Source organism: Aedes albopictus, chromosome 3, assembly GCF_035046485.1.
Source record: "Aedes albopictus strain Foshan chromosome 3, AalbF5, whole genome shotgun sequence".
In the NCBI taxonomy this organism is placed as follows: Eukaryota; Metazoa; Arthropoda; class Insecta; order Diptera; family Culicidae; genus Aedes; species Aedes albopictus.
Window position 1 is genome coordinate 326,888,545 of NC_085138.1, and position 60,948 is coordinate 326,949,492.

At 38.8% G+C, this 60,948-nt stretch overlaps 2 protein-coding genes across 3 annotated transcripts in view; both read left to right on the top strand.

The window, feature by feature from the left end:
- LOC109426929 (proton-associated sugar transporter A) overlaps window positions 1-16,380 on the top strand; it is a 25,675-nt gene extending 9,295 nt beyond the window's left edge. Inside the window, exons 2-7 of the mRNA XM_029865297.2 lie at window positions 4,931-5,382; window positions 5,448-5,974; window positions 6,423-6,553; window positions 6,651-6,825; window positions 6,933-7,028; window positions 15,803-16,380. Coding sequence (XP_029721157.2) covers window positions 4,931-5,382; window positions 5,448-5,974; window positions 6,423-6,553; window positions 6,651-6,825; window positions 6,933-7,028; window positions 15,803-15,934 — 1,513 coding nt within the window. The 3' untranslated portion in view covers window positions 15,935-16,380. The remainder of the gene's footprint in view (window positions 1-4,930; window positions 5,383-5,447; window positions 5,975-6,422; window positions 6,554-6,650; window positions 6,826-6,932; window positions 7,029-15,802) is intronic.
- Window positions 16,381-28,782: 12,402 nt separating this feature from the next.
- LOC109426930 (sodium-dependent nutrient amino acid transporter 1-like) lies at window positions 28,783-60,421 on the top strand. 2 transcript variants are annotated; one of them, XM_062842865.1, is made up of 6 exons: window positions 28,783-29,038; window positions 57,352-58,140; window positions 58,438-58,553; window positions 58,620-58,878; window positions 58,939-59,582; window positions 59,643-60,421. In XM_062842865.1, the coding sequence occupies exons 2-6, from the start codon at window positions 57,473-57,475 to the stop codon at window positions 59,888-59,890; spliced, it is 1,935 nt and encodes a 644-aa protein (XP_062698849.1). In that variant the 5' UTR covers window positions 28,783-29,038; window positions 57,352-57,472; the 3' UTR covers window positions 59,891-60,421. The 2 variants fall into 2 exon arrangements, with proteins under 2 accessions (XP_062698849.1, XP_062698850.1); XM_062842866.1 differs by having other exon boundaries at window positions 28,783-29,019.
- The last annotated feature ends 527 nt before the right edge of the window (window positions 60,422-60,948 follow it).

Below are 60,948 nucleotides of genomic sequence, written 5' to 3' on the forward strand. Positions count from 1 at the left end.
TGTATATCATCGGTAAAGCAGGGCGCAGGAAGTTCTAAAACGACAACAACTGAGAAATTGCCAGAAGTGCTAAGTGCAGAGAGTCATGCCACCGCACCATCAGCGACATCTGTTTAAACAATTTAATCACGCCCCTTTTCAAAAATGTTTTGGAATATTCTTCAACATCTATACCCATTTCAATATTTTTAACGTTGCAAAACACGCTCTCAACATTCATCTTGAAGAAGAGGGAAAACACTTGTCCTCAAATGTAACAGCAAATTAATGAATAAGGTACACCGGGGCAAGTTGAAACGGGTGGGGCAAGATGAAACAGCGGGTTAACATGATGTTTTCTAATGATAATAAATAGTTTGATCGCCGTAACGCATAGTTTTTGATTCAAACAATCTTTTAACGAAAGATAAATTACAAAATTGTATTGAAATCTGTTTCAAAACTTCGTGTTTCATCTTGCCCCACCTATTTCAACTTGCTCCGGTGTACCTTAAACGACTAATGCGCGGAGGGCGTGATAAAATCGGAACATTACTGTACATATAATATACATAATACATAATAAAAACAGCTTGTTTTACTCACGCACGACCATTAACAATAAAATCAGCATCAAACTGCGATTTCCGGCCGAAATAATTTACACTTAAAAAAAATATTACTAAATGTGATAATTGTGAAATTTTTTAATTGTCATAACTTTTTTGTTTATTAGTTCATCATCACCAAATTTTTATGGTAGATTGTTAATACAATGGACCGTTTTCCCTAAAAAATTACGTTGGTAAAAAGATAGGGTTTTGAGATATTTGAGTTTTTGTGACAAAAATGATATTTTTTAAGATTAAAAAAGATTTTTTTTTCACAGTGTATATTTTCTTAGGAATCACCATTTAGTTATCTAACTTTGCTTAACAATAAAATCAGCATCAAACTGCGATTTCTGACCGAAATAATTTACACAGAAAAAATATTTACCAAATGTGAAAATTGTGAAATGTTTGAAATGTTATAACTTTTTTGTTTATTAGTTTACCATCACCAAATTTTTATGGTAGATTGCTAATATAATGGACCGTCTTCGCTAAAAAAATTACGTTGGTAAAAAGATAGGGTTTTGAGATATTTGAGTTTTTGTGACAAAAATGATATTTTTTAATGTTAAAAAAGATTTTTTTTCACAGTGTATATTTTCTTAGGAATCACCATTTAGTTATCTAACTTTGCTGAAAAATTCATAGCAATCGAACGAACCATTTTGGCTGTTCTGATTTTTGAATATTTTTGAACCATTTTCACATACACCCTTTTGAAAAGTTAGTCGTGATTCAAAATTAAAATTTGATATCGAAAAATGGCGATTTAGATGGAACTGAAAAACTGTGCAAAGTTTCAGTTCAATAGAAAATCATGAATTAAAAAATTTGCTTAATTTTGATGCTGTTGCTTGGAATCGCTCAGATGGTTTAAAGTTGAACAACAGAGTGGGATTCATTTCAAAAACTATCCTGCCGGAATCAGGTCAACTTGTAAATTTGCGGTTGTTCTGTCAAATGTTCCTGCTGGAAATGGAGCAGAATAAACAGCAGCGGTGATATTCGTTTGAGAAAACATAAACGGCAAAGCATCTTTAAACTCGATTCAAAATAAATGTAGTTATGAGACTTTTGGACAGAAGTACCCGTGAACTTATGTTTGCTCTATTTTATCTTCGTTAGCACTAGCTTAGGAAAATCTTGAAAAATTCTGGAATAGTCATGAAAATCTTGAGAAAATCAAGAAATTGATGTTGGTGGAGTAATTCATAGATGGCAATATAATAAATTCGCATCCTCAAGCCTTGACATGACTCTTGGAAAAAAATGTAAGAATTTTTAATCAGAACTTCTGGAATTGCTAATAATTTCACTTTCACACATGTTATTTAAGGGTATTTTCTCTTTTTTATGAAACTTTTTGGAGTATATATTTCTCAAGTCTCTAGAGTCATGTCAAGCCTTATTCGCGGGGGGGAATTTCTGGAGAAATCCCAGGAGGCATTCCGGAAGGCATCCTTGTAAGAATTCTTGGAGGAATCCAGGTAGGAATTCCAGTAGGAATTCCTGAAGAAAATTCAGGAGGAAGCCCTGGCGGTATCCCTGGAAGAATTTCAGAAGGAATCTCTGGAGGCATTATTGGGAGAATCCCTGGAAGAATTCCTTAAAGAATTCATGGATCTTTTCATGATAAAAAAAATCTGGAGTAATCCGTGCAGGTATTCCAGGAGAAATTTCTGGAGGATTTTCAGAAGAAATCAGTGATGGAATCCTTGGAGGAAGCTCTTGAATTTTCCCAGTAGAATCCTTGTGGTGTAATTCCTGGAGGAATTGCAGGATGAATCTCTGGAGGAATTTCAGGAGAAATCCCTGGAGGAATTACAAAAGGTGTTCCTGGAAAAATTTCTGGGGAAATCTGTAGAAGAAATCCTGGAGGAATCTGATGAGGAATCCATGAAGGAACTCCAGGATGAATTTCTGGTGAGATTGCTGAAAGAATTCCTGGAGAAATACTGGTGGAGTTTCTTTAGGAATTACTGGAGGAATTCCTTGAAGATTAACTTGAGGAATTCTTGGATGAACTATTGGAGAAATTTCTGGAGCAATCACTGGATGGATTCCTGGATTCCTGGAGAAATCCGTTGAAGAATTCCTGAAGGAATTCTTGGAGGAATTCCTGGAGAATTTCCTGGAGGAATTTCTGAAGAATTCGTCAGAAGAATTCCAGGATGGATCTCAAAAGGAATTTCAGAAGCAATCTGTGGAAGAATTTCAGGAGGAGTCCCTGGAGAAATTTCTGGGAGAATCCGTAGAAGAATCCCTGGAGAAATCTGTGGAGGCATTTCTGCGGAAATTCCTGGATAAATTCCTTAAGGATTTTCTGGATAAGTGAGGTAACAAATTTATGATCATAATGACGTTTAGAAGTTTCTACTATAGAATAACAAAAGCTCCTGATTAATCAGTTTTACTCCGGTTTACGGTTGCATCTAACATTTGATTCGAAGTGCTTGGTGGTCTAGTGGCTACCGCTTCTGGTTCGTATGCAGAAGGTCATGGGCAAGGATGGAAATCTAGTGATCATGATAAGATCCTGAATGTGTCGCGGTTGAAGCGCATCGCGCGATCATAGCAACAGCGATAGAACCTTGTCGTCAAGCATTATAACAAAACACGCTCCGCGAAAATTGAATCGCGAGGCATGTGCGGCCATGATGCGATCGTTATCATGAAGTCGAAATGATGAATAACGAAAATCATTCACTTTTTGTGCATTCTTGTTGCTCTAATATGAAGATATGCCAAGGAATGTATTGTTACCAATCATGAATTCTGTTTATTGGTCCATAAATGGTTTGAATCAAGGTTTCAATCGTGTTGAATAAAATTTATCGCGACTTGTAACATGATCTGATAACATGTGATCCCATGATAACGCGTGTATCGAAAGCTTTGACTGCCTGTGATCCCATGATACAAGCACGGGGCGAGGGTGTCGGCATCATGCTACTGCAAGAGCAAAGGCAATCTTGGATTGTTCGTATCCTGTATCATTTGTCATTAGAAGTGATTTTCTTCCATCCTTGGTCATGGGTTCAATCCCTGGCCCGTTCCTTTCATCCTACTTTGTATCTTTCTATCCACTTCCTCTCTCTCTCTCTCTCTCCCTCTCTCTCTCTCTTTCTCTCTCTCTCTCTCTTCTCTAGATATACAACTCATTTATATTCATATGTTTATAGCCATCGCTAGAACCAGGAACGATTTGGAAAAAAGTCGTTTCCCTCCCTTCCAATTTCCACTCACAGCACAGTGTATATAACGCCTACAAGTTATGCAACCAAAGCGTGCTGTGTCGCTTGACCTTATTCACCTCATTCACCACACAATCTATCACCTTACGAACACTATAAATAACCCTCATCCATGGATCGCATCTCCGACCCAACGGTAACTCCCAGATCTCCCATCCTTTCCGTCTAACAAATACCCCAGTCCGTGCTGGTTGTGGGGATGCAGAGGTGATCTCGGTCTTTAGTAGCAACAACCAGCACATTCTAACATTCCTTTCCCTTCCCAACTGACTATAAGGACGTGGTCCAAAATATATGAGCTGCTAGAATTGCACTTTGAGAATAAGTGGAGTGGAGTGTCCCACCCCACTGGCGTAGCCACGGAGGGGGGGGGGGTGGTATTTATGGTTAAACCACCCCCCCAGAGCCAAAACTTGTGGAACAAATTTTCAATATAAAACGCTTTCTGACGAAAAATTTTATCGGCTGCGCCGCTATTTAAATGCTACGACTGAAATGCTATTTATATTGCTTCATCATTCGTGGCTATTTACGAAATGTGAATGTCAAATAATGGAAAAGGCATCATTGATTGTCGAAAACCCCTCCCAGAGTAAATTTCTGGCTACGCCACTGTCCCACCCCTTATTCATTTGAATCTCAGTGCAATTGGTACCAGCTCAGATTTGATCGTTGATCGTTGCATGGGGTTTTGATTCTCTCGTTAACCTTCCGTAACTCGCGCAGTTGACTACCTGCGACAGCCCCACGCTAATGCTGAATACAAAAAGCGGGTTTTTTTCAACGTGTTGTACAAAATACAACAGCGCGATCGTTCGAGGGTTAATTTGGGTCCCATTTTCATCCTACGAAAAACAACGGATTGGAGCGCTGTTTATTTTGCTTCTTATTATTGTACTTCTTATTAGGAGTGAGCACGCATGAAACCAAAAAGAACGGAATCAATCGGTGCCGTAATCGCTTGTTTTCGAATAGGATGGACATGGTAGTGTGAGATTAATTGTGGAACTCGTACCCTATCAGGGCTCAAAATACTTTTTCCTAGATTAACTGATCAACACCTTCTCCTTCTTTCCATTGCAGAACCAAATCCCGCCTGGAGCTCATCCGGCTATCCGTTTACCAGATCGGCGTGGAGTTTTGCTACGCAGCCGAAACGGCATTCGTCAGTCCCATCCTACTCGGAAATGGCCTCCAGTACACCTTCATGACGATGGTGTGGGCCTTCGCACCGACTCTGGGCTTCCTGTGCGCTCCGTTGGTTGCTTCCTTTAGCGATCAGCTTCGGAGCGGCTGGGGTAGGCGTCGACCCGTTCTGCTGATGCTCGGACTGGCTGTGATTGTGGGTTTGCTGATTCTACCGCATGGCAAAGAGGTCGGGATCTTCCTAGGGGATGACGACGTACCAGTGGATCAGATGAACGGCTTCCGGTGGGGAGTGCTTATTACGGTGATTGGGTTGATACTGACGGATTTCGACATCGAAACAAGCAGCGGCGTTGGACGGACGTACTTCATGGATGTGTGTATTGCGGGTAAGTTCGAAATTGAGTCGTCACGTCGGTTGGTAACAGACTGTTGATGTGAAAAATTATTGCAGGCGATCACGCTCGTGTTCTAACAACGGCAATGATCATCGGTGGAGTCGGTGGTGCCGCAGGTTACACACTCGGAGCTATTGACTGGCAGCAAACCGATGTGGGATCTCTACTGGGAAGTAACGAAGCGACGGTATTTGCCGGTGTCGTGATAGTACTTGCACTTGCTTTGCTCATTACACTGACCAGTTTCCGGGAAGCACCACTTCCGCTGATGGAACAGGACCCTCTGTTAAAGCCCGTTACCCCAAAGATGTTCGAAGCGGAGAAGAATCGCCAGCTGACACTTTACAGTATCACCGGTACGCTAGTGACGCCGAAAAAGCCTGAGCACGTTCCAGTGTCTTTGGAGGATGAAGAGGAGGAGAAACCATTAACGTTTTTGGATTTCTTCAAAAACTTACGTCGCATGCCACGCTCGTTAGCTGTTTTGTATTTGACGCAGTTCTTAGCACAGGCGGGCTACATGAGCTACTGTCTCTATTTTACGGATTTTGTCGGAAGCACGGTTTTCGGAGGAGACGTTACGGTTAGTAAAAATTGCAATATTTAACATGTCTAATGTCTGACATATTGACAAGGATAGCATTGAGTCAGCAATTGGCGTATACGCCAAAACAAAATTTGTATTCGATACCTTTAAATCAAAAAAACTATCTTACATAATAGTTATTCATGTAACGAGTTGCAAAAAGTTGATTTTTTTTTCAGCAGAGTGCAATTTTATGCAATGATTTTTTCATAATGCAACTCATTTGAGTTGCATAATGTTCATAATACAACTCAAATGAGTTGCATTATGAACATTATGCAATTATTTTTCATTATGCAACTCATTTTAGTTGCATAATGAACCGGTACGGAAAAGTAGGTCATTATGATACTGAAATGGGTAGTATTAAATAGAAATTATGATACTGAATTGCACAAAATCTTTTAATTCTATAACAATCAATACCTGATTCCTCTTCTTTCAGGCTCTTGACGGATCACCGGAACTGAAGCTATACGACCAGGGCGTCCGTTTTGGTTGCTGGGGTATGGCATTGTTTGCAATCAGCACCGCAATTTACTCGCTGGTCATCGAACGGGTAATCAAATGCTTCAGGTTGGTTTCAGCTTGCGGGTGGTGGTTGATTGTTATTGTTTACCCACCGGCCGGAAAATTCAAAAATCCATACTGAATTGTTTCGTCGTCATTCTAGTGCTCGGTTCGTTTTGGTCGGCGGTTTGCTGGCATTCAGCGTCGGGATGCTTCTGATGGGCATCATCAACACCAAGTGGATGGTGCTCGTGTGTGGCGTGACCGTGGGCATCATGTACGCTACCATTTACAGCGTGCCTTTCCTGTTGATCTCTCAGTACCATGCCCGGAATTCGGTAGGTAGCTTTTATTTGGATGAACTGATGAACACCAACAACAACGGGGTTAACAGGTTGCAAAAAATCAGGAATTTTTAATTTCAATTGTTTTGTTCCCATTGTAGTTTGCCATGAAGGATGGAAAAATGGTTGAAAGCGAACAAAGAAGGGGATTCGGAGCTGACGTATCCATGCTGAGCAGCATGCTGTTCCTCGCACAGGTAGCGTATCCATTATGCAATTCAATCAGTGTATTATGGCAATCATTAATGAAAACAATCAGCGTGGTGGGTCAACTGGGCAGGGGATTCGTTTTTTGGGCACTTTTTTTTAGCCAATTTTATATCAATTACAATGTCAATCAGTATCAATTGTATAGTATATCCCCAGCCTTGTGCTATGATATCCGTAATGCTAACGATGAACGATAATCCGTAGCAACGCACGGTAGACAGGAACGTGGAAGCGTTGCTTGCCAAGAAGACAGCAGCAATTTATTTTGCCAGTGAGCACGTCGAAAACAAAGACCCTTTGCAGTCAGCAATGTTCGACGGTTAGCTGAAGGCTTCATGGCTACAAGTCAATCGACGCGCAGCGTTGGTCATAAGTAGGCTATCCGAAATAACTTCACAGCAAACCTCGACCAGCGCATCTGATAAACCGCTTCTTGATTCTTTACATGCGTACTGCATAGACGACATGATACGGAGCCCAAACAGACACTCTATAGGGATATTCCAGGTCACCCAAATTACCTTGGAGTTCAAAACTTCAGATCTACGCTCGTAACAGTGGCCATATCTTCTATACTGAGTAACGTTCTGCCGTGAACCGCAAGTCAGTCCCATCTGCATTTTGGGCAAAAATGAGTTAATGGCCGTTTTAGATCTTTCTTCGGATGATCTTTCATCTGCGTGAATAAAAATATATAGTTTGTTCAGTAAAATTGAAAAACAACACCAAGTCAGATTGTCCCATAATGAAATGTAATCGCAAGTCAGTCCCATTCCGAACTAGTGTACCCTCTAGCACAAATCCTAACACTGTTTTATCCAGTTTTATATTTTTAACTGTTACGTTTTCATGTTTGAAGCAACGTGTGAAAGTTTCATGATAATCGCACAAGTTTTCAATTCATGACGATTTTTTTGAAGTTTCACATAGAAATCAAATTTGAAAACTTCAGAGTCCATTTTCTCAATGCCTACTTTTACAGATGGGACTGACGATTCACGGCAGCGTTGCTTTATCAACTGCGGTTTCTAGACCGATCTGAAGCATACTAGATATTATTATAAATATAAACCTTTGGGATATTCAGGGTCGTCAATACTGTCCTGTGATGAAGACCTTCAAATCTACAAGAATAATGTTATATGTTTTCACCATAAATAATAGCATTGCATAATCTACTGCCATCCGTGGAGCTCTTGAAATATCAAATGTCATACAGAGACACTTTAGGTATATTCCAGGTCATCCAAACCATCTTGGAGCTCCGAACTTCAGGTCTACACTCGTAACAGTAGCCATATCTGCTATACTGAGTAACGTTGCATATTCAACCGCAGTTACTGAACCAACCTGAAGTCAACTATATATTTTTATGAACCTTTAGGGCGTTGAGGGTCGTCCAAACTCTCCTGAAGTTTAGCTCTTGCCAGTAACAGTAGTTATTCTCACAATGAACTGTAACATTACACATCCAACAGTAATCTGTAATTTCCCTAGCATTTCATGAGTCATCCCAAGTTATTCCAGATCAACAAAACTACTTCGTAGATCATAGTCAGTACGTTGAGTAGTGTTACATAAACCACTGTATTTAGCAAAGAACAATATAAGTGTTGTTACATATTTTTGGGATTTTTTTCCTCTTCTGTAGAGGCTTTTAACCACTGCGTCCATTATTTAGGAATATTGTGGTATGACCCATATTTAATTTGGTGCTAGTCAAATATCCTGTCACAATTGAGCTGTGATGGACAATGGTTGATGTAACACCTGATCCCAACTAGGCACAACTCGTTTTATGAAGTTTATTACCCTGTTGGGATTACTTCGCCAAATTACCAAGGGCTCTAGAAACCCTTTACCAAATACCGCCAAATCTCTGATTGGATAGTACTCCACAGTTGCAGAGTAAATGTTCAGCAGTTTCGTTTTCCGTTTGACAGAAACGACACTCGAAGGAATGGATTTTTCCATATTTTGGGATTTTTGAGATATTATGGTCCATTCTTACTGTTATAGAGCATAGTTCATAAAAATAACTACTATAACATGAGGTGATTTCGATTAACCCTTGACCGACTGGGACGATTCAAATGGCTCGTTCTCCGAAATTAGGGCATCAAACTGCATTCGGTTTGAAGTATCATCATCAAGGGGAAGGCAGGGATCCCCCATGACCCTTCCCCCTTTTCTGCGGGACATGATCCATAATATTACCATATCATCATAATTTCGACTGGAAAACAGCATGTTATTGTCGTTGTTAGTGACAGATTATTCTATACATGTAATTATGGACCTGATTTGGTAATCCGGTCATCAGGTTCTGGGGACCTTGGAATCTCCGGTAGAAATGGCCATTTTTCGATTCTTATTGAATCTCACCATGCGACACCTTAAATTTCGCGTAATCCAATAAAACAAAAAAAAAATTTTGTTCGTTTCTGGTCACCTGGTGATCTCGGCACAGGTTCTGGGGATCAAGTAATCTCCAATAGAAATGGCAATTTTTCGATTCTAAAATGATGATCTGGAGAATTTCTGGAGGAATTGATGGGGTATTTCTGAAGATATTCATGTTCAAGATGTCCATTGAGGTATTCCTGGAGAAATTCCTGAAAAAAAAACCCTGGAGAAATTTTTGGACGAATACCTAGAGGAATTTCTCAAGAAATTCCAAGAGAATTTCCTGGAAAATTTCCGGGATATTTTTTTAGGATTTTCTGCAGTAATCGTAGACGAAATCTTGGAGAAATTTTGGTATAATTCCTATAGGATTTTTTGGAGAATTATCTGGAGGGAAGTATTTCTAGAGGAATTCCTGAAGGATTTTTAGGAGGAATTTTTGGAGGAATTCCTTGAACAATTTCTGGAGGAATTACTGAAGAAATTTCTGGAGGCATTCTTTGAGGAATTTCTGGAGAAATATTTGAGGTTTCCTTGAGGAACACCTTGAGGAATTGCTAAAGGAATTCCTGGAAGAATTTCTGTGAGATTTTTTAAAGAGTTTCTGGAAAAATCATGGATGAATCAACGGAGGAATTCCTGAAGAAATTCCTGGAGATATTCCTAGAGGAATTCATGAAGGAATCCCTGTTGGAATTCCTCAAAGAATTCCTGGAAGAGTTCCGGGAGAAATTTCTCCAGGATTTTTTGAGGAATCTGTTGAGGAATTCCTGGAGAAATCCCTAAAGGATATTTTGGAGGCATTCAGGCAGAAATTTCTAGAAGATTTTCCGTTAGAATCCTTGAAGGAATTCCTGGGCCAATCGCTGGAGGAGTTCCTGGAGGTATTTCTGGATTAATTCCTCAAGCAACATTAGGAGGAATTTGTGGAAGAATTCATAGAGGAAATTCTGATTCTTTGGTGAATTTCGGGAGAAATGCCTAGAGGAACTTCTCGAAGAATTTTGAAGGAATTCCTGGAGGAAAATCTGGAGTATGTTTTGAGTAATTTCTGGAGGCATTCATGGGTGAATCCTAGGCGGAATTCCTCAATAAAATCCTGGAGAAATTCCTGGCAAATATCCTGGAGGAATCTGGTTGAGGAAACCCTGTAGGATTTTCTCGAGGAATTCCTTAAGAAATTCCTGAATGAGTTTCGGGAGAAAGGTCTTCAGGGTTTTCTGGGGGAATCTCTGGAGAAATTTCTGGAGGAATTCCTAGAGGAAATTTGGGTTGAATTCTGGCAGACATACCAAGAGGATATTCTGGAGAAATACCTGGAAGAATCCCTGGAGGAATTCCTGGAGGAATCCCTGTAGGAATTGCTGGAGGAATTACGGGAGGAACTCCTGGTGAAATTTATTGAGGAATTTCTGGATAAAAATTTGAGGCTTCCTGGAGGAATTCTTGGAGGAATGTGTGGAGAAAATCCTCGAGGAATTTCTGAAGCAAGACCTGGAGGAATTTGTGGAGGAATTTCTGAAGAGTTTCATTGATGATTCCCTTGAAAAATTCCTGAAAAAATTCCTGGAAGAATCCCTAAAGAAATTTCTCGAGGAATTCCTGGAAGAGTTCCGGAAGAAGCTCCTTCAGGATTTTCTGGAGGAATCCGTGGAGGGGGGAAATCTTGTAGGAATTCTGTCAGAAATTTATAGAAAATTTTCTGGAAGAATCCATGGGGGAATTCCTGGAGCAATCCCTGGAGGAAATCTTTGAGGTAATTCTGGAGGAATTTATCAAGGTGTTTCTCCTGTAACATTCCAGGAATTCCTTCAGGAATTCCTCCAGGAATACCTCCAAAACGTCCTTCAGGAATTTATCAAGGAATTCCTCCATAAACTACTCCAAAAGTTCCTTCAGAAATTCCCGCAGAAATACAACCAGGAACTCCTCCAGGGGTTCCTCCAGAAAATTTTCTAAAAATAAATCGTCCAGTAATTCCTTCGGGACCTTCTAAAAACCCCTCCTAAAGTTCCTCCAGAAATTTTTCCCGGAATTTCTTCAGGTTTTGCTCCAAAAAATCCTCTAAAAATTTCTGCCAGAATTTCTCCAGAAAGCCTCTGAAGGGATTTTTTGAGGGATTTATGGAGGGCCCCGAAGAAATTACTTGACGAAATTTTTTAGAAAATTATCTGGAGGAATTTCTGGAGGAGCTCCTGGTGGTATTTCTGCTGGAATTTTTGGAGGATCTTTTGGAGGAGTTTATGAAGAAATTGCTTAGTAAATTCCAGAAGGAGGTTTTGGAGGAATTACTAGAGGTACACCTGGAGAAATTCCTCGACGTATTCCTGAAGGAATTCCTCGATGGGTTCACACTCTATCCAAAGGGAAGTATTATGAAAATCGAATGTACCTCAAATGTTATTTCCTAGGATCGTATCTTTGTACCTCTAGTTTCAGAACCTGTTCGGTTTACAATATTTCATCTTGGGTTTTTGATTTTATTTTTTATTTTTTTTTTCTTGTTTTCCCATACAAATATCGAAAAAAGTCATTTTAAGGTCAATTTCGTCCCATCTAAAAATGTATGGGCAAAAACCCAAGATGGATTATTTTAAACCACAAATTTTCTGAATCTGGAGGTCCAAAAATATAGTTCTAGCGAATAAATTTTGAAATACATTCAGTTTTCATAATACTTCCCTTTGGACATAGCGTGGGGTTCCTGGAGAAATTCCTTCAGGAATTCCTCCCGCATTACCTCCAGGGATTCCTCCAGGAATAGCTCCAGGAATTTCTTTAGGGATTCATCCAAATAATCATGAAAGAGCTTCTCCCGGAACTCTTCCAGGAATTCCCCCAGCTCTATTGTCCACTGGGGCACTACGTGAGCAATTTCAATTGACAGCTGCATTTACATTTTGTACAGCGCCTAGATTCTATTCTACTTTATCGAACTGGTTGCCTTTCTGCTGCTTTCACTTTTTCTACTTTATATCTAGTAGAATGATGAGCACAAGGATGATGATGGATGGCCGTTGTTCCTTCCCAGTCCAATTGGGGGTCCATTATGAGTAGCAGTTCGCCGATGTCCAGGTATCCGGGTCCGTTTGAGCCAAGGGACTCAGAAGAGGGTCAGCGTTAGTTGCTCTCGGGGGAAAAGCAACTGACGAAAAATTGCAAGTGCCGGGGTTGGGAATCAAACCCATGACCATCCGCATATGAAGCGAACGTGTGACCAACTACGCCACGGGCCCCGGCTCGAGAAATTTCTCCAGGGATTCTTCCAGAAATTTCATCAGGAATTTTTCCAGGGAATCATCAATGAAATTCTTCAGAAATTCCTCCACAAATTCCTCCAGGACTTGCTTCAGAAATTCCTCGAGGATTTTCTCCAGACATTCTTCCAAGAATTCCTCCAGGAAGCCTCAAATATTTATCCAGAAATTCCTCAATAAATTCCTCCAGGAATTTCTCCCGTAGTTTCTCCCGTAATTCCTCCAGGAATTCCTACAGGGATTCCTCCAGGAATTTCTCCAGGGATTCTTCCAGGAATTCCTCCACGCATTCCTCCAGAAAACCCTAAAGACTTTTCTCCCTAAACTCATTCAGGAATTCCTTCAGGAATTCCTCGAGAAATTTCTACAGGGTTTCCTCAATGGATTCCTCCAGGATTTTTTTCAGGAATTTCTTGAGGAATTCTTCCTAGGATTCACTCATGCATGTCTCCAGAAATTACTCAAAACATGCTCCAGGTTTTCCTCCAGGAATTCCTTCAAAATTCTTCAAGAAGTTCCTCCAGACATTCCTCCAGAAGTACACCAAAGAATCTGAATTTCCTCCAGGAATTCCTCCATAAATTCCTTCAAATGTTGCTTCAGGAATTCCTACAGAAATACCTCCAGGGGTTGCTCCAGGAATTCTTTCAAGGATTCCACCGGAAAATTCTCAAAGAATTTCTGCCTGAATGCCTCCAAAATATCCTCTTGGGATTCCTCCAGGAACACCTCCACGGATTCCTCTAAAAATCCTAGAGGAATTTCTCCCAGAACTCTTCCAGGAATTCCTCGAGGAATTTCAACTAGGATTTCTCTAGATATATCTCCAGGAATTTCTTCAGATATTTCTCCGTTGATTCATCCATGATTTTTTCCAGAAATTCCTCAAAAAAAAATCCTACTGAAGTTCTTCCAGGAATTCCTTTAGAAATTCCTCAAGGTGTTCTTCAAGGAAACCTCAAATATTTCTCCAGAAATTTCTCAAAGAATGCCTCCAGAAATTTATCCAGTAATTCCTCCAGAAAATGTTCAAGAAATACCTCCAGATTTTTTTCAAGAATTTCTCTAGACATACTTCCAGAAATTCCTCCAGATAATTCTCCAAAGAAATCCTATAGGAATTTCCACCAAAATTCCACCAAGATTTCGTCTACGGATTACTGCAAAAAAAACCTAAAAATAATATCCCGGAAGTCTTCTGGAAATTCTCTTAGAATTTCTCGAGAAATTCCTCCATGGAATACCTTTGCCGGTTTTTTTCCGAAGAACCCCAGAAGGTATTTATCCAAATAATCCATGGAGTTCACAGCACGTTTTCAAAAGCAGTCCTTCAAAAAAAAAGAAACCTGGAGGAATCTCTAGAAGGAACCTGAGAATTTTTGGATCATGCAGGAGCTTCTAAAGTTATTTATGCAAGAATTCTCGAATATATTTTTGAAGGAAACAGTGGAAAATTTTCAAAGGAATTAGTGGAAAAATCAGTGAAAAACTTTTGTTGGAGACCGTGGAGGAATTCCTGAGAGAATTTCTGAGGAAATTTCTGAAAAATATATGGAAAATTTCCTGGGTATCCCCCGGAGGAATTTCTAATGTAATCTCCGGAGGATTTTCTGTAGGAATCACAGGAGAAATGCATAAACAAATATATCTAGTAAGAACTTCAGAAGCAAAATCTAGACGAATTTCTGAAACAATTGGTAAAGAAATTTATGGAGGATATGTAAAATTGTCTAATAGATATTTTGTGAAGCTTCTGAAGCATTATTTAACAGCATGAAGCAATCTGTGGAAGTTTTTGTTAAAGAACCCCTCGGAGTGTGAACTTTAAGTTTTTTAGGGACCCCTGGAAGAATTGAAGAATCACTCGGAGGATTTTCTATATTAATCCCTGAAGAATATTTTTGATTGGAACGTTAAAGATTGTTTTATTTTTACAAGAACTTTCGCAGCAACTTTTGAAAGATTTTCTTAAAAAAACCTGGAAGAATTTCTGACAGAATCATTGAAGGATTTGTGGTGGGATTCTGAATTTCAAGATTTACTAGAATAAGTTATCATAAAATTTCTGTAACAAACCCCAGTGATATTCTTCAGGAAGAGACCTGAAGGAGTTTCTACAATTATCACCAAACAAATTTTGGAATGAATCCTTGGAGAATTTTTTGGAAAAGTCCATAAAGTCCATGAAAACCAGGAATTTCTGGAAAAGTCATTGGAGAAATTTCCGAAGAAACTTCTGAAGAAAACTGGGATGGTTTTTTGAAAGTTCCTCTGAATTTTTTTTTGGAAAAATCTCTGAGGCATTTCTTAAGGAATTTTGTGGAGAAATTTCTGAAGCAATCAGTTCTAGATTTTCAAAATACAAATCCTATGCAATTTTTGAGGAAATCTTCAGTGGGTTTTCTTAAGGAATTGCTGAAGAAAATTTCCTAGTCAATCCATAGAAGATTTTTCAAAAGAATCGGCGAAGGATTTCTTTTGGAACTATTGGTGAAATTGCCAAAGGAATTGAAGAAATAGTTCCTGCGAAAAAAAAACAGAAAGAAATTCTCGAAGATTTTCTCTATGAATCCTCCAAAACCATTTCTTAGAATATATCAAGAGGAATTTCTGAAGAAATCCGTGAGCAAATTATTGGAAGAATCCCTGTATGAATTTCAGAAGAACTAAGTTGCACTCACAAAGATAACTTTCACGTATTGGGAGCAAAAAAACGGAATATTCGCAAACTTAGCTTGTAGGCGTGGAAATTTAGAAAAAAATGTATATATTTTTTCATTTTGAGATTTTTTTATAAAATTTATGGAGCCACAAAAAATGTTATATTCACAACGGTCAATTTGTTATGTTTTGAAAGTTTAATTTTATGATATTTCGTTATATTTGGAAGAGGAAGGGTAATGAAAATTTTCTGATTCAAAAAGAAGATTCTTATTACAATTGGAGAAAATATAGAAAAATGATTATTTTTTTAAATTTTTGTAGCACTGGCAATGTACACTTGGCCAAAACTGTATTGTATGATTATCCATTTACCCACTATGAAATTCAAGTTGCTCGACAATATTAATCATGAAATATTTCAATCTAATTCACAGCTCCTAATTTCACTCGCCATCGGCAGCGTGATTGATGCTCTCGAAACATCGGCCGTAATCGTCTATTCGGCCAGTATATTCTCGTTCCTCGCCGCAATTTCTGCAACCCAGATACTCTACTTGGATGGCTAACGCACATCACACCCAGTCTACTGCTAGTGCTGCGGCCCGCACACGGGTGGTGTGTTCGCAGCTGAATCAATCAACTGATGGAAGAGGATGGCTGCAGAGATCGTCCGAGTTTGCGGTTAGGAAGAGGCACCGGAGGAGAACGACGACGACGACGTGCAATAGATGACCAGGGCGCCGCCACAGGTGGTGCTCGAATGAAATGTGATACTGAATGTGCCTTCTCTACCTCTTTTAGTGTTTAGTAACTTATTGCTTGAACTGAGTGCGTGATGGAATAACAATCAATTAATGTAGAACTACAATCTCATAATAAGCTCAAATATAATACTTAATTGAGCTAAGTTCGATCATTTATTGTTGTGTTTGTACCGCTGCACTTTTCAATATTCAGTGTGTCACGCAATTCCATTTCGATACGGCAGAAATATACATTATTATTTAAATAATTGTTACGTTACTAATCAATTCTACGATTATATCACGTTGCCTTATATTCTCGATTCGCGGCTGTTACTCTCCTTCTTCGGGCACGCTCAATGCTCTCCACATCACGTTACACCTAATCCACCTATGCAACCCATGTACCAACCGTAACTGTGGAATAGTGGAATACACCAACTTTTTAGAGTTGTTCTTCGGCATTCCTCCAACATGCCCTGCCCACCGTATCATTCCGGTTTTGGTTACCTTTTGGATGTGGGGTTCATCGTAGAGTGCAGCGAGCTCGTGGTTCATCCTTCTCCGCCACACACTGTTCTCCTGCACGCCGCCGAAGATCGTCCTTAGCACGCGTCGCTCGAAAACTTCAGTGCTTGCAGGTCCTCCTCGAGCATCGTCCATGGCTCGTGTCCGCAGAGGACCACCGGTCTTATTGGCGTTTTGTACATGGTACATTTAGTGCGGGGATGAATTCTTAGAGTTGGCCGCAGTTTCTTCTGGAGCCCGCATCCGGCACGACTTCACGTTATTGTCAGCCGTTAACAATGAACCGAGGTAGACGAATTCTTCTACCACCTAGAAAATAGCCCCGTCTATCGTAACATCGCTGCTAAGGTTTGTCCTGTCTCGCTCAGTCCCACCTACCAACATGTACTTTGTCTTATCCGCATTCACCACCAGTCCAACCTTTGCTGCTTCACGTTCCAGGTGGGTGTACAGCTCTGCAACCATTCCAAATATTCTAGCAATAATATCCATGTCATCCGCAAAACAGACAAATTGACGGGATTTCGTGAAAATCGTACCCCGGCTGTTGAGCCCGGCTCGTCGTATAACACCTTCCAGGGCGATGTTGAATAGTAGGCACGAAAGTCCATCACCTTGTCGTAGTCCCCGTCGAAATTCGAATGAACTGGATAGTTCACCCGAAATCCTCACGCTGTTCTGCACACCGTATATCGTTGCTCTTATCAGTCTGGTAAGCTCCCCGGGAAAGCTGATCTCGTCCATGATTTTCCATAGCTCTGTGCGGTCGATACTGTCGTATGCCGCCTTGAAGTCGATGAACAGGTGGTGCGTTTGGGACCTGGTATTCACGGCATTTCTGGAGGATTTGCCGTACGGTGTAGATCTGGTCCGTTGTCGACCAGCCGTCGATGAAACCAGCTTGGTAACTTCCCACGAACTCATTTACTTTAGGTGAAACACGACGGAAGATGATCTGGGATAGCACTTTGTAGGCGGCATTCAAAATGGTGATTGCTCGAAAGTTCTCACACATTAACTTGTCGCCTTTCTTGTGGATGGGACAGATTATCCCTTCCTGCCACTCCTCCGGTAGCTGTTCGGTTTCCCAGATCTTGACTACTAACTGGTGCAGACAGGTGGCCAACTTTTCCGTGCCCATCTTGATTAGTTCTGCTGTGATCCTGTCCTTTTTTTTTTTTTTTTATTCCTGTTCGGGTTTGTCACTGCGACCAGTTTTTAGATCTATTGTGACATTACCCGTACCCTTAGTGTAGTGCATGTCGCATTACTCAGTTGCCATTGAGGGGCAATAAAGTATCGATTTTGATACAGTTTTTGTTTTGTTTTCTTAGAAAACAAAACAAGAGTACTGATATTGGCCATGCATCGGAAACCTAGCATCACCCTTGTCCCGTCCTTACCAGCCGCTCTGTTGTTTTTGAGCTGGTGGATGGCATCGTGAACTTTCCTCAGCGTGGGAGTTTTTTCGTTCCCCTCCGAGCAAGCACGAAAGACTATCACCTTGCCGTAGCCTTCTGCAAGATTCGAAGGGACTCGAGAGTGTCCCTGATACTCGAACTACGAACATCACTCGATCCATCGTCGCCTTGATCAATGTTATCAGTTTATTCGGGAATCCGTATTTGTGCATGATCTGCCATAGCTGGTCTATTAAAATCGATGAATAAGTGATGTGTGGGCACGTTGTATTCGCGGCATTTCTGCAACACCTGGCGTATGGCGAACATCTGGTCCACTGTAGCGCGTTCACACATGAATCCAGCTTGATGAATCCAACTCTCTTGCAACCGGTGATAGTCGGCGGCATAGAATTTGAGAGAGTATCTTGGTAGTGGTCCGAGTCGATGTTAGCGCCACGATAGGTCCTGACATCAATGATGTCGAAGAAGTACCGTTCGTCAATCAGGACGTGATAGATTTGGGATTCCATCTGCTGTGGTTATCTCCAGGTGTCAGGTTTTTGTCGCTGAACTTTCCAATTATCGGTCTAAATTCCGCCTCTGTCCATTCTGAGCGTTTGAGTCTTCTATGATGGTATTGACGTTATATTTTGGGAAACTATCGTCCTCGTGTTCGAGCTGCGCATAGAATGCGTCCTGGTCATCATCAGGGCTTTAGGAGTGTGGACTGTGCACGTTGTTTATGCTGAAGTTAAAGAATCGACTCTAATCCCTTAATATGAGCATTCTTTCGTTGATCGGACACCAACTGATCACGCCCCTTGCATATCGGCCATACACACCTTCGTGTCTGCCACACGATATCAGAAAAAGTGGGGTAAGATTCAATTTTTTAAACTTTCATTGTTTTCAATGGTAAATACCCAGGTTGAAACCCCTGGTTTCAATAATAATTTGCTGGCTCCACCATCAATCCAGATCCTACCCAAAATCCCCAAAACTACCCATTCGCATAACAGCTACCCAGTGGGGTTGACTTTTCATTTGGACAGTGTGAACATGGGCAAAATATCTCCCGGCCCTATTTGCTTCGAACCACTGACAGATGTTGTCGGAATAAGGGAATAATGTCAACCACAGCAAAAAAGCATAGCTGTCAAACGCAAAAAAGAAGGTGGCAAATTATAAAACTTGTTGAACTCCATCAGAAGCTCTCTTTTGCAATCTGATCCTCAACCGGAGTGTAAGTGCGCGACGTGTGTAAAGTAGTACAGTATAGTGAGGTTAAATTGAACCTCGTGTGGTGAATTCACTAATGTATTTTGTGTTGTGTTTTTTTATAAATTTTTAGTAGTAGTGGAAGACCGAAGCAAAATTTGTAAATTTGTAAATTTGTGAAACAAATAAGTGGAAGAGTATTAGCAAGAAACAAGGCAAGAAAAAGGTAACAAAAAGGTATTGCAGACTGACGTCACGGGGGACTAACGTGGTGGTAGGCCCAAGGGAAGGACCTTTTTCTTTTTGGTGTTTTTTCGCAGTGCTGACCCACGAAACGGAAGTGCCCGGAACGACCAAAGAGGTTGGTACGAAACGCTGCCGGATTGTATCCCAGACGCCGCCATTGCATGTAAGCCCAGCCGGCGCCATTGCTAAAGTGAACGATAGCCGCCATCTCTCTGCAGTGAACCTGCCTCGTGGTCAACCCGTTTCCGGAGGCCCGCCCTGGATTGGTTAGCCACGATTCCGTCCGGTGCCGCTGGTCTCCAAGCTTCCTTCCGTCTGGCAAGCCGCTGCACACGAAGAACGATTCCGTCCGGCTCTGCTGGTTCCCCAAGCACGTTTCCGTCTGGCACGCTGCAAGCACCCAACGATTCCCTCTGTCCGGCATACCGCCTGGCCCTCAAAACTTTCGTCGCCCGGCGCAGCTGGCCCCCAAGCAAAGCCTTCGGTCCGGCACTCCGCTGGCCACTCCATCAACGCCTCCGTCCGGCCCCTAGCCGGCAAACGATCAAGCCTTCGGTCCGGCACTCCGCTGGCCACTTCATCAACGCCTCCGTCCGGCCCCTAGCCGGCAAATGATCTAGCCTTCGGCTCGGCACCCCGCTGGCCCCCAATCACCACTACGGTCCGGCACCCCGCTGGTCCCAGAACATTGCTTCGGCTCGGCACCCCGCTGGCCCCCAATCACCATTACGGTCCGGCACCCCGCTGGTCCCAGAACATTGCTTCGGCTCGGCACCCCGCTGGCCCCCTATCACCACTACGGTCCAGCACCCCGCCGGCCCCCGAGCATCAAGCCAGCAAGCTGCTGGCCCGAGGACCGCACGCCAGTCCGGCACCCTGCTGAGACACTGAGCATCGGCACACCGCCGACGAAACGAGCTGCCAACACGACCATGAAGCCCCACCAGCCACCATTGCACGGTATGTCCCAAAACTGTGACGTCATTATAATAAATGTTTGTTAAAATATGAAATAGCCAGTGGTAGCCAATTATTTATAGAAGCATAGCCCTGGATTCATTGTGTTTTCACCACTTTTGATTTGTCCGCTTTGTTCGAGTCCAAAAAGGGACTTTCAAGCCTCGCCGCTTTGGGATCGGTAGAGCTTGGTGGAGCGCCCCTAGCGTTGTGTTGACACGTTTTCTTCACCCTTGTACAACATTTGCATGAAGGTTTTTTCTTATATACCGTTCCTGCTCTACGTGATTTGTCACCTCATGAACGTAGCCATAAAGCGAAAGGTAAGCCCCAATAAGCGACCCTCCGAGAATTAACCCTTGTACCCTCCGAGAGCTAGCTAGTTACAAGGTAACAATTTGATGCTGTACAAACGTTACTTACCTTACCGATTAGGCTAAGGCCGGGGTGGCCTCTGCTGTACATAGTAGCCGCCTCCATTCCACTCGGTCCATGGCTGTTTGTCTCCAGTTCCGCACTCTGCGTAGGGTCCGCAGATCGTCCTCCACTTGGTCGACCCACCTAGCTCGCTGCGCTCCACGTCTTCTTGAACCGGTCGGATGACACTCGAAAACCATTTTAGTCGGGTTGCTATCCGACATCCTGATGACGTTACCCGCCCACCGTAGCCCCTCGATTTTCGCGGAATGGACGATGGTTAGTTCTCTCAGCAGCTGATGCAGCTCGTGGTTCATTCGCCTTCTCCAAGTCCCGTCTTCCATCTGAACTCCGCCGTAGATGGTACGCAACACCTTCCGTTCGAAAACTCCATGGGCGCGTAGGTCCTCTGCACGTTGGGTCCATGTTTCGTGCCCATAGAGGACTACCGGTCTAATCAGCGTTTTGTAGATAGTTAACTTCGTGTTACGGCGAACTTTATTCGATCGTAGAGTTCTGCGGAGTCCAAAGTAAGCACGATTTCCTGCCATAATGCGCCTCTGAATTTCTCTACAGGTGTCGTTGTCGGCGGTCACCAGTGAGCCTAAGTACACGAATTCTTCAACCGCCTCGATTTCATCACCGTCGATATAAATTCGGGGTGGCGGTCGTGCTGATTCCTCCCTGGAGCCCTTTGCCATCATGTACTTTGTCTTCGACACATCAATGGCTAATCCGATTCGCCTGGCTTCACTCTTTGGTCGGATGTACGTTTCCCCCATCGTCTCAAATTTACGAGTTTAAATATCAATATCATCAGCGAAACCAAACAGTTGAACGGACTTCGTGAGAATCGTTCCACTCATGTTTATCCCCGCTCTCCTAATTACACCCTCTAAAGCAATGTTGAACAGCAAGCACGAAAGACCATCACCTTGCCGTAACCCTCTTCGAGATTCGAAGGGACTCGAGAGTGTCCCTGATACTCGAACTACGCACATCACTCGATCCATCGTCGCCTTGATCAACCGTATCAGTTTATCCGGGAATCCGTATTCGTGCATAATCTGCCATAGTTGTTCTCGATCGATTGTATCATACGCCGATTTGAAATCGATGAACAAGTGATGTGTGGGCACGTTGTATTCGCGGCATTTCTGCAACACCTGGCGGATGGCGAACATCTGGTCCGTTGTAGCGCGTTCACCCATAAATCCAGCCTGATATTGCCCCACGAACTCTCTTGCAATCGGTGATAGACGGCGGCATAAAATTTGAGAGAGTATCTTGTAGGCAGCGCTCAGTAGTGTGATCGCACGTAGTTCCCGCAATCCAACTTGTCGCCCTTTTTTGTAGATGGGACACACGATACCTTTCATCCATTCCTCCGGCAATACTTCCTCCTCCCAAATCTTGATAACGACCCAGTGTAGTGCTCTCACCAGTGCTTCTCCACCGTATTTTAGAAGCTCGCTTGGTAGTTGATCTGCTCCAGCGGCTCTGTTGGTTTTCAACCGGCCAACCTCCTCCTCAATCTCTTGAAGGTCAGGGGCCGGAAGTCTTTCGTCCTGTGCACATACTCCTAGATCTGTTACCACGCCACCTTCGGTACTTGCAACGTCGCCATTGAGGTGCTTATCGTAATGCTGCCGCCACCTGTCAACCACCTCACGCTCGCTCGTGATAATATTCCCGTGATTATCTCGGCACATGTCAGCTTGTGGCACAAAGTCTCTGCGCGAGCGGTTCAGCTTCTCGTGGAACTTTGGTGTGTCCTTAGCGCGGTACAGCTCTTCCATCGCTTCGCGATCTTGTTCTTCCTGCTGGCGCTTCTTCATCCGGAAAACTGAGTTCTGCCTGTTCCGCGCCTGTTTGCAATGTGCCTCATTCGCTCTCGTACGGTGTTGCAGCATTCTCGCCCATGCTGCTACATTCTTCTCGTTTTTCAACTGTTTACATTCGCCGTCGTACCAGTCGTTTCTGTGATTCGGAATCGCGAAGCCTAGTGCTGTAGCCGAGGTACTATCTATGGCGGATCGGATGTGCCTCCAGTAGGGTGTCCCAAAATAGAAAAAGTGTCAAAAAGTTAACTTGCTCACCCTTAGAATGATAGATTAGGGTCCTAGCAACAATAGTTCCATACATGAAAACTCAATCAAAAAATATTTAGAGGTTGCACGCATCGATTTTATGAAAAATGGACGATTTTTGGTATTTTTACCAAAAAAATGCTAATATGAGTTGAAAAATAAAAGAAATAAAAGTCATCAATCAAAGTAAATCATAGTTCTGGGTCCCGCAAACAAAGTTTGGAGGGAGTTTAGGTCATCAAAGCTGATTTTATATATTTGGCAAATGTTAAAACATCAAAAAATCGCGATTTTTTAACCAAATTTTTCAAAAATGCTCAATTTATAAGGATTTGAAAATTTTTCATGCGATTCACAATTCCCTTATTTTATAGCAAATTTTGTGTAGATTATTTTGGCTGAAGACAGTTTTGAGCTATCTCCTTTATGAGTCGAGATATCGGCATAATAATGATAACACAATCAATGAAAAAAATCGGATTTTCTTATGTTATTTGTTTTTGTTCATTGATTTCTATGACTACCATGCAAAAAAAAACAAATAACAAGTTTTTGACATGTTATGTTATGCAAGTATACATTTTTGAAGATTTTCAGAAATAACTGGGTTACTTTGATAATTTTACATTGATTGTGCTTACCGGTTCAAAGAAAGACTCAAAAAGTGGCTCGCTGCGATATTTTAATAATATAAAAGATCGCAAGTCAGACAATCAAATTCCATGTGTTCTATGATATATTTTGAGTGATGTGTAGATCGCTCAACAATGTTTACCTTTTTCAAGTAGATTTTGGTGCTCTTGTTAAGCAAACATATAGGTTCTTTCTAGTTATATCAGAACTAATGCTCTAACATTGAAAACTACTAAAATGAAAATAAAATAGCTAATTAAAACTGTAAGAAAGAAAAATATAGTTTTATAGTTTCAGCCAATCGACATAAAAAATTAAATATGTGCATGGAAATGCAGGTATTTTCACGAATATGAGGATATTTTTTCTTCTTTTTCTAATTTTAGCTAATTCTTTGCACAATATTGGTTTCCATTCTATAATTTCATTTTAAAAGCAAACCATTAGTGCTCATATTTGCAACTAGAGTTGGATTTCAGAAAGCATCAGGATGTTTAGATTCTACTATTATTAAAAAATAAATAAAACTTAGTGACTGGCCTAATATGTTACAAGAGGTGTTAACCTAAGAAATGTCAATGTTGAAATCTTTCTGCTGCGCTGCTTACTTGTTAAAACATAATTTTCAATCAAAATTACAAGTTTTGAATCGGTGGCTTGCTACTGTTATCTGATCAACAGATGAAATCTAAGAAAAAAAAAATCTTTTCGTATTCACAGAGCGGGTGTGAATAGTAGTTTACGCAACAAGGTGCAGAATGACGATGTGCTGCTTCGGTACGGCTCACACAGCCACTGTAGGCGCTGTTTGTGGTGCTGGATTGGCTGAACATGCGTTGGATGAATGACTTCGACGTGGTGAATTGTTTGCGTGCTTTTCGGAGAGCAGTTCGTAACCGAACAACCCTTGAGGATAGTTTTCAACAAAACTTTTTCATCAATCTGCACACTGATGTTCATAGCCAATGCTTTAGAAAATCTGATCATAATAGGTTGAACTGTGCAGTTGTCACAATTTTTCAAAACTGCGTCCAGAAAGCATCAAAAAGTTGACTAAAACTGAAATAGTGTTGTAATGGTTCAATTTGGTGTGGGTAAAAAGGCCTTTTTCTGACAGATTTGCGTGAGGTAAAACAGCCTATTACGATGAGAAATTGCAAAAAAGTTATGTTCAGCAGATGTAGATATGAAACGATGATTAACTCTCAAAACATTTACATATTGTTACTGTCATGCAGTATGAATCAGTAATGATCATAGCAACCCAATATTCCGGAAATTCTTCAAAAATGTGCATTTGTACGTGCTGTAATGTCTAAAATTTGTCGTGTGTTGTTTTAATTGCATGGTGTGAACAAAATCGACTAACGTTAAGAAAACATGATTTTTTCATTGATTGTGTTATCATTATCATACCGATATCTCAGCCCATGAAGGCGATAGCTCAAAACTGTCTTCAGCCGAAATAATCTACACAAAATTTGCTTTAAAATAAGGGAATTGTGAATCGCAGGAAAAATTTTAAAATCCTTATAAATTGAGCATTTTTGAAAAAAATGGTGAAAAAAATCGCGATATTTTGATATTTTAACCTTTGCTAAATATATAAAATCAGCTTTGATGACCTAAACTCCCTCCAAACTTTGTTTGCGGGACCCAGAACTATGATTTACTTTGATTGATGACTTCTATTTCTTTTATTTTTCAACTCATATTAGCATTTTTTGGTAAAAATACCAAAAATCGTCCATTTTCCATAAAATTGATGCGTGCAACCTCTAAATATTTTTTGATTAAGTTTTCATGTATGGAACTATTGTTGCTAGGACCCTAATCTATCATTCTAAGGGTGAACAAGATAACTTTTTGACACTTTTTCTATTCACCCTAGCCTCCAGCCATCTTCAAGTGTAGCTGCGCTAAGCTGCTCTTCCGTTGGTAGGGCCACTGCTAACTGCTGCGCGTAGTCTTGAGCCACTTCTACGTTACGCAGCTGCTCGATGTTGAGTCGCGGCGTTCGACTTCGACGTGTGGTGATAAATAACTGTCGAAAGTTTTGAGCGCATGCATACAGCGACTAAGTAGTGATCCGAATCTATATTCGCACTGCGGTATGTGCGGACATTGGTTATATCCGAGAAGAATTTACCGTCGATTAGAACGTGGTCGATTTGATTTTCTGTTTGTTGGTCGGGTGATCTCCAGGTGGCTTTGTGGATATCTTTGCGGGGGAAGAAGGTTCTTCGGACCACTATACCACGGGAGGCTGCAAAGTTTACGCATCGCTGGCCGTTGTCATTCGATACGGCGTGCAGGCTGTTTCGCCCGATTACCGGTCTGTACATTTCCTCCCTTCCTACCTGCGCGTTCATGTCGCCGACAACGATTTTCACGTCACGCGGAGAGCAACCAACGTATGTTTGCTCTAACTGCGCGTAGAACGCTTTTTCTCGTCATCGGGTCTCCCTTCGTGTGGGCAGTGGACGTTGATGATGCTGTAGTTAAAGAAACGGCCCTTAACTCTCAACATGCACATCCTTGCGTTGAACGGCTGCCACCCGATCACACGTTGTCGCATCTTGCCCAACACTATAAATCCTGTTCCCAGTTCATTGGTGGTGCCACAGCTTTGGTAGGAGGTAGCCGCTCGATGCTCGCTTTTCCACACTTTCTGTCCAGTCCAACAAAGTTTCTGCAACGCCACGATGTCGAAGTTGCGGAGATGTAGTTCGTCGAAGATTATACTGTCACATCCTGCGAAACCTAGTGACTTGCAATTCCATGTTCCAAGTTTCCAATCGTAGTCCTTATTTCGTCGCGTGGGTCTATGCCGATTGTATCGAGTCGTTTTTTCTCCTATGTTATTCGCAATGAGGATTTTTACGGGTGGCTTATTGGGCCTACGCCAACACTCCTGTCTCGCCGGAGGGCCATCGTGCCAGTTCGGTTTAACGTCCCAACCAACACTAGGACGCCCACACTGATGGGGCTACCACCTTGGATCTAGCTGGGCGTGGTGCAGCGTTTCTTACTCAGCCGCTGGATGCCAGAACAGACGCTGTTTGAGCCGCACCTCCTTGGTGAACAGACGCTCGGATCGTACCTCCCCAGACAATCAGTAATCGTATAAGATGTTGCATAAGATGCTAAAGTGGAGGCCATATACATGCATGCTTCCATTTAGGCGCATGTAAAATGTACGCATATCGCCTCCACTCTAACATCTTATTCAATGTCTTATACGAACACTGGTTGACTGGGTGCTCAATCTAGCTCAAGTCAGAAGGACAACAGTGCCCAGGCTGCACTACCAGCTAAGCACACAACTCTTAGCTGGCGGTCTTTGTCATCGCTTGACCCGTGGAAGCATGAGGTAGGAACTTGTGAGGACCAGAGCTATGTTGGACGCTCTCCTTATCGACTCACCGTTTTGCAGCCCAAACGTACAAACGTTACTCCAACTATTTTAAATCAGCCGTAATTTGAACAAAAGTTTAGCACAAGCTCCTTAACATCTAATTTTGGTGATTTTATTCAACCTTTAGCTGATTTGAGGTTCATTGGAAGGCTGATTTAAGGCTTAATATGCGCTTAATCAGTAATCAATTAAATTTATTAAATGTGTAAAATAAAATAAAAACACTTACGTGCACCTATTTTTACCATTAGCTGCGTCTATTTCAAGAAGAGATGTTTAGGAATGTGTAATCTGTGAATCTGTGGGAAAACTGGGAATTGAACTCGAACCTCCTGATTTATAGTCGCTCACCTTAGCACCTACACCACATACACTTGTATACACATCCTCGAAAACAAGAGCATTACTTGTTGTGTCAGAATATTCAAGAACATAAGTTGAACTAAATCTGTATTGAGGCTGAAGCAGCGATGTGGACTTAACGAAAACATGCTTGGGTCTAGCTGTCAAAAATTATTTGGTTTAAGGTTGAACAACAGATGATTATTTCTGCATGTTGGTGTATGTTTTATAGCTGGTTACCCGGATGAATAGTATTCTATTCAACTTGATATTCAGCCATCTATGTATTGCTGATTGAAGAAGTTGAACAAGCCATACTTCAGACCAATATTCAGCTGTCATTTTGTTCAGCCATTGACATCATTAACCAGCTATTGTTCAGTTGATACTCTCACTGTTCAGCATTCATTATCACTTGGGTAACCCCATTTATTAGACTTTCAAAGTGGTAACAGCAACTAGATAATATTAGCTGATACTTCAGCAAAAGTATTCACTAAATTATTGCATTTTCATCGATTTTCAGCGATTTTAAAAACTGCTTCGTAAAATCTTACTTTTTTCGTCTACTCAACACATGGAGTGTCACCCTACTTTCCACTAAATGATGGTCGTTGTATTTGAATGACCCCTAACATGGATAGCGTAGACATCAACAAACATGCGCCTCCATGTGTGTCTCAATCTCCTTGGAAACACTTGGCTGGTAATAAAATCACCCGAAAACCTTAATTACAAGCACGAAAAACCGGAAGTTGCCAATTTTCATTGGGAAATCAAAAGATTTCCCGTGGGTTTAGCGGCCTAGCTACCAGGAGAATGTTTAATACAAACATATCTTGACGCCATTCACCTATAGTAATGATCAAGTCCCATTCAGGAATGATTTGATGAGTTGGGCCATTTTACCTCATCTTGGCATTTTGGGCTCTGTTCCCCTACACATGCAAAATAGACATTGGCAGAGGAAGCTCTCAGTCAATAACTGTGGAAGTATTCATAGAACACATAGATTGACAAAAGATCTCATGTATATTGGGGCTCATCATAAAATAACTTTGAAATTAAAGCAGTCGTTACCTTGATACGAAAAAGCTCCCAGAAAAAAAGCTCTACCATCCACACATTCAACCCCCATAAAGAAGATTCGCATTCAAACCGGCGACCAGCCGTTAACACACGTGGTGGGACTGAGTACCGCCTGTCATCACTCGTCTGCGGCATATCTCTATACAATCGAACCTCTTCTGTTGTTTCTGCCGCCATCGGGCGGCCGTGTGCGTCGGTCGCCAAGATAGAGACAATCTAATTCACCCCTCGATCAGGTCGGAGAAGCCACAGCCAGAGCGTTTGATGTTTGATGGTTGGCAATTGTAGGATAATCACCGGTTGAGGCGCTTCAGTTCCGTTGTAACACTTGGCCGGGCAAGTTGCGAGAAGTCGCCGCGTGATCTCGGGGCTCGGATATATGGTCCAACGCTGCAACGGATTTTTTGATCAGTCATTGTTATTGCGTTACATCCAGTCAATAATCGCGCCAGTTTGGTTTGGGGTTGAAAAGCTGCTGATTGGAAGTGTGCGAGATCAGGTTATAGTGCTTTGAATAATCTATACTGCGGGCAGGTGAATTTAGGGCGTAGCCTTGAGCAACGTGGGGTAAGGCTGTGAGTGCAAGGTATCAGAGTGTTAACTATGAGTGATATAAAATGCGGATTATTTATGTGAACGAAGATATATGAAAGTGAAGATGAGTGGAAATATGAGCATGTGAAACTTTTTGCGGACGTATCATGTCATGCAGAGAAAAAGGGACTCCAATAAGGCATTGAATTTCAAACTGATCGACAAGTGCAAGTACTGAAGCGTGAAATGTCGGACGGAAAACCAGTTTCTACGAAAGACGAGCAATTTACGTTGATTTTGACCGGAATGAAATCTAGAAGAATTCTTACTTTAGCTTTAAAGCAGCAGCATGATGAAATTGATTTTTTTGGATATTTTCATTGGCATTGGCATTTGGATGATGTCATTGGCAAAGAAAGATCAGAAGGACTTTCTATGAAAATGTTCTACGTTTTAACCATACTCAAAGTACTACAACTGAGTACAATATGTCCTGACCACACCACACATTTTCCAAATAAAGGAGAACGTGCCTCTGGAGTGGACTTACTGATACAGTATGTCCTAACTACCCTAAATAATTGTCGTTTTTTAGTCATTAAGCAAGAAAAAAAAACAGCAAAATCGCCTCAAGTGACTGTAGTTATTTTATAGAAATTGGTAATCCGAACAACAACCGAAGTAAATGTGAGAACTGTGATATTTTCGGTTCTTGTTAAATAAACTTCAATATGTTGCGCTGCTTAAAAATGTTTAACTTTCTCCAATCGTTTTGTTTTTTCAGTTGTGTGCAAGATCACGAGGGGTATTGGTCGGCCAAATTGTCCTAGAAAAGTTATGAGGACATTTGTGAGTTCAGCAGGTTGTGAAAACGCTCCATAACGAAGAGATCTAAAAGTTTCCCAAAAGAGCTTAATATCCCATATTTTATCGGAAACTTGAATGAATTCTAGTTGGAATTTAAAACTCTGTACAATGAAAAGCCATATGGTTCCTGCTGAATATTCTTGCCCGAGAGAAATGACGATCTCCTTCAGACAGATTAAGGCATTTTATACACAGATAGAAATAATGACATTTACACGTCATGTAAACTTTAGTTCAGTCATGTAAACTTAGTGTTATGATGGTTTACATGATATATCATGTAAATTTGTGTTATATGTAATGTAAACACACAGAGTCATGCTGAATTACATGACATATAATGGAAGTTTACATCATATTTTATGACTTTTACATGATATGTCATGTAAACTTCTGTGATATCCCACGCTCCAATCATGTGCATCATATGTCACAGAATTTTACCAAAATTTTACACTCTTTTTTCGATCTTTGTACGGAGGTTGCAAATGCTTGCGAATGATTTCTACTGATATTTAGAAGAATACGATATATGAATAAAATACTTTTCTAGATCAATTGTGAGAATAATGAATAGTAAAAACTACTAAATATATATAGTCACAAAATTACGTACAGGGACAACATATTTGTATTTTCGGTTTGAGCATAACCTTAATAGCGACAAACGAACATGGAAATCCTTTTGTATGATTGTGAGAAGTGTGGTTCTTCAAAACTATATAATTTTCACAAATAATGTGAAATACAAAAAGTGTATATTGTTGGCAAAACATTAGGGGGACTCACTTAACAGCGTAAACTGATTAAACTAATTAAACGTCGCGATCACCAAGGCAATCTTTGATTATTACATTCGCAAAATCATGAAACATTTCAAATAAGCACAAAATTATGGCTTACGCAGCAGGTTAATCTGTTTAGTGAGTACCCCTATTATTTCGGCACTTCCTCAGGAAATTTAGTCGGCAATTTATTTCGAAATTGTTCGACAATAGGCAGATTTTGTACTGCACAGACAGTTGTCTGTCCAGCTGTCAAAATTGATATAAAAATATATCTTCGAAATTGATTTAATGTATGTAAATGAAGTTCTAAAATAAAAGGGGTACTCACTAAACAGTTTAAATTGCTGCGTAAGCCATAATTTTCTGCTTATTTGAAATGGTTCATGATTTTGCGAATGAAATAATCAAAGATTGCCTTGGTGATCGCGGCGTTTAATCAGTTTAATCAGTTTACGCTGTTAAGTGAATCCCCCTAATATTTTTTTTTAATTCTTCAATCACTTAACCTAATTTACAGCTCTATTGTTCACTAGGGCACTGCCTGAGCAATTCCAATTGGAAGCTGTACATACACTTTGTACAGTGCCTTAATGTATTATATTTTAATTGTACTATATCGAACTGGTTCCCTTTGCGCTGCTTTCACTTTCTACCCTATCATGGTAGAATGATGAGCACGAGGATGTTGATGTTTGGCTGCTCCTGTTTCCAGTCCGATTGGGGGTCCATTATGGGTTGCCGTTCGCCGATGTCCAAGTATCCGGGTTCATTTGAGCCATGGGCTCAGAAGAGGGTCAGTGTCAGCTGCTCTCAGGGGGAAAGAGCAACTGACGAAAGTGCCGGAGCTGGGTTCGAATCCATGACCATCTGCTTATGAAGCAAACGTGTGGCCACTACGCCACGGGCCCCGGCCATCCCCCTAATAATAGAATGGCTCAGAAAAAAGTGCTCTTTCGTATTAAATTCAAAAACCTAACGTGATAATCGATTTATTAAGGAATTCCCCCAACAAATCATTTGGGAAATCTCTCAGCAATTCCCTTCGAAATTTAACCCTTCCATGGTAACCTGGGGTCCATTTGGACCCCAGGCAACTTTGGAATGATTGTAAAAGGTTTGGTATGACATATTGACCCTGTTTTAGCAATACCTTCAAACTAGACGTAGACATCTTCCCAGCGTTACTTCAACAAGGGAAAAAAGCGATTGTTCCACTCTTAACCGAAATATTTCGAGCCAGTATCACTTTAGCTTACATACCTATGGCATGGCGTAAGGTTCATGTTGTTTTTATTCCTAAAGCTGATATGTAAAAGAGATAAAACAACACCTAAAGCCATCCGACCTATAAGCCTTTCTTATGTTCTGTTAAAGACCATGGAGAATATAGTTGTTGACTTTATCAAGTCAACCAGCTTAGTAGAAATGCCTTTAAGCAAGTGTCAATTTGCTTATCAAACAGGCAAATCTACCATAACAGCGCCACAGTCGCTAGTCAGCAAAATTGGGCAATCGTTTCAAGCCACGGAAATAGCCGTAGTTGCTTTTCTCGACATTGAAGGAGCATTCGATAACGCATCCTACAGCTCAATGCGTTCAGCAATGGAAGCAAGGGGCTTGGATAAATGCATTATTGAATGGATAATATCGATGCTTAGAGATCGAGAGAACTCTTCCATTCTTGAAGGTGCGCAACTATCAGTAAGATCTGTGAAGGGCTGTCCTCAAGGAGGAGTACTATCGCCCTTATTGTGGTCTTTGGTAGTGGACGAACTCCTTAAGAAGCTTATCAATCAAGGCTTTGAGGGTATTGAATACGCATGATGTAGCTGTATACGTGGAAAGAATGACGACACGATATACAGTAGGCTACAATTTGCGTTGAATGTTACCCTCAAATGGTGCCAAGAGGAGGGCTTAAACGTTAACCCTTCAAAAACTGTAATGGTGCCTTTTACTAGAAGGTTAAAAATAAATCTAACTTAACCTTCTTTATATGATGTTCAATTTCAGTTTTTGGAAGAAGTTAAACATTTTGGGGTAACTTTGGACAAAAGACTGAATTGGAATTCACATTTAAACAATGTTTTGACCAAGAGTACGAATGCCCTTTGGGTTTGCAGCAAAACCTTACGAAAAATTTGGGGTCTTAGACCTAACATAATTCACTGGATCTATGCTGCAATAGTCCAGCCTAAGATAACTTATGATTCACTTGTTTGGTGGCCCAAAACAAATGAGGTAACTTCTCAAAGGAAGCTTAGTAAGCTACAAAGACTATATCTATGACAGGAGCAATGAAAAGCACTCCATCAGTTGCTTTGGATGCCATTCTCAATATACTGCCATTGCATCAATTTGTTAAACTACAAGCGGCAAAAAGTGCCCTGCAGTTTATGCGTTACAATAAAGTCCTAGACGGGGATCTTGTTGGACATTTGAGGATCATCAAAGACTTCAAACTAAATATGGACATAAAAACAGTAGAAGATTGGATGATAACGAAGACCACCTATGATGTTCCCTTCAAAGTGGTAAAACCATGTCGCTATGTTTGGGATGCTGGTGGGCCAAGTCCAGGTTCTATTGTATTTTATACTGATGGGTCCAAGACAGGAGAAAATACTGGAGCTGGTGTTTTTGGCCCTGCTATCAGTAAAGCTATAGCAATGGGATGCAGTCCCACTGTATTACAAGCGGAAGTTCAAGCCATTCTAGAATGTGTCAACATTTGTCTGGAAAGAAATTATAGGTTTGCCAAGATCTGTATTTTTTCGGACAGTCAGGCGGCTCTAAATGCGCTAAGAGCTTTCACTTGTCAATCCAAGCTAGTGTGGGAATTCATTATTTCTCTGAAGCAATTGACCAGTAGGAACGAGGTAACTTTATACTGGGTGCCCGGTCATTGTGGAATTCTGGGGAATGAAAATGCCGACATTCTCGCTAGACAGGGTGCGGCATCAAGCTTTGTAGGCCCTGAACCTTTTTGTGGAGCTTCTGAGTGTGCTCTACGGATGAAACTAAAAATTTGGGGAATGCCCACGGTAGAATCTAATTGGAATGTCACGGATTGGAATACCATCTAAGTAAGATTGAAAAAATTCAATCCTCCGAGTGTCGTTTCTGTCAAACGGAAAACGAAACTGCCGAACATTTACTCTGCCTCCACTTCAATTTCTTGAGGTTTGTGCTAACGTAAGAACCTCGACAATACACATAAGATGCGATGCAAGACAGGACACAACACTTATACAGTGTATCAAACAATTGTCCGTACAGCAATTTTTTGGTCAAAATAATTTTCCATTTAAATGTTTATAACTTTTTTATTCGTCAATCAAAAACGCTGAAATTTTGACCATGTATAACCCATATATTAAGGCTCCATTGGTAAAATTTTGAGCGAGATCGGATAAGTTTTCTGAAAGTTATAGAACTTTTAGTAAAACTTATAAGATTTTTGAACACATTTTTAAAACATTATATCTTAATATGTATTGGATGAAACTTTTTCAATCTTTTTTTGTGTTACAGCTTATACCTAAGGCTTTCATATGCAGCTTTGTTTGAGGTTTTATATTCACTACAAAAAATATGAAAAATCTGTACATGTTCAGAGTGTCATTTGGAAATTTATCATATTTTGATCAATAAAAGTGCCAAGTGTTTTCAACTTTTTTAAACTCTCTTAATGTAATATTTTTATACAGGACCTACTAAACTACATATGAAGAGTAGGTCCTATGGATTTTTGGTTCAGTTAATGCACTTTTATTGGTGGAAAACGTTTGGCAGATTATATGTGCAAAATATGGTAAATTTTAAAACATCGTCAGCTACATAAGCACATTTTTCATATTTTTTGTAGTGAATATAAAACTCCAAACAAAGCTGCATACGAAAGCCTTAGGTATAAGATGTAACACAAAAAAAATTGAAAAAATTTCATCGAGTACATACTGAGATATAATGTTTTAAAAATGTGTTCAAAAATATAATAAGTTTCACTAAAAGTTCTATAACTTTCAGAAAACTTATTCGATCTCGCTCAAAATTTTACCAATGGAGCTTGAATATATGATTCATGATTGGTCAAATTTTTAGCGTTTTTGATTGACGCATTAAAAAGTTAATAACATTTGAATGAAAAATTATTTTGACAAAAAAATTGCTGTATGGACAATTGTTTGATACACTGTAGCTCTTACAACAAATTAAAAGGATTTAAATTTACCTTTTAAGTCGACCGGTTTCGGGCTCGACGTTGCCCATCGACAGGACGATGTCCGACTCCGGGTGTGCATTTACTCTGCAACTGTGGAGTACTGTCCCATCAAAAATTGGCGGTATTTGGTAAAGGGTTTCTAGAGCCCTTGGAAATTTGTAGAAGCAATCCGACAATATTCCTAAATAATGGACGCAGTGGTTAAAAGGCTCTACAGATGAGGAAAAAAAATGTCAGGGTCAAAAGATATAGAAGATCAATTTTGGGGTCCAAATGGACCCCAGGTATCCAAAATGGACCATCATTCAAGGTTGCTTGTGGGTATGACTTGGGGAATCTCCTTGTGTCATTGTTTTGAATTTTTTTTTTTCGGCGATTCCTTTAGGCAATCACTTTCAAAAAAATCTGTCGGTAGGGGGATTAGGGGCATAATGGACACCCTAAGCAAATCAATGCGTTAGACCTGTACAGAAGAGAAAAACTTAACATATTTAACATCTGTTGGCTTACAACGTTAGCTTGTTTCTTACGTATTTCAATCATTTACAGCAAATAGAATTTCTTTATTATGAAGAAATAGTGAATTGTAAACCATGTGTCTTTTAGGGCTGGCAGGAAAGGTACAAAATGGATACCCCTGCACTCTGCATATTTTATGCTATACCTTTGATTACATCGACCAGTTAAGTTATTTCCCTCCAGAGATCAATAACCTAGATATAATACTCCATCTTAGGTGAGTATATATAACATCAAAGTTGAATAGATAAACTTCATGCTAAAATAATCGGATTGATTTTTTTTTTAAATTCTCTTAATCGCCTAACAGTGTGCAATGCTTGTACATCCTTTCGTAATTACCAGTAATCATTTCGCCCCGAATCGACTACTGCTATTTTGAGTAAATTCCGATCAAAAAATAAAATACTTCATCCATTGCTAAATCTGCGTATACACGTAGATAATGTAATAATTCACTGATTTTTATGGTGGACACACTCAAACACTCGGAATACCTTATTCGCTGCTGCTTCGAAATTATAGGAATATGAAAAACATATTTAAATTTCAATGATATTTTTTACAGGGGATACTCAAAATAACTGGGATAGGTAAAAATTTCGCTTTTCAAAAAATGTTCAACTCGCTGTAACTTTTCGAAAAGGGCATCAAATATTTTCAAATTCTTACTGTAAGTTCATCAACTAGTTGTGTATCAGTGGTCAAAATTTGGAAAAGATCGAGCCATTCTACACGAAGTTATAAAGGTTCTTGAAAAAGGTATAATTATCCGATAGCCAACTTTGAGCTGTTATACTTCCAGATTCAATGAACCGAATGCAATAGAATTTTGATCATTTATGACTTATAATGAGCTATTAAAAGCTTTTGACTAAACTTAAAATTCTTTACACAAAAGAAAATTATTACGATTGGATTATTTTTCTAATATACCACAAATTTATCCAATACTTCATCATCGTTTCAAAATTCGAGATAGTAATTATAGTTTATTTAAATGACGGGCTTGGTAGTCTAGTGGCTACCGCTTCTGATTCGTATGCAGAAGGTCATGGGTTCAATCCCTGGCCCGTCCCTTTTCATCCTACTTTGTATCTTTCTATCCACTTCATCTCTCTCTCTCTTCTTTACATATACAACTCATGTATATTCATATGTTCATAGCCATCGCTAGAACCAGAAACGAATTGGGAAAAAGTCGTTTCCCTCCCTTCCAATTTCCACTCACAGCACAGTGTATATAACGCCTACAAGTTATGCAACCAAAGCGTGCTGTGCCGCTTGACCTTATTCACCTCATTTCACCACACAATCTATCACCTTACGAACACTATAAATAACCCCCTATCCATGGATCGCATCACCGAGCCAACGGTGACTCCCAGATCTCCCATCCTTTCCGTCTAACAAATACCCCAGTCCGTGCTGGATGTGGGGATGCAGAGGTGATCTCGGTCTTTAGTAGCAACAACCAGCACACTCTAACATTCCTTTCCCTTCCCAACTGACTATAAGGACGTGGCCGGCGCCGGTATTGATCCAAAATGTATGAGCTGCTAGAATTGCACTTTGAGAATAAGTGGAGTGTCCCAGCCCTTATTCATTTGGATCTCAGTGCACTTGGTACCAGCTCAGATCAATAACGGAGTAGCAACCATTGGCATGTATAGTCAGATTTGATCGTTGATGATCGTTTATTTAAATTCCCTCTAATTGACTTCAATATGAATATGTTTTGAAAGGAAGTAACAAAATAACCGACATTAAATTGAAAAAGTAATGGGATGCATATAAAAAATAGATAAATTTACTAAAAAACATAGAATAAATGAAACCACCATTACTTTTTTTCTTATTAATAATTTCAAATTAAGTAAACTGTTTTTCAAAGTTCATTATATAAGTCATAAATGATCAAAATTTCATTGCATTCGGTTCATTGAATCAGGAGATATAACAGCTCAAAGTTGGCTATCGGATAACTATACCTTTTTCTAGAATCTTTATAACTTCGTGTAGAATGGCCCGATCTTTTCCAAATTTGAACACTGATACACAACTAGTTGATGAACTTACAGTAAAAATTTGAGAATATTTGATGCCCTTTTCAAAAAGTTACAGCGAGTTGAACATTTTTTGAAAAGTGAAAATTTTACCTGTCCCAGTTATTTTGAGTATCCCCTGTATATACAAATACAAATGGTACTTAAGGAAAATAGAAAAATGACCAAAACAGGGATGTCCATTTCTCTCCAGGAGTCCATTATGCCCCGATCTTCCCTATATCTGTAGCAACTGAAATGCCGTGTCATTTATTGACTCGGGCGGATTTCGCGCCAACTCGAACGAATGTTGGTCGCACCATCTCAGATGACAATGAAACTTTCTGGGTGTGTAGACCTTGACTACACTGAGGATACTGTTCGTATGTTTTTCATAGTTGCCATCTTATGAATCATTTATTTTTATTTTTTTTATCATTTCATAGTTCTCGTATGCTTTTCATACATCGAAAAGCGAAATCCATAAGACTTGGCGTATGAGAAATCTCATAAGGAGCATCGTTTAAAAATCATAAGATGTGTTATGAAACACCATTGCCAGAAAACTGCAAAACCTTTTATTGGCTTCTAACCACTTCAACTTCCGAAGCGTCGATGGGCGAATAAGTAAAGCACGCACTCGCCAACCTTGACGTTTCAGGTTTGATTCCAGGTTGCGATTTTTTTGAATTTGTGCAAATTATTTCATGAAAATATGTGTGATAGTCATAAGACATAGTTTCAGTTTTTATACGTTTTCGGTATGCTTTTCATAAGTGAGTGTTATGAAATTTATACAGTAACAGTATGACAATAACAGTTGGCACTTTGAATCCAAAATCATAGTTCGTAACTATGATTTTCTCAAGAAATTCTTGTGGCAAAAAATCATAGTTGGTTCGTATGATTTTCGGAGTTGCAGTTTCCTCAGTGTAGGTAAGCCACTTTGCATACTTAGTTTCTTCAAAAATTATCTAGACTATCTTTTGAAAAGGGCTAAACTTTTTTTTACCGTTTTTTTAATGTGTTTATTAAAAAAAATGACTACTCCTACAAGAAAGTGTTGTATGGGTAATTGTCAGTAAATACGTCAAGTTTCAAGAAAAAAAAAATATTGAAAAAATTCAAAATTGAGCCCTACACTAAAAAAATCGTTTTAAAAAATTCAAAGTCGATTTACAAAAAACACCAACTTCGATTTCGATGAACTTTTGTCTCCAGATAGATAAAAATATGTTCCCTACCAACCGTCCATACACTACAAGATGGGCACCTTAAAAGAAAAAAAGTTTTTCTGACAAAAACTTTTTCATGTCCAAATGATTTTTTTTCAGTGTCTTTTGTTATCAAAAACTAAACCAGTGCAGGTCGTAATCGTCTCAGAATCCAATGAAATTTGTTAGGAGATTGTGTCTCATTTATTCAAAGAGATTTTGGCTTATTCATTCAATCAATTCATTTTTTATATTCAAATGAATACTTAAATGTATTCTCTTATGAAATGACGAATTTTGCCCCAAATCGTATTTGGAGTTAGCAGCACCTTCTCAGATTACAATGAAACTTTCTTTGAGTGTAGACCTTGACTAGATAAGCCACTGTGCATACTTAGTTTCTTCAAAATTTATCTAGACTGTCTTTTGAAAACATATTTTTTTTTCAAATGCATTTAGTAAAAAAAAATGACCACTCCCACAAAAAAGTGTTGTATGGGTGATTTTCACAAAATAATTCAAAATGAAAAAAAAAATGAAAGAAAACCAAATTGAGCCATTTAGTGCCATATTTAGTGACTTTCACCCATACAACACTTTCTGGTAGGAGTAGTCATTTTTTTAAACACATTTGATAAAAATTGGTAAAAAAGTTTAGCCCTTTTCAAAAGATAGTCTAGATAATTTTTGAAGAAACTAAGTATGCAAAGTGGCTTATCTAGTCAAGTTCTATACACCCAGAAAGTCTCATTGTAATCTGAGAGGGTGCTACCAACTCCGAATACGAATTGGGGTGAAATTCGTCCTCGGTAGCTTAGTTGGTAAAGCACTAGTCTAGCGTATAAGCGTCACAGGATAGTGGGTTTGAATCTCTTCTAAGCTGTGGATTTTTTTTCCTAATTAAACCAATAAATCACCCATCTGTACAAACACACGTTGAGCAATATGAAAATCATAATTGACCACACGGATTGGTTTCACCGAAAATTTGCACTTTAGGTGAGTCATAAAATAGAAAGTTCATTTACAGAATACATATACCAAAAATCGGAAATTATTTGCTGAATGCGTTTGGCATGTATGGTCAAATGTGTCACTATAGACTGGTTCAGAAATTATAAATACACTAACGATTAACTGCTATTTCAATTTGAGAACAATATTCAAAAAAGATTCTTCTAGCTCTTATAGTAAACAGGCTAATGAAGCAAATTATACCAATTTTGTTGATGTTTCTGGTAAAAATTAAAAAATTGGGCTCTGTAAACAAGATGATTAAAATTTGAAGTTGCACAAAGTGGTCAAAAATGTAGCATAATAGAAAAGAAAAAAATCTCACGGATGAAATATTTAATTTCCAAACACAATAAAAATTGTTTTATCGATGATAAAAAATATTTCTCGATTGGTAAGAGTAATTTTTACTGGAATATTTGATCAAGAACCACCATTGCGGTCAACACCAGTAACACCAGTAACAACAAACGTTGAGCAAACGAATGTCTTAATCACTGCTCACTGCATTCGTTTTTATGGTATGGCAAGCTTTGCCATCTGAAGGATCGAATGAACTGAAAAAATAAGTCTGTTTAGATTAAATGCGTTCAGGAAAGCTAAGAAACTGTGTAGTTGTTCTTATGTTCCGTAGAAAATTCAAAAAAATAAGAAACTTGATCTCAGAAAAAAAATGTTGTGGAAATGCCTTTATCGATTTTTCTCAAACTTTGATCAAGGCATTCCATTGACAACTTGTTGAGAAAGCGAATGTGATAAAAATTTAGATAATTTTTGGTATTCAGTGATAAATTATGTTGAAATCATTAAAAAATACCTTTGTGCAAATGCAAATTTGGAAATTGGAAAATTAAGTTATTTGTTAGAGAACTCGACTGTTCTTTAGAATATCAAGACAATTGAAAGGAAATATAAAAATATGGAGTACATTATGCAATACTCTGAAAGAAGTAGGTAAAAATCATTAGATTAGTTCATTTACTTTAATGAACATGAACAAAGTGTATTTATAATTTCTGAAACAGTCTATAATAAATTTTTGAATTCAAACGTCCGTTTATCGATTGAAGCTTTCAATTTTAGGTTACTGTTATGGAAAAAAACATCTAGTTGGCTTCGTTTAGGCGTATTGTGAGTGCCGCGAAGTGAGGGTTCGATTCCCGATTCAGTTGGAGGAAACTTTTCGTCAAACGAAAAATCCTCCACTGGCCTACTGGGTGTTATCTGTGTTGTCCGTTGCCTAATGTAAGTGATTGTTCAGTCTGTGCAACCTCTGGTTGAAGACGGTGTAGTGTCTTTTTTTTTAAGTTCAAGTAGCTGTAACTTTTCATAGAGTGCATAAAAAATCTCAAATTTTGACTGTTTGTCAACCTATTATAGGTGCATCATTGGTACACATTTGGCTCGATTGGCTGATCTTTCGCGTTGTTTCTTTTTTCGTAATACACTATATTTAGGACAACTAATTTTTGAACTGGCATATCTCGGAAACCAGTGAACTGAATTGAATGAAATTTTTAACGTTTAACAATATATTGATACAATATAAAATGTAATATTTTCTAACGACCAATAAAGTTATAACGGATGGACATTTTCACCCATATAGGTGAAAATAAATCAAATTCACAACACCACACAAAAATTACTAAATGTTTTCTTCCTCGAATCCAAATAGGCTCTATTATATCTTATTATAGATATCTTGAGAACAAAAGTAGAAAATTTTTGGATATGAAAACAAAAATTTAATGACACTGATATAAAAAAAAAATACATTTTTTTCAAAAAAAAAATCCAAAAAGTGTCAAATTATCATAATTTTTTTCAACGCCCAAAAAATACCTATGTTTTAAAGATTTGTGAAGCATAAATATATTGTTGATAAACGTTTGAAATTCCATTCATTTCAATTCTCTAGTTTCCAAAATATAACAGTTCAAAAAAAGTTGTCTAACATATAGTGTTTACGAGAACGTTTCTAGCTTTGCAAGAGATTAAAAAATCGAGCTCAAATTTGTACCAGTCTATTACAGGTTAACAAACAGCCAAAATTTGAGAATTTTTGATGCCTTCTATTTAAAGTAACAGCATGTTGAACTTTTGTGCGAGAGAAAAATAGTAGCCTACCCAAAACAGTTGAGCCACCCTCTTTCCCGATTATTGCGGGTATAGGCTTCATATAGATAAAAGACAAAATTTGTTACTGATTTGCTGGGAATAAATGTTGAAAACACAAACAATAACTGACATTTTCTGTTATTCCCTAAAAGCGTAAGTGAATTCCGCCATTCAGCTACTAAATTTCAATTCCTTCTGACCACGTTATCCTAGTTGAAAAAAAAAACATGTTTATAAGAAATGTAGTCCCAAACTTTCATTGGTTTATTGTTCAGCAATATGATACTATCCAACACTTCCTATCAGTCCATACGCAGTGCAAATTTTCGCCGTTGATATTGTTATCTGAGCACGTCATCGTCATCATCATGATGGCTGTTTAATAACGTGCCGCCTTTATTGAGGTAGCCATTATGTAAATATAATATTATGAATGCAGACACGTTTTTTTACTGCTTTTTCCGAGTATAATAGTAAAACCTGTTGATTTGTTTACACTGTTATCAAGTCTGACATTGTTTGCATTGTCTCGTTATTAGTTGCAAACCGTAGGAATACAATCTGGTCAAGTGCTCCGGCTTGTGTTTTAATCCTCGTTTACCGTAGCGTAATTGATTTATGCCTATTTTTCAAATAAACTTCAGAATCATTTCCGTTCAATTGATTCCATTGTCGATTGTTAAAACCTATTTCACCTGACCGATCGAAAGCGAATGAAATCCAACACCACTTATGCCACTTCCCATAATCATAACATCCCATCCAGTCAGTGGAGCATTGCCCCAGTCAGGAAGAATCCCTTAACACGGTCAGTGTTGTAAGGATTCCCCATGTGGAAGATTCTTTCCACTGCATTGCACTCATTAGCCATGCTTGATGTACTTTCGGAATTTTCGGACGAGAATACAATCACGCACCGTTTAGATCCTCGAGGCGGGTGCGGCTCATCACTTTCCGATGCACTCACGAATAATGGGAGAGAGGACACTTCAAGTCTCCGTCAAGTTGAAACTTGAGACGACTTTTGAGATGGTTCTTGATACAAAGTACAAAATATGAAAATCAATTACATGATTTTGGATTGGGGTCCTTTAGGACGAAACGACGACCACTTGAAGGGTCAGTCGTGTTTTGGATCCGTTGCTGAACGGAGGTTGGTTTTTTAAGTTGAAGTAATTGGTGCTTCGTCGATATTTTTTGTGAATTTTTTTCTGATCATTTGAACCCGTAAGTGTTATGCAATAACAATTTGTTTATTGTTTGTGCAATGAATGGAATAATGTAGTAGGACAATGCATGTGAGTAGCTTAATAACCCTCTAATAGCCAATCCCGCCTTTAGACGGGGTATAGATTGAGCATTTTTGTAATTTTTGTTTCGCCGAAAATCTTTTTTTTTTATTTTTGGATGATATTTAGGACTGTTCTGTATATCTCAAAATGGTTTTTGGTGTATTTTAAAGGGTGTTTAGATTTTTTATAAATCATTGAAAATTTGATGTTTTAGTCACCTTTTAGAAGTCATTGTTTATTTTGTATTCAATCGCTACAATTAACATATTTTAATTTTTTCCCAAATCATTCTATCCTTGTTTAATAGTTTAAGGGAATCGAACACACTCTGAAATTATTTTCCTTAAAATTACTCGAAAAACAAAATTTTCTGTGAAAAAAATTTAAAATAATAATATTTCAACAATAATCATAAAATCTCAAAATGTTTTCATCTCAAAAAATCCGTTCCCCAAATTGGCTTCCAGGAAAAATATAAATGTGTGGGAATGTTCATAAATAAAAATTAGAAAAATCAAAAACTGAAATTCACGAAATCGAGAATTAAAAAGAATCATCTTCCAAAACATGTTTAAATCGATTTTAGATGACGAAAAATGATATTTAGATCAAAATCAAAAATTTGGGTATTAGAGGGATAAATATCTTTCTAATTTTACTGTGAACGATACATATGGGGATTTTTTTTATTGTACAAATTGGTACGAAGGTTCTCAGAATTTAATGATTGTTTTTATAGGTAATGCTATGAAAAAAAAACAGAAAAAATCAAGGTCACCACCTTCTTTAAAAAATCATAACTTAAGAACGAAGCATCGTAGAAACAGTTTTTTTTTGTGAAATCATAAACAACTTTTCTCAGCAATTAAACTGTTGAATTATTGTCGATGTCCGGGAAGATCCCAACAAATATATTTTTAAAAGGAAATTTTATCATCTATATTCTGTAAAATTTTCAAGATGTGGTTTTTCTCCATTTCAGTAATGACCAATTTTGTGGAAATTGTCCAATGCCGAAAAACTTCCGAAGACCGCAAAGTGATCCAACCCTTGTGAAAAAAGTTTTAACGTACAGATTGCCCAGTTTATCATTCAACATGTAAAGGAATAACATCAATAATAAAATCTCAATTTTTGGCCTAAATTACCAAGCGAATAACTTCTTAAAGAAGCGTCGGATCGCTTTGCAGTCTTCGGCAAGGTTTTTCAGCATATCCTAGGCTATACTTTAACGTCATTAGTTACATTGTATTAGACAAAATAATTCAACTTATGAATAAAATGCGAAAAAGTACGTTTTTCCATACTAAATTCCATACAAATTACAATCGCAATGCGGAATACGGGGACGCAACCAATCGCTTCCAAATTTGCACAGTTGTTTTGGACGCCAATACAGATTGAAAAAGATTTGTTCCGGGTTGATGCGATCAAGGTAAAAGTTTCTCCATACAACGTTAATCCACTCTAATGTTTACTTTTCGTGTATATGCCATTGCTTAGGACTACCATATTTCAAAATATGTATTCATGTTTTATGACTCTCAAAGTTTAATTTAGTTTATGGATGTTTTCAAATTCTACCATCGTCAATTCTGAACCTGGATCAAATTAATGACTTATTAGAATGCCCAAACTTATGAATTATAAAATTCAAAAAACGAACAGGTTCATAAATAATGCTATTTTAGTCAAAAACCGGCTTCGAAATTGAAATTATTAACAGCAGGCTTTTTCTTCCTCCCCTGTTGGGGAAATTAAGCCACTGCGTCCAATAACCTGAACTTTTGTAGCATAACACCAGCAGGCTTACTCCACTCTTTCAAGAAATGACATCTAACATTGTTGACATTTTGTAACAGATTTACCCGGGTAGAGCTTAATGGCAAAAGAATGGCAAATTTTACCATTAAAACAGAATGTTTGAATGGCAAAATATGTTATTTGTTTGTTTGAAATAAGAGTTAAAATAACAAAAATAATAACAAAATTTTGGTAGCAGAAAAACATAAAAATAACTTATTTTGCCATTGTAATAACAAAGTAATGGTAAAGCATGCGGATTAAATTGAAGAACAAAATAAGTTATTATTGAGATATTGATAACAAAATAAGACCCAAATTAACTGTTATCGGTGAATAACAAAATATGACATTTTTGAGTTATTGATAACAGAATAAGAACAAATTTAGCTGTTTATGTGACGATCAAAATAATGGTAGGTTTAATTGTTCAAATTCAATTTTAAAATAATGGTAGATTCAGTTATTATTTCAAAGTAGCAGAAGAAAAGTAAAATGAACTATTTCTTTTTTTTATTCAATAAAATTTAAGTTCATCAATCAATGTAAAAACAGTTTTATTTTGTGGAAATAAAAACTCAAAATGAAACGAACTTAAAAATCAAATTCACTTTGATGAACGTAGCCACCGTTATGCTTGAAATATACAATATAATAGTTAATGGTATATTAAGAGTAAAATATGTTATGGTGCCTAATGTTTATAAATAATTTCTCGCAATATCAAAATAATGGTAAATTTAGCTAGGAATGTAAATTATGTTATTGTTTTGATATTTTATACAATTCATTATAGAAGGTGCTTAATTGCAAGTTTTACCATGATAGTAATTTTTGTTATTGATGTGTTATTTAGCATTATTCATGAATAACATATCAATGACAAGATTTGCTATGATTGTATATTTTGCTATTGATTAGCCATTTTAAGTTTTTCATAATAACAGAAGAATGGAAAAACGAGATATGATGGCAAAACCAGTTATTATGTTGTCCTTTGTTTGCCATTAGCCTCTACCCGGGTACCCTTCCTCTTTCAATAACAAACGAAGTAATTGGCAAAACGCGTGTATTTCGAACCCCCTGATTAGGAGTCAACATATCAAAATCAAGTGCTACATAGTATTCTACCTACTCTTGGTAATAAGTGTACACAATCCTGCAAACTTTGTGTCAAATATTTGGATTTCTTAGTTATTGCTTCAAAGGACTCTTGGAAAAAAATCACTGAAAATAATATTCATCGCGAATCTATGTTAGATGTCAATAATTTTAATTTACCAAAAATCTTACCCTTCGTTTTTTTAAATTATTTTTCTGTTCAAAGCTGACTGACTTTCAGCCTCAAAATTCTACAAGTAGCCTAGGATAATCAAAAACTGATAATTATTTTTCCTCGAATTTTTATTTTTAATATATTATTATCAACAAGCAAAAAACTAATTTCAAGTCCAACAACTGAAAAGACCTCAACAACATTGCGTAAACAAACACGTTTCTGTCGACTTAGGGCCTTCTGGGATCCACCCACTCATCTCACTATGTATCATTAATGTGAAACATCAAGAAATCCCATTGCAATTTTTCATACAAACTTTAGAGGCACAAATTTGACGAACAAAGCATCGAGCCAAGCCGCACTTGTTTTTCCTAGCTTTGATCACTTCCAAAAAGAGGCAGCTTTTACAAATCGAGAGCAGTTGTTTACAAATTTTCAAGATTGGTGCTCTTGAAAACGTGAGTAGGGGACCAAGTCGGTCATTGTGGCAGCGTTAGTGGTGGTGAGGCGTGTGGGTGTAGTCCAGAAGGTCCTAAGTTGACAGAAACGTGTTTGTTTACCAAATATTAATGCGGGCCTAGATACGGGCTTTTCGATTGTTGGTTTGGATTTTTAAGATTTTTTTAAAATAGTTTCTACGTACAAGTTTCAATGAAAAAACTATGTATATTTTTTTTTTCTTGCATTCAACCGTACATAAGTTACAGCGAATAAAAAAAAAATAAATAAAAATTGGATGTGGATAATTGATACTGAGGAAGAATAGAAGTGATACTCGAAATACGCGTATCTGCCGAAGGAAAAGCAAAAGAGGGCGAAATCAAAAGGTACAAAACAGATTACACTCATTCGAAGATAAAAATTAAGAAACATGTATGAGACCTTGTGAAATGTTCTTCGAGATTATTGTACTGTTCAGCAGTTTTCATAAAAAATGATCAATCTTTCTGAGATATGTTGATTTTCAGACCGTCTCGAACATCATTTAACAAAGTTCTAAAGTTTTTCCATTCTTTTTATTTATTTTTTATTTGCTGTAATTTAGGTATGGTTGGATGTAAGAAAAAAATGCACAGGTTTTCATTGGAGCCCGTATTTCATTTTTTTAAATGAAAAAAAAAACAAAAATTGTTTTTTTTATAGTTTTAAAAATCGATAAAAAAATAAAAAATCGAAAAAAAGAGTTAAAAGCATTTTTCCTTCCTGGGTTACTTGGAAAGTTTTGGCTGAAAGAAAGCTCTCTACAGAAAAATAATAAAATAAATCTAAATGTTTGGTTTTTAAACAATGAAATTATATGAATTCTTACATAGATCCGCGATGAATATTACTCTCAGTGTATTGTTTCTTGAAGTTCTTTAATACATTATTCCAATCCAACAAACCGTTTGAGACTTACAATTTTTTTTTGAAAAAAAAAAGTTTATTTTATCAGACGGCTTTTTTAAAAGTATGGTGAAAAATATTTCAAACAAAAAAGGTTCATGAGTCTAAGAACCGCGTTTTGTTAAATACTGACGGTAGACGACTGATGATTGTTGGTAATTGGCCTTAAAATTTACTAATTTCTTGTTCACAACTATGTAATAATCTTTAGAGCAAATAGCAAAATAATGTGACAGATGGTTTGCTTTTCAAAACAAAGGAACAAAGGAACAACCTTACGCAACTCACTATAACAATCCGTTTCCGACAGTCTTAGCAAACTGCCGTAGAATCACTTGGCATGATACGGGACCTCGTAATACAGGCGACTGGCTCTGCCAAAGCTCCAATCCTCAATCAGGCAGCAACACACTCACTGTCTTGTCATGATGATTGCTGTCACCGATGCTTACTAGGGGAAAGACACGCAAGGGGAATATCACTAATCATTATTCACACCCCACACAACCACCTCTCAAGAAAAACAAAAATAGCTCATCATAACTCAAGGAATTCCTGAATGAATTTCGGGAGGATTTTTACTAGATTTCTTGAAGGAATTTCTAACGAAAAATCTTACAAAATGAATCCAAATGAAATTTACGAACAAATAAGGGGGCTAGCAATCGCTAGACCCGATTCGACAGTCTATTCCTATAAAAAGTCAAATATTGTCACTGATCCTTTGGTTGTGGGACATATCCCTTACATCTCGGCTATTCCACCGAGCTAAGAAGAATTATCTTCTACCGCTACTATGACACTGCTTCTATGTATCTGCTGGAACGGGCCTGTTGACACTTTTCGGTGCCAACCAGGGTGTACACATGGTGAGTGTGATAAATGTTGGGTAACGAATGTAGCCAAGGGAAATTGTGTTTGAAAAATGATACATTGTCAGAAATTACACGCCTAGGTAATACAAAACAATTTGCTGTGTAGAACAATCTCCTTTACAATTTCTGTTGAGACATAGCGTAGGAGATTTTCTTGAGGAATCCATGAATAATTTTGTAATGGAACGCTTGCAGAAATTCCTTAAAAGATGTTAAAAGGAATCCATGAAACAATAAACCAAATATATTCCTGAATTTAAATAAAAAATCTGAAAAGAACTCTAAGAGATTTTATGTAATAATCATTGAATGAAATTCTTGGGGCTTAATTGAAAGATTTTTTAATGAAGTGCCTGGAGAAATTTGTGGAGGAATTTATTTTTTAAATTCATGAAAAAGAAACCTTACTGGTAAGGGTATGCGGTTTACCGAAATGTTTCGGTAAATACACCTCGAAACGAAATTCCGCGGAATTCCACGGAATACAACTAGGCGAAATTTATGATTTTGAATTTGTTTTCGTTTCGTCAAATTCTAAAAATTTCGCCTTCAAAAAATATAATTTGACGAAATTAAACGGAATTCCGCGGAATGGCTAATGAATTTCGAAAACAAGTTCATAGGGTAAATGTCCATGTCATCTATCAGAGATCTTGCTAACCTCAAGTTACTGAAAAGTGTTATACACACTAAGATTTGATTACCGGAGTCGGTAAAATTTTACTAGGTTTTTGAACAGCTGACTAAACTCGGTATTTTATCCATTACTGAAAACTCCGTAAAATGAGGAATCGCTAGCTGTCAAACGAATACCGATTTAGTCAGTAAATATTGCTGTCAGTATATTACGGACTTGTTCGGTAAACTGAAATTTTATTGCTTTACCGACTTCTCCAGTAATTAAAATGCGGTCTCAGGACCTTCTGGTTGATCTCAATTTCGAAATATTCCCAGCCCAGTTCAGGGCCCTTCAATTCAACCTCAAACTTCATGCTAATCTCAGTTCATATATCCTTGCCGTTTCTCCGTAGTGGAACGCTATTTTAGGGGAAGAATTGAAAACCTCCGACGACCAAACGATAGGTAGATCTTCTAGCAAAATGTTGCAAGTTTTTGTTTTTTTTATTATCGGAGTACATTGACCAGCGCCTCAGCCCCAATCCAACTATAGTTTACTGAAAATCACATAACACATCGCTCGTTGGAGGTATTCAATTACTTACCTTTAACAGCATTCCAATTTCTTGCAGGAGTTTCTTTTTTATGAAAAAAATCTTCATCGATGCTGCGCAGCTTGCAGAAGCTTTGACTCCGGAAAACGTTTTCATTTGACAGCTGCAGAAATGAGCGCGGTTTGTTTTTTTTTGAAATTTGACGAAAACTCGGTAATACGTAGTGAATGCTGAAAAGTCGGTACTTGTTTTTACTGACTTTTTACCATATTCAGTAAATATCAAACTTTGCTGAACTATCGGTAATAAACGTTACCGATTTCAGCAAAAAATGTTAAAATGTTACTGAAAGTCAGTACTTTTGAGTGGTTAACCTGGTGTTTCGGTACTTTTTGGGCTTTACTGATCAAAAACCGTAATAGTAGTTTACGCAACAAGGTGCAGAATGAAGATTTTTACAGCACGAGTCGTACATTTGTCCAACGAGGCTTGCCGAGTTGGATAATTACGACGAGTGCTGTAAAAATCGAGTTCTGCACCGAGTTGCGTACAACGTTTTTTGCAATGTCATAAATTATCGCTTGAAGATACTTTTTAACAAAACTTTTTCATCAAACTGCATACTGAAGTTCATAGCCATGTTTAAGAAAGACTGATTATAGCAGGTTACACTGTGAAGTTGTCACATTTTTCAAAACTGCATCCAGAAAGCATCAAGAAGTTGACCAAAACTGAAAACAGTGCTGTAATGGTTCATTACGCAACGCAAAACAGTGCTGTAATGAACCATTACCGCACTGCTCATTTGGTGTGGGAAAGTAGGCCTTTTCCTGTCAGATTTGCGTGAGGTAAAACAGCCTATTACGATGAGAAGTTGCAAAAAATAAATTACTGAATAGCTAAAACGTGATTGAGTGTGTAAAATCATTTCGAATATCGCGAAACAAACCAGTGCCATGCTGAAAGTCTCTATAATAAGGACAAAACAAATCTCGAACATACCTCTTATCTAGAATCTTATCACCATAAAGACATTTCTTTTTTTTTTGTTAAGGAAATAAATAGAATAAAAGGAAAGGAAATAAAGACATTTTTCAAAAGCCCAAAAACACACTTGTCACAGAAGAGTCACGGTAGCGCAGGTTATTGTTGTGCAGGAGACTGTGACTTACTTCTTACAAATTAACACTTACTTGCTAGAAGTAAGTCACAGTGACTTCTGCGCAACAAAAAACCTGTGCCGCCGTGACTTTTCTGTGATAAGAGTGTTACTTGGGAGGATGCTTTCAACGCGGGACCATAACCCTTTCGAGACGGAGCTCAAAATAGTGAAATTTCCATACAAATGGCTCAACTTTTGCTCACTAGAACTTTTAAATTTTCCAACAAAACTACAGTTCTTGTTCCACATTTGGGAGAACTACTTTTTAACTTTCGATTTCTTGCTTTGACTACCTAGATAGATCGAAAATGAAAAAAATGCGACACATAAAACTTTTTCATGTCTTACGGTTTTTGTCCACTTTTTGGTCAACTCATTGTGATAAATGTCACATGCAACGTAAACAAAAGTTTGTTCGCACACATAAAAGTATAAGCAATGGCTCAATTATTAAAACAGATTACATCACACAAAACAAAGACTAAACAGATGAAAACTATATGCAAACCTGCTATTGCTGAACAACACAATTGTGCTGGTTCGTCACGAAAGGGATAAATAATATATTGGTTAAATTTCCTGATGGAACCAAATGTAAAAATATCTCCACTTTGGATTCTGATAAGAATTTTTAGCAGAGTAATGGAGAATAACAGGATTAGACGATATATGATGTGGGATATACTAGCAAAAGTTTTTAGGAAACATGTAAGCTCTCTCAGCAGATATTTCTATAAAACATATTGGAAATCCCAGGAGAAATCGATTAAGACACATTCGGTTTGTTCTATGGAGAAGTTTCTTGTTAACCCTTTAGAAATAGTTTAAACTTCCACTAGAATTCTTGAAAGAGATTCACCATTAAAGCGAGGAATGGACCTCAAATGGAAACACTCAAGTAATTTGTTTTCAGTACATTATTTTCCTTTAGAATTCTAAATCTTTATTTTTTTTATTGTTAACTAGCAGTCCCGGCAAACGTCGTACTGCCTGCCTACTCTGTTTTTTGACATCCGCTTCCATGAAGAAATGCCTCTCAAAATGGAATTTCTGATTTTCCCGTTTTTCTTGCCTTCCCGGTCACTTTTCCTAATTATTTTTTCGTACGAACACGTCGGAGCATTGTCGGAATGCAACAGTGAAAGAATCATGTCGATCTGTTGACCCGTTCCCGAGCCTATTCGTGACCTACAAACACTTTCCATTTTTATTTATATAGATTTAGGAGTTCGTAGTGGTATTCTTAAAGTATCTCAAGTGCATCTGCAGGAGTTCATGCCGATGTTTTTTGACAAATTTCTTCAAAATTTAAAAGTGCCAAAAGGGAAGATAAGCACGACAAATGATAACTCCGCTATGTGCCCAGCCAACTTTTACACTAAGAGAACTCACTAAACAGTTTAAGTTTAAGTTGCTGCGTAGAGACCAATTTTGTGTTAGGGATTCGCTCAAGAAAATTCTTGGGCGATTCCTGGCAGAAACACTCTACAAAGACTGCCTTTTAAATTGCCATTCCTTTAGAACTGCGTACTGCGATCGGAGAAAAACGGTTTCTTAAGCGATTCAGACAAGGAATTTCTCATGCATCAAGATAGGCCGGAAAATTCCTTCTGAACTGCAAACGATCCTTAAACCATAACTATCTGCTATAGGGCACTGCATTGTTATGATTTTGTATGGGATTTTGATGTTTCTTGGCCTTGTTGTTTACAAAATTTCTGTAAGAGCGAGAGAGAGGGAGAGAGTTTCATGCAGTGCCCTATAGGGCACTGCATACGGCGGTTGCTATGATAAATGTTGACGTTTCGTGGCCTTGTTGTTTACGATTCGGACTTAGAGAAATTTCGTCGGCTTTCCTTAGGCAGTGTGAATAAATTCAAAAGGTGAGTTTGCGAGCACTGAGTAGTGTGCTAATTTATTACTTACTGCTAAGATTTTTCAGCTAAACATTAACAAGTACTGTGTGAAAAAAAGTGTCCTGACCGTGCAAATAGTTGCAACAGCAAAACCTTGACCACCACTCCACTAAGATATCTGGGCAGTGCTCTCTTTCTCCTCGTGATCGTCACATCGGCACCGATTCTCTTCAGCGGTTGACCTGTCTGAACGATCGGAATCGACTTGTGGCCTTCCGCATCCGAAACCGGCCGCTTCGAAGCCGAAATCGTCAAGATGCCGTCCGATGAAATCGACGAGTTGATCTGGTTGGAATCGTGTTCCGGTGGAAGGGTGTAGCGCTGAATGAAGCACTGGGAGATGTAGGTAGCCATGATCGTCCTGCTTCTCGTCGAATTCCCTTCGATGATGATAATTCTGTTGTCGGAGGCCATCGCCGAAACTTCTAAGTTGCTGCACATCCAAGTTTATTTGGAACTCGACATTGTCGGCGTGAATCGTCGATCCGCAGTCCTGTGGGCAGCGATACCGGAATGGACATTGTAGACGGGACGCTCCTGTTAGTTGTGAACCGTTGATAGTTCCTGAAGGAATTCCAGGAGAAGCTCTTGGGGAAATCTTAGCAGTAAGTAATAAATTAGCACACTACTCAGTGCGCGCAAACTCGCCTTTTGAATTTATTCACACTGCCTAAGGAAAGCCGACGAAAGTCCGAATCGTAAACAACAAGGCCACAAAACGTCAAAGACTTAGAAAAATTTATCATAGCAACCGCCGTATGCAGTGCCCTATTTGAAACATTCCATGAAATTGCGAATGAAATAATTAAAGCTTGCCTTGATAGTCGCGACGTTTAATCAGGATAATCATTAATCAGCAGTTTACGCTGTTAAGTAAAAACCCCTATTTAATTCGGTAAAAAGGCGTTTGTTAGCTGGATTTCATCAGGTTATTCCCCAACAAACTCTGGACTAGTGATACATTTTTAAAATTATGCGTAATTATGGAAAAAAATTTTTTTCTTTTATCTATTTTAGCAAAATAACTTCTAAGCTTGTTTATTTTGGGACCCAAAGTCCCGAATCAAAAGACCTGAAGGTTGAACACTAGTTTACTGGGTATTTTCTGAGAAATTCAAGCATCTATCAACTTTTTTGAAGATTTAAGATTACAAGCTTTCTCCAGAAGTTACGCTATCCACAGAGCTTCATGGTAAACATATAGTTCATTTTTCTTATCATATGCCTCAGAATCATGATAAACAATCGGCATTAGAGCATCTTATAGGGCTTTCGATTCCGGCGTTGCAGATTTGAAAAAAAAAACGGAAATTTTAGATTTTCCCAACATTTCGACTAGCATTAGAATCTCCTCCAGGGGATAATTATGGCTAACCGTTTTTCGTTTGGGGTGCTATAGAACTATCGGTGTCTGAACTATTGAACATTGGATATTTGGATATTAAGTGAAACGTAGCGGTTTTTCTTAATTTCACTTAATGAAACAATTGATTTCTTTGCACTGCACCTCTAGTAGAGGTACCGTTTGGTTTGAAGATGGTGACTCGTTTGTGGTTCGAGCATTTTATAAGATCATCGCAATGATGCAACGTATTTATGAGGTCGTTGGAGCAATCTTGAATCAATCAATTAATAACCTAAATGTACGTAGTTGTTAAAAATTTCAATATATGTGGTTAAAAATTGTAAAAAATAGGATGAGGGACAATTTGGTCAGGAGGAGCTTTTAAGGGCACAGTTTGGAGATGAACCAGCCTCGGGCTGAAAATCTCCCTAATAAAGCTAATAATAATAATTTAAGGGCACTTTGCGCGCTAACACAGTCAATTTTGCACCAATTGACTTGATTGTTTGTATGCAGTGACATGTGTACAATATCTAGTCACGTACAAAGTATTAAATAAACTGGTCCCCCTGCTCAAATGGTCTAACACCCAACTGTGGCAAATGAAGTCTATGGGATGAGCGTCTTAAGAGAAACATAATTTACGCCACCGGAAGGAAAAAATGCAAATTTGCACAAAATTGATTTAACTGCAAAACTGTGCGGAATTTTTACGAAAATTTCGTTTCGTTTCGAAAAATACCGAGTGAATTCTGATTTCGTATCGATCTCACGAAAATTTCGTTTCGTTTCGTACCGCATCGCATCAAAAAATTCACATACCGTTTCGTTTCGTATCGCTTTTAAAAAATCCCATACCGCATAACCTTACTTACTGGAAGAAATTTATAACTTGAAGGAGTCTCTGAAGGAATCTCTAGAATAATTTCTGAATAAATATCTAGAAAAATTGCTTTCCAGTAGAGTGTCCATCCCGGGACGTCCCGGGACAAGAATTCCCGGGATTTAGGCAATTTCGAGATTTCCCGTATCCCAAGATTTAATATTTGATTTCCCGGAGTTCCCGGGAATCCCGGAATGCAAGATGCATGCCCATTATTGGCGTTAAAATTCTTGATGGAGCCTGCAAGAGGACGATTCAGTTTTTGTTAACAACACATTCTCTTGACGACTTCTATAATTGCACCACAAAATCACGAAATCCTTTGCAACAATCAAGTAAACAAAATGTTTACTCACTCGATAATTATTAAACTTTGTGTGGGCATGTATTGTATGGTTATCCGAATCATCGAGTCAATACCTAGTTTACAGAAACATGTTCGCCCCTTTAGAAGCTCAGTCAAAAGTTATAGCAAGCAATATCTACACATTCTAAAAGCATTTTGAGAAAATTACATTCATATTTTGCAACTAATCAAAAAAGTTCTGTTAGCTCTCCAGCAGCACATTGCAATTTAGTTTAGGTTCCCCATTATTTATCGGATTTCAGAAACTAAAAAAGCTGTTTTTATGAGTGACTACAACAATAATTCCCCTCCATATTCAACAAAATGGATAGACAATAGCTGATAAATATGGTGTTTTATTTGAAATTCATCTCAATTTCCACCGAAATCTGTATTTCATAAAAATCCCGGGATCCCGGGATTTCCCGGGATATGCTACAATTTTCATCCCGAATCCCGGGACAAGGAAAATGCCCGGGAAATGGACACTCTACTTTCCAGAGACTTTTAGTGGTCACACAGTTTTAAGTTAAGCAATAAACCCGTTTGAAGAATAAAGACTGCTTAGCCACTACAAGTCTTCACAATCTAGAGAAATATCTGAAGGAATGTGTGAACGCATTTCTGAAAAAAAACATGGAGAAATTCTTGGTAGTATTTCTAATGCTATCCTGCCATAATTTAAAAAAAAAATTCTATGTGAAATTTCTGATGAAATTTCAAAGAAAATTGCGGATGAATTTTTCGAATATTGTTTTTGAAATCCTTGTAGGAATTTCTATCATATTTTACGACTTAGTCTTTGAAAAAACTTCCAAATGAAAACAATGTTGAAGATTTTTTTTGGAATAATTCCTGAGAAATTCCCCGATATTCATGAAATAATTCTTCGAGAAATGTCAGAAAGACCCCGTGGACGTATTTCTGAAAAAAAAAATCGCTGGAAATACTAAAATGTTTCAAAAGAATTATTAGTAAACTTGAAGAATATTTCAGAATACATCCTTGAAAGATTGTTTTAGTTCCTCTTCCAGATTCTTCCTGAAATTCTACTAATAGCACTTTTTGGAAGAAATTGTCTTACATGGAGGTTTGAATTTTTTTTAATTCTTAACCACTTAACCTATTTTACAGCTCTTTTGTTCACTAGGGCACTACGTGAGCGATTCCAATTGGCGGCTGCACTTACACTTTGTACAGCGCCTAAATGTATTCTATTATATTCTTATTCTACTATATCGAACTGGTTTGCCTTTGTGCTGCTTTCACTTTTCTACCCTGTCCATGGTAGAATGATGAGCACGATGATAAAATAATGTGTGGCTGTTGTTCCTTTTCCAGTCCGATTAAGGGTCGTCCATTATAGGTTGCCGTTCGCCGATATCCAATTATCCGAGTCCGTTTGAGCTATGAGAGCTCAGAAGAGGGTCAAGTGCCAGCCGCTCTCGGGAGGAAGAGCAACTAACGAAGTGCCGGGGTTGGGATGGAACCCATGACCATCCGCTTATGAAGCGAACGTGTAGCCACTGCGCCATGGGCCCCGGCGACGGTGGCTAGAACTTGAAATAGCTATTTTCTATACACAGACAAGAGGAAAAAAATACCAATTTCGAAAAGAAGCTTTTTGTTACACGTGTGCGAGCGCAAAAAAAAATCTCAGGAGTATTGACCATTGACAGAGGAAGCTCTCAGTTAATTACTGTGGAAGGGTTCATAGAACACTGAGCACACATAGAAAATGAGAATCAAACTTTGTCCCAGTGGGAACGTTATGCCAATAAGACGAAGAATATTCAGAGTTTGAAAAATGGAAACCATTTCTCTTAATGATATTCCCAGAAACGTCTAGGTGCTTGATAAAGAAATGCTATCGTTGGGTACATATTTTTTATTCTTGATTGCATGCTTCCAGACATTAGGTGTTCAAGTACTTTGATTATCATATAGTATCGTAATTTGATTGATTGATTAGTCATATTCCCAGTCTACTCATACCTTGTTGTTCGCTTCCGGTAATTTTCAATCTATTATGTTGCTTATCGCTCCTCCTAGAAGCGATTATAAACATCTATGTTGCTTACTTATTGCCTCTGTCCATTCATAACTAATTCAGTAGAAAAATGAACCCCGCATGCACATAAACAGTTAAGAAAAAGTGAGGTAGTCTAGTTTTGGTCATTGTGTAGTGCTAAATTTGAAACAAAGAACGACTGAACCTAAATAACGAACAAACAATGGCTCGGTCCAACCCAGCGTACATCCACGATGGAGACCTGCACGATCTAGGTCTTGGTCACAACTATCGCGAAAAGCCACCACCTACACCAACTGCAGATTCCTTCTCAAAGCAACCGATCCAAAACGGCACCACCCCCGCCCCACATTTCCACACCAGCACACCCAACACGATGAGCCTGTCAAAGCCCAACAAAGTCCTCCGGGACAAATGGGGCAAGGATATCGAATTCCTGCTGTCGTGCATCGCCCTCTCGGTTGGACTGGGCAACGTGTGGCGGTTCCCGTTCACGGCCCTGGAAAACGGTGGCGGGGCCTTTGTGATACCCTATCTCATCGTGCTACTGCTGGTCGGGCGTCCGATCTACTACTTGGAGATGTTGATCGGACAGTTCTCGAGCCGAGGTGCCATCGAGGTGTACGACGCGGCGCCGGCCATGCGTGGGATCGGCTACGGGCAGATCTACTCGACGTTCATCGTGATGACTTACTACGCGTCGATTATGGGCATCACGGTGCGATACCTGATAGCGTCGTTCGGTAATCCGCTGCCGTGGGGCGAATGCAGGGACAGTTGGAATGCGACGTGCATTGATTCGAGCTTGACGGTCAATGTCGCGGAAAATACCATGGAGAAGAAGATTTCGTCGGCGGAGCTGTTTTTTGAGTAAGTTCTCAATATATCTCTATATAGAGTGGCGTTGGTATTTTCTGCAGTTATCTTCTCTTCGCCATGAAGGGTTTTTTGCTGGCTTAATTGCCTGAAACTTGGCTATAAAATTCACTTTGACAAAAAAGCGTTGAGACCAATTTCGAGATCAACAGGCTTAACAAAACACCCTATCTCGAAGAGAACATATCTGCCGAAAATAGCATAAGTTCCCCAGATGATGGTAGTTGTTTCTTAATTTGTGCTGTACCCTCGAACATGCCAACAAAATGTTACCACTTTTACACTCCGCAGAGTAGAGGTGTTGAACGAGGCATCTAGCTTGGATGACGGAATTGGAACTCCAGGATGGAAGCTGGTCGTATGCCTTCTGGTACCATGGACATGCATTTGTCTAATATTGATCAAAGGTTAGAAGATCTCTTCGAATTTCATTTTGAAATGTTTTCATTTATCAAACCATATCTGAATTCCAGGAATCAAGAGTTCTGGAAAGGCATCGTACTTCCTCGCTATCTTCCCGTACATAGTCATGCTGGTGCTACTGATACGAGCATGTACTTTGGAAGGGGCCAGCAAGGGAATGCTATATTTCATCAAACCCCAGTGGGACCGAATCCTGGAAGCCAAAGTGTGGTACGCAGCCGTAACACAGGTGTTCTTCTCGCTAACAGTGTGCTTCGGAAACGTCCTGATGTACTCTTCGTACAATCGATTCACCAACAATGTTTACAGGTTTCAATCGAATGACTTTATTGAGATGTCCAGATAACCATTTTTCAACATATCTTTCAGAGACGTCACCATCGTTTCTGTCCTGGACACCTGCACTTCCCTACTAGCCGGTTTGATCGTATTCGGGGTCGTAGGTCACCTATCTCACGTACTAAACTATCCGGAAATTGACAAGGTAGTCCGAGGAGGTCCCGGACTCGCATTCATCACCTATCCGGACGCGATCGCCAAGTTTAAATTTTGGCCACAATTCTTCGCTTTTGCCTTCTTCTTAATGTTGTTTGTGCTTGGAATCGGAAGCAACGTTGGAATGGCGACCACCATCATGACCGTGGTGCGAGATCGATTCCCCCATTTGAAGGCCTGGCGGGTTGCGATCGTTATCGCGATCATCGGGTACGGAGTTGGCATCATCTATACTACTCCAGGGGGGCAGTACTTACTGGATTTCCTGGATTTCTACGGAGCTTCGTTTGTGGCGTTGGTGTTGGCCGTGTTTGAAATGTTCACTTTTGCTTGGATCTACGGCGTTGGAAGGATCTGTCGTGACATCGAATTTATGCTGGGGATCAAGACTGGTCTGTATTGGAGAATCTGCTGGGGGTTCATCACTCCCGTTATGCTCGCCGCAATTTTGTTTTATCATATTGCAACGTATAAACCGTTCACGTTCAACGGTTATGTCTTTACAAATGGAATGTATGGTAAGTGTCAATAAAGATAACAGTCATGAACAGTTACTAACAAATTCCAATCTTTCGTAGCATTTGGATGGTGCGTCTTCGCGTTTGGAGTTCTCCAGCTGCCTGGTTGGGCGGTGTACGCAGTGTTGAAGCGAAAAGAACCATCATGGAAGGACCGGATATTGCACTGTTTCAAGCCGTTGCACCACTGGGGGCCGGAGGATCCCGAGTTGAACGCAAAATATCACGAATCCGTTTACAAGTATGATCAGACTCTTCCAGTTGGTCGAAGTGTTTGGAGAAAGATGCTGGATAATGTTTTTCATTGAATCGTCTCATCAATTGAAAAAGTAGCATAAGGACAAACGACAAATAGCTTAAAACATACGTAGCACGGTGTGTCTGGTAGAAGAAATTTATTACAAAAAAATAGGCATCGCTAATTTTTACGTTGCGTGAAAGTTGACGCTTCTAGCTTTCATTCAAGCCCAACATCGAAATATTCCATCGGGGGAACTTTTTCATACAAAAATTGGGTATGTTTGTTAAGTAGAAATAGGGATTAATTTGGAACCGTTCATTTTGTATGGGGAAAACAGTATTCTGAAAAAGTTGTTCGAGATCCCTCGGTGGATTTTTTTGAGGGACCGTGCAAATGAAAGCTGAAAACCTCTATTTTTGAATAGCGAAAAATTTGACGATGCCTATTTTTTGTTATAAACCTTTCCCATACACACGCCGTGGTAGTGTAACCGATGTAATAAGTGTGGGAAAGTTGTACAAAATTTGATTCAGAATAATTTACTTTTGGAACATGTATGACAATAAACTTATATTAACAAAAATTGAGTTATGAGTCACGATTAGCCTTTCGGATACCAGTTCCAGATTTTTAGCCATTGTGGACAAGTGGCATGTTTTCCAGATCTTAACTATTCTCAGCATGGGAGTTGGATCCCGTTCTTGGATGCACTGTGTTCATCATTTCTTTCCACTGTAATGTTATCTCGGGACTGTGACCATAGCAATGTTCAGGTGCTAACAGAAGTGCTACGTCTCTTTTCTACCACCTTGAAGGCCGTCATGCTTATTACTGTACAAAAGTTCGTCCAGATATTTTCTTCCTGACACCTTCTGAAATTCTTCCAGAGATAACTTTGGATTTTTTTTTTCTGATTACTTCAGAAATCCTTTATGTGATTGCTCTATAAATAAGTCCATGGATTTCTTTAAGAAGTCTTCGATGATTTTTTTTTTTCGATATTGCTCCTCAGGGCTTACTATTGATATTTTCTCAACAATTTCTCGAGATTTTTTTTCCTAGAATTCTTTCATGATTACTCCGACAGGGATTACTTCAGCAATTCTTGCAGGAATTCGGTTAGAA

Bases quoted from the DNA above. Each gene is read 5' to 3' on its own strand.
- LOC109426930 (XM_062842865.1), top strand. From the start codon at position 57,473: ATGGCTCGGTCCAACCCAGCGTACATCCACGATGGAGACCTGCACGAT. The intron at 58,141-58,437 runs GTAAGTTCTCAA...TACACTCCGCAG, and splicing joins TCGGCGGAGCTGTTTTTTGA to AGTAGAGGTGTTGAACGAGG. The intron at 59,583-59,642 runs GTAAGTGTCAAT...AATCTTTCGTAG, and splicing joins CTTTACAAATGGAATGTATG to CATTTGGATGGTGCGTCTTC.